The sequence below is a fragment of the Diorhabda carinulata genome, chromosome X (genome assembly GCF_026250575.1).
Source record: "Diorhabda carinulata isolate Delta chromosome X, icDioCari1.1, whole genome shotgun sequence".
NCBI classification, from domain to species: Eukaryota; Metazoa; Arthropoda; class Insecta; order Coleoptera; family Chrysomelidae; genus Diorhabda; species Diorhabda carinulata.
In genome coordinates this window covers 33786806-33858894 of record NC_079472.1, presented here as the reverse complement: position 1 = coordinate 33858894, position 72089 = coordinate 33786806, and the positions used below count along the sequence as shown (strand labels likewise).

General features: G+C 32.5%; 2 protein-coding genes across 3 annotated transcripts; one reads left to right on the top strand and one right to left on the bottom strand.

Annotated features, from left to right (window-relative positions):
• The first annotated feature begins 15670 nt into the window (after positions 1-15670).
• Positions 15671-47605, top strand: LOC130900612 (cytochrome P450 306a1). 2 transcript variants are annotated; one of them, XM_057811327.1, is made up of 7 exons: positions 15671-15775; positions 20465-20771; positions 39629-39774; positions 41267-41469; positions 43780-44088; positions 44771-45138; positions 47386-47605. In XM_057811327.1, the coding sequence occupies exons 2-7, from the start codon at positions 20465-20467 to the stop codon at positions 47556-47558; spliced, it is 1506 nt and encodes a 501-aa protein (XP_057667310.1). In that variant the 5' UTR covers positions 15671-15775; the 3' UTR covers positions 47559-47605. The 2 variants fall into 2 exon arrangements, with proteins under 2 accessions (XP_057667310.1, XP_057667309.1); XM_057811326.1 differs by lacking the exon at positions 15671-15775 and adding an exon at positions 17602-17861.
• A 102-nt stretch (positions 47606-47707) lies between these two features.
• LOC130900611 (cytochrome P450 18a1) lies at positions 47708-66962 on the bottom strand. The gene is made up of 5 exons (XM_057811325.1): positions 66501-66962; positions 58923-59311; positions 55949-56111; positions 54081-54345; positions 47708-49441 (listed from the first exon to the last, which is right to left on the bottom strand). Exons 1-5 carry the CDS (start codon positions 66862-66864, stop codon positions 49036-49038), a joined length of 1587 nt encoding a protein of 528 aa, XP_057667308.1. The 5' UTR covers positions 66865-66962; the 3' UTR covers positions 47708-49035.
• Positions 66963-72089: the final 5127 nt, after the last annotated feature.

The window sequence follows — 72089 nt, the reverse complement described above, 5'->3', positions numbered from 1 at the left end:
GTTTCGACATCGAAACACGAGTTTAACAGTGTAGTATTATGAATTATACATTACTAGTAAACGATTTCAAATATTTTTTTCAATGAGTTTGATTTAAAAACTTTCAACTTCATTATCCGGATTTTTGATAGTTATATGACCAGAACAACATCATGCAAGATCTTCAATAGAAGCAGTTAATTATAATATATACGGTCTAAGAATTGATTAATATCAGATATCTAAATATATTTCATAAAAACAACTTCCCTAATAATTAAACTTGATATAAATATAAGGATTTTCTCTAAATTCGACAACAATGTTAGGAAGATGTTGATGGACTTTCTTGTGATGGTGTCGCCGCCGCCTAAGTACAGTGACCCCCTGATTTCACTGTCGTACCATCTCCTTGTTGCCGACCTTTCGCCACAGGGACGTTGCCCCTCTGACTATGTACTAATCAAAGATCGAAAATAAATGATGGGTATGTAAGTATGCGTGTGCTGATTGTTTGTTATTATATACAGGATGTCCTGTCCTTCCTATATTCGTTTCCGTTCAACATATATGAGACCCTGACGTCTGGAGATATTTAATTCCAAAGTTAAATTCTGAACGAATGATGAATTGCATTGAATTTAAGTTTAAGAACTCAAATTTCAAATTTATATTTATTATTATACGAGGGTTCCTGCTTATGATATGTCTACAGTGATGTGAATATGTCAAATCTGACATTGTCATCATAAAGTTTGACATTTTTAATGGTGAACGTACTTGGAAGATGTTGACATACGAGTACTACTTGAGTTGTTTATTTTAATTGATACTTGGAACATTTATCTATGTCAAAAAAAGACTTTCGATTTGGATCAATCCAACAGATTTATGCCGATCATCTAGCTTCGACTTTTGGTGTTGAAGCATCATCTCGAGCCATCGTATTTCGCTGGTTTTCCGAATTCAATTATGGTCGTCCAAAATCGGCTGTTGTGCCAGAAAACATCGATGCTGTGCGTAAACGGATTTCGAGAGATCGTCATGTATAAAATCGTGAGCTTGAGGTATATTTGGACGTTAGTTCCAATCACATACATTCAATCATTCAATATTGTATTTGGCTATAAAAGAGATTTGATAACGTTGGATGCCGCATAATTTGACAATCGCTCAAAAGAAAGCTCGTGTTGATTTGTGTAAATAAATGCTGGAAAAAATCAATCGCGATGCTTCAAAATACGTCTATAACATCGTGACAGACGACGAATCATGGATTTTTGCATATGTACCCAAAACTAACAATTAACTGTATGATTCAAGATGAGCCAAATGCGACAAAACTTGTTCACTACTGTTCGATTAGAGCAACGAAGAACGGTCAATTCTGTTAGACAAAATTGTACGAAAAATTAGGTGAACCAATCACAGAAATCGAATTATTCTCCACGACGACAATACGAGCTCCAATACGGCATTTCAGTTCAAACAAAAACAGTCAAAACATCGAATTTATGGGTCTTCCGCTATACAGTCCTTGTTTGTAAACAATAATTTCTCCTTAGTCCCGCAGATTATGATCGCGAGGTCAACTTTTTCCTACACCTTAAGAAGCGGTTATCAGCATAAAACAATTTCATTCATTGGAATAATAATTGATAGTAAAGTTTGAACAATTACTTTCAACATAAATTCCCAAAGATATTCCATGTTGCTATTTATCAAAAACGTTGAATATTCCTTGAATTGGTTTGGAAGAAGATGGTCAATATTTTTTTAGAAATCTCAATTTATTTATTCAAACTTTATTTTATATATGCTTCTGCTACGGAGGCAGATTTTCAGCCACCGTGATGTTTTATGGATGTAATATTGCATTGGCCAGAAGAGTTACAGAATAGTAAACTGTATTGCTCTTATACATGTCATTTTCAAGCCGATTTGTAATCAATGTGAGTTATCCGTATCTCGAATAAATTTATTGATATTATCCGTTGATCAAACTCTACGTTTCTTTTCACGGTATCCAACGATTTTGTTCTTTATGATCGGGACCAATTTTGAAAACTTTATAATATAAATATTTTTCTCACCATTCAATTCAATTTTCAAGATTAAATAGACACTCCAAGGGTAGGAGGCTTAGTGATTTTTTATTTTTTCTCCAAATAGCACATTTTCAGAAAGCTTTACATGTTATTTGTCGCATATTTTACGAAAATGGTCGTAGGTATGCTTTTCCACATAGAAACTTGGATTTCACCGGTAACATTAATATTAATATACTTAATGGGGCATGAGTACCACAATAACAATCAACATCTATTTTCTTGAAATAACTTAAAATTTTGAGTAACTACGGGCAAACACAGTCAGACACACACGCGGTCCCACAACAATGAGAAAATCCACGTCAAAATGTATTGAAAGTATTTATTTTTAAAATATTTCAGACGATGTAAATTCACAGTTGTATAAAAAATATTATGTATAGTTCTTGTATATAGTTTGTATTGTCATGGTACATTAGAGAGAATTTTTGGCCTCGACCTGCGGTCTCGGTGAACAAATAACACTCTCATGTGCCATTAAAAAAAACTCAGTTTACTTACCTTAAAATCAGTTCATGATGATGGATACATAGTTATTTAAGAGCTCAGATTATATATTAAAGAGACTACACTTTGTTCTTTCATTTCCACAGCCCTATAACAATAATCACGTCCATAGATTTGGATATAGTTCAACTGAAAGAGGTGGATTTATTCAGTCATTAATACGATAATGTTTTATTCAATATTGTTTTTCATTTATTTTATTTTTTTTTCATTTCATTTAGTATTCAAGAATGCAAAAACATTTTAAAAAGTGTCCCCTTCTCCCTTCTTTCTGATGTGTATATTTTCCTGCCAATTCTAACTAGGCAATTACAAAGATACGTAAAAATAAATGGAAATAAAAAAGAAGAATTTATTAAGGGGTTGTTGGCCTACGATCCAGATACGATTCTTATGCAAATCACATGGCAAAGCAGCGGAGGTTCAGTGTGGTCAGTGACGCTCCTAGGCCGTCTACAAGTACATCTGCAGTAAACAGGCCAGTTAATTTTCGTATGAGATGTGAACAAATTACTAAATACTAAAAAACATCGCATATATTAATGATTTTCTACAATATAATTCGAAATTATTTTACCTAATAGAGTAATGTAATGCAATATCTCCGTGTTCGATAAAATTATAATTATTTTATTTTTTTATATACCAAGATAAACTTTAACATTTTAGACCACAAATGGAATCTTCAGTTATTCAATTTTAATTTTTGTTAAGCATTCCTTTAAAGTTATAACAAATTTTAATAATAATCCATTCTAAACAAAAGGAAGCACCAATAGTTTGAACCTTTGAACTACTACGAGGAAGTTGGCAGAAGTAAGTACCTGGTCCAAAAAAAAAAACACAAAAATTTTGGAAAAAATATATTTATTTTTCAACATAATTTCCTTTTAGCTACACTACACTTTTCCCAACGATGTTCAATAATCTCTATTCCCTTTTTATAATCGTCAAGCTCCTCAAAATAGCCATTAACTGCCGACATCACCTCTTCATTGTTCGAAAATCTTTGACCACTCAGCAATTTTCTCAAGTTTGGGAACAGAAAATAATCCGAGTGGGCTAAATATGACGAATAGGGTGCATGAAGTAGCAATTCAAACTTTAATTCATTAATTTTGGCCATTGCAATAATGGATGTGTGAGCTGGTAGACTGTTTTCTTGAAACAACACTCTCTTCTTACCCAAATTCGGTCATTTTTGCTTGACTTCTTTGCTCAAACGATGCAATAAGTTTGCAACATGACCTTGCCTACAGTCTTCGCTTTCTTTTGTTTATTTTATTTCGGATGTGAAGTGATGAACCCACATCTTATCGAGCTGTTTGTCATGTCTAAATTTTCAGTTCATATGCAATCTACCGCATTTTCAATCAACATCCAATACCGCTTTGTGAATTTTTTTCAACATATCTGGAATCGTCACCTCATTTGGTCGACTACTGCGACCCTGGTTCTCCATATCATAATCCTGCTAGTTAGGCGTGTTTTATAAACATTATTTCTTGATTTTGCTAAAATAATTCGTATACTAACTTTACTATAAGATTCGTACCCCTTGTATATTAAATCATAGTCTTCTCGTATTGAGAAAGACAAAAAAACTAACGACATTCTCTGCTCTATGGATACCAGCTCTTCTAAATTAAGAGTAGAGTAAATAGAAATCTGCTACAGACCAAAAAGATGGTTATATTTACATCAAATGACGAAAAAGTTATTTCACAAAAATGTTCTACAATAGTGACAGCTTTATTTAAAGCTTTTGTACATATTTTAAAAAATTTATGGATATTTGTGATACTTCTTGGTTTACATTTATTTTTAACGTGAGGCTTATTGCATCAAATTATAGGCATCACCTATGAACCAATAGTTTGAAACTTCAAGCTTTCCTAAAACTCTTAGTCTCATCATCTGGTAGTCCTTGATCCTTTCTTAAACAGGTTGCAACCTATTATGTTTATCTACGACATTTTTCAGTTGTGGAATGAGGTCGAAAAAGCTTTTTGTTTTTGAAACAGTCATTTATAATAGTATTTTACAATGTTGGAGATCGAAATTTGTTCAAAAATATTGAACTCGATTGGACCCTATCCAGATTCGATGGTTAATCTGTTTTTTCTAAGTTGCGTGGTAAGTTGATACGCATTTTCCAGCGAATTGAACATATATTTTCCCTTTATATTTATATATCTAATTTTTCTCACAATGAAGAAGCACCTCCAAATTCGATTTGTTCGGCCATGTTCACCGCTATATATCAAATTTATTAACAAGTATTCTGTGTGAAATTTTTTGAACGAAACCATATTTAGATGCCTTAGAAGAGTTACATAAAACAAATGTAACTGTTTAGTTGATTTATTCAGAGAAGTTTGATCAAAATATTTTTCCTCAATTCCATTCTGTTTGATATAGTTTGCGTGGTTGAAGTAGGGATAAATTTGAAAATATTTTATCCTAATTCGCTGTACTTGTCTCATGGAGTCAGTAGAATCGCTGGGAAAACAAGATTTCAGTTTCCAAGGGTTCAATTAACAACAAAAAAAAAAATATTTATTAAAGCTCCTTCAAGAGTGCAAACAGACACGGAAGCACTTCTAGATTTTATCATGCGTCGAAAGTTAGTCGCATTGCAGTTTGGTACGTGAAGTCTTTATTTTCTTTCAATTACATAAAAAAAGAAAATCAACTGTATCAAAGAAGCAAATCGAATTTTTTCCGATCCAAAATTGAGCAATAATTTAAGTTATATGAAAAATAATTATAAAATAATTATTGAAACGATTTCACACAAGAGAAAATTGAAATATCTTTATTCACCTCAATCAACTAGAAAATTAAAAACTATTATCCAATCCATTTCAAATAAATTAAAGAAAGTGCCAGTTAAACATAAAGGCTTTATACTGAATACACTGCTTACACTACCACTACACTAACACTCACGATTACATTGTCTGGCGCCCGTTTCGATAAGTTATCGTCCTCAGAGATTGGTTATTCAAACGCGCGTCAGAGAGTGTAATTATGAGTGTTGGTGTAAACAGTGTGAATATCGTCAACGGTTTCAATAATTCCGACTTATGAAGGCTTTATTACTTTGATTAAGTATTAAGTGGAGAAGTAGCAGCAGAAATAAAAATTGAACCTTCGTAAAAGCATTATAATATGTGTCGATTACGTAGAACGTCGGACGACAGGGTTTCCAATATTGAGAAATCAAAAAAACATGTAGCTGTGAAATTCTAATCAATAGTACTTAATAATAACATGTGAATCTTTGTAAATAGATATAAATATTAAATAGATAAATAAAAACGATTTTATATTTTGCGTATATACGCGCATATTTCACGTAATTGTTTTGCAAATAATTTCCAACCTTTATTATACAGTTATCATAATATGTATAACCATATTTAATTGCAATATCTTTCGTTCTTTGTATCGACAGGCCTAAAATATAAAAGAACGTTCAACAGCTCTCCTTAACCTGTTAATTTTATTTGTTTATTTGTTTACTCTGACTCTTGGTATTTCTGATGATGGTAAAACAACTGATCGCAGGGTAAGTTTATATGAGTATACAGGACTATAAACTTGATTTATGATATGGGATAATGAACCTCTGTAAAGACCATGTGATTGTCAAAACAATTTAAATTCAATTTCTGGAATATTTCATTGCTAAAAAGTATAGTAAAAAATAACATCTTAGTGAAATGAAAAACCTTAAATTGTCCGCTATAAATAACTACACGTCAAACATTCTACCAAGATCGATGTTATCATTATCATAAGAATTGAATAACAACTACTGGTAGCAGGTTGGTTGAGTATGTATAGAGCTAGGGAAATGACCTTGCGAGCCAGACAATGGTCTACCTATAGAGTTCACTACCTACAGAGAACATTGGCCACTACCTTCGAAATAACTTTTTAGAAACATTTGTTATTATTAATAAGGATCGACCACATCAAAATTAGTTACCACTTTAGATTGATTGACAGTTCCAATAAGAAATTTATTTAATAACAAACTTGAATACAGACAGCTCTACTCGTATAATACCGTGAATATCAGTATATGTAAATACATTTTAATTTGAATGACAGATATTTTTTCACGTTCGTTTAAATTCTTTCTAGGTTTTATATTTGTGTCAAATAATATGTTTATTATATTAAAACAAATATTGAAGTAAAAAATGACATATATTTCCATATTATGTACCATGGGCCCAGTATAGGTCCAGACTTGCGGCAAGTATGTACAACTCTGACCCAAGCTTGGAAACCATTATTGGCCCAGGCTTGGTGAGACTCTGGAATGATAACAATGTTCCTCGCTTGGTTTGCAAGCCTTTTTTTGCCCTAGTAGTAGATGAAAGATAATGCCTTCCTCTCAGCGGGCGGTGCAATGCTGAGAGTTCGTGTGGGACTCTCACCTCACTAAACCACCCTCCACTTTTAAAAACGTCCTTGGGAGAGACTGTGTACTGGTAGAACAGAGACTGCCATTTCATTAGCACACTTTCCTAAATTACTATGTTTGTACTTACCCTTTCATCTCTCTAACTTCTTTTTCCCTCTTCTCCATTATTGACGTCTTGTATTCTGTTACGTTTTGTCAATTTATTTTGGAGTCATGAATCCTCTCTCGGCAATTTTCTGTTAATATTCTTTTCTATTTCTCTTCTTTCTTGATTCCATCTCGCACATTCGTACAAGACATGAGCCGGGTTGACCCTTTGTTCACAGATATCGTGAGCTGTTTGTTTGTTTTAATTCTTTTAGTAAAGGTAGCAAACAACCCATATCCTATAAGAATCTGCGTGACAAAACAGTTTGTTGTTCAATGCTTACAATTCATCCATTTTTTAATATCTATGATAAGGCCTGGTTGCCTAGACAAACCCAAGATTGGTCTACAATCGTGGGCTAAGCTGATTGCTTGTAAAAATAGATTTTGAATACATTCTTAATAAAATTATAGTTTTATGACCAATGTTATTCATAAAAGATTATTTCTTTTATGAATTATAGATATTAGAAAAAAACTATAGTTATTTAGAGTTCTGCCAAGCCTGGCTGATTATAGGATGACTGAGGTGGGGTTATCCAGAGTTCAACCAGGCAGAATTGATTGAGATCAATGAAAATTTGAACACAATTTGACTATAATATAATTGGTATATGTATATCTTTGGCTACTAAAAATAGAATACAATCGTTTTGAAAATGCTTAACCCTTAACCGGATAGGTTTGTAAATTATCTGTAGCCAACATGCCTAAAGTCCGCTCCCATGTAATAATCAAGTGATTGATCACCTTCTTTATACCTAGCTTTTGAATTTCTAACGGAATTGAGTTGGACAATGGCAATAAAATCAATGTATCCTGGTCTGTCAGATGCCACGTTTCTGTTAGTGTGAGTTTTTCACATTATAAATAATGGCTGGATCGTCATGAAGGGGTGTTATGGTGATTGAAACTTTGATCAAACTGTGATGCAGTGGTTTGATGAAGCCGAAGATGACGCAAGTGATATAGACGAAATCCTAAAAGATAAGTTTTCGCAATCCGAATATTACAGTGTCTCTGAAGTTTCATAAAAGAAGGAAGAGGATACTGCCAGCGGGAACAGTGCCTTGAAAATTTGAAAAAGGGAAAAGCGTAATTTCAAGAAGAGAAGAAATCTGCTTATTACGTGTACTGCGAAAGCCCGCTTAGATGGTGCCCAACGGAAGTCTTTTGGTAATTTGAAAAATAGGTACATAATAATTTTTGATCGCAATTTTAATTTCTATTGGGAAAAAAAGAATTATTACTGATATTAACATACTTTTTTGCTTTTCTTTCTAGCCATTTAGGGCACAATAATGAAGAATCCTTAATATCTCAAAATAGAATAAATCACAGTTGATAAGACAGTAACCTACAAAGGACACCTGAAGCTCTTTTAGGAACTCTAAGATGAAGTATCGTAATTAACTATGAGCAACAGGAATAAACTTCAGGCTCTAGATATAAATTCCTTTTATTTTGCTCCATCGTTTTTATGTCGTTTCTATGGCACTGCGTTGGCATCGTTTTAAAATCGTTTGGGCTGGTCCATAACCTTTAATAAGTCGATGAAATACATGCTTTTCTAGTGCTATTGATTTTTAAGTCCATTTCCAAATCAAACTATGACTATTTTTGCGATAGGTGTGATATATTTCGAGCAATGATGAGACGTTCTTTTTTCAGCTTTGAGGTTTAACAATCCCGATATTAGATAAATTTATAAACAATTCTCAACATGTATATGGATTGGAATTGTCAGCGAGAATAGACGAAATGCTATTTGGTTTTAGAGGTGATTTTAGATTCAAATTCTACATGCCCTTCGAATTTGTAGGTATTTTCTTAACACTCAGTCTCTCAAATACTACTTTTCAGATGGAGTATTAAATGTCCCACCTTTAAGAAGTTAATAAAAGTTCAGACTTATCGTATTCTGTACTAGTATAGTCCTTAAGAAAATCTCCGTATTAAATATACTTAGTTTATATTTTATATACAAAGACGTTTGTGAGATTGATGTCAATTATTTGACGATTATTCTTTTTATAACTCCCAACGAAATTCTCTAGTAAAAAACAAGAGCCTACATTTTTATTTGTTAAAGAATGTCTAGTAAACAGTCACCATCATTGAAATGTAGATCAAGGCTAGATAACAACATATTATTAAAGTACAATCGAACCATTTCAAATGTTTTTTTATTTCTTGTTGATATGAAATCATTATAGTCTCTTGTTTTACTGTGAAACATATCAATTGGAAAAATCATTCCAAAAAACATTGCAAAGAAATGGAATGGAAACTAATGAGAAAATGAAAACTAATAAGTTAATAGTAGTGATATACTTATTAATTGATTAATAAATTAAGGAATGTTTTACTTTTAATATTAACTGACAAGAAACATTTTGCTTGGTTGAATTGGAAGTAGAAATTGGTATAAAATAGGCTAAAGTATAAAATAACCTTTTCTAGATAAAATCTTTTAAAAATCTGGTTAACCAGCCTCATTTACCGAATGCCATGATTGCCGTGCCATTCGTGGCATCAGCCTCAGAGGTCGATTACCTAGGGGGCAATGCAACCATTTTTATGAAAATCTAAGGCCAACCACTGCACTGACGGGGGTTCCATAAGCCATGGTCGTCTCAGAAAAAACCCATAACAAGTACTGCTACTATCATTTATTACAAAATGTATTCATTACATAAATCAGTTATTATTACATTCTTTTTCGAATTTACTCGATGTCGTTGTGAGTGAATCCGAAATCTTTAATACAATTTTTAATTGAATTTTGAGGTGCTCAGATTCCTCACAGTATTTTCAAATTTTAAATATTTACTCAAAATATATGTATGTTTTGTTTCTGATATTTTATTTAGATTGAAAAAATGGATAGATAAAAATATATCTAAGCATCTACAATACATATGACTGCTATTACATCACTCAATAAGTCGTGTGACTGACACACAGATGGCGCGGCCATTGTCAAATTTATATGACGTTTATGCATTATCAACTTACTTTTAAAAGACTATGTGTTAAATTTTATAACATTTCGATTAGTCAGAAAAAAGCGACAACCATTTAAGTGAAGCTACTTTTGTTATTTTTAAACAATTTTGTGAGGGAGATTGCTGTGGCCGTAAAGATATCAAAAGGCAGTGTGTTCACAATTATGCAGGAACATTTGACTATGAGAAAGCTTTTTTCAAAGCTTTTTATCTATAACGGCTAAGGTTTTAGTCAAATACCCGCCACTGTCTTTGAAGCCTTTTCGAATTACTTTTACGTCGCTGGAGGCATAGCCAGTTATTGTCTTTGGCTCACGTGCTCCTATATATTTACATAATTACGAGTTTTTATGGTGTTTTAATGAGGGCTTTTATAAATGAAGTATCCAAGCATTTTATAAGAGAACTCTCAATTTTTGGTTTTTCAATAAGAAATATACAAATATGACAATATATTACTATTTTGCAATTTGATTGTAAATAAAATATAAACAGTTAAATGATTTGTTTATTTTATATCTTAATATATGGATAACAATACGGTGAATCATTAAAAATAAAATGCAGTTGTCAATTGCTCATACCACTTGTAAACATAGACAGATTTCAACATTTGGTGACGATCTTGGGCATTTATTTCAACTTGATATTGATGAAAATTAAAGGTGTTTGTTTGCGTAATTACCTCTTAATTAAATGAAAAGATCTTAATCTTATCAAAAGGTCCTCTTAGAGAACAATAACCAACAGGGTTACCAACGTTCGAAAGAATTGTACGATTTGGTTGAAACGATTAAATTATATTTGATTTTGTTTTATGTGACGAAATCTAACGACGCTGGCTGCAATACCGTGAGTGATCAACTTAACCTCAACCTCTGACTTGTCATTTTGTTGCAATACTACTGACGTACCTATAGTACTTTGAGGACCCGCAATAATTCTCATCTTTAGTCAAAATTTTGAGATTTGATGCCGTCGGTATTCAGCAAACCAAATACTCTTAGGAAGGTGAACTATTATGTGGAAAATTAATAGTGGCTGTAGGATTTACAATGTGCGCCTGTGTGAAGGTACACTTGTGGCCCTTGATGACCACTTCAAGCAGCATGTGTTCCCGTAATTGTCTGTGTCTTTGTGATACATCACTATTATCAATCGGGAGTGTACAAACGCTGACCTGGTAGTAGAAAAAGATTAGAAGATTTAGAATAAAAATCAAAAGCAGAATCCACCACAATATTCCTCCTAGGAACTAAATAGTATTGTAGATGGCACATAAAAATAAGTTAACACGGTTTATTTCATTTGCCGACAAACGTAAATGATTATTTTTAAGTCACTCAAACATATCGATGCTACGTATCAAATATGTCCGGTAGTCTAAGATAAGAAAAATTGATTGGTTCGAATTGGACATTACAAGGTTTGAGAATCAGATGGTGGTAAAATTATTAGCGAAACCGCTTTTCAAGTTTACTGAATAAACATAAAGGTTTGTGTAGTCTCAAAAGAATCTTAGTTCCATTTAGAACTTACTTCACTATTGAGGAATAAATTGATATGGCCATAATACTAATTGATATAGTTTTCGAGGGAAAAACTTATATAAATTTATTATAAATATCTTAAACAGTGCGGTAGATTTATAAAAAACTAGTAAAATCTAGTAAATTTAGTCAAAAGACGACGACTTTCTTGGTTTTTGACAAAACTGAACTTGTCAAATGTCAAGCAGAAATAAGAATGATAAAGTGAAGAAGAAAACTTTTTTTTCAAAACTGTTATCTAAATATTTAGGAAGGAACTTAACATTCACGTCTGAATTCAAGATATGTATATAATTATAACAAAACCAATGTCAATTTACAGATCTGATGGTATTGGGGGAACAAAGAAGTGGATACGCCTCTTCCAAAATAATTCATTCTGAAATTTTTGCTTTTAACTAACATTCCTTGCGAGTTTTTCACTTTGATTTGAAGTCTATTGTGAAGGCTCAGAAACTGTAACTCCTGATGCCCTACGCTAATTCCAGTATGGGCGCTAATCGAGGGTAGTGCAGAGGTAGGACAATAAATAAAGTTCGACAGCTTAAACTAACTATAATATATCAACAGTACTATAAACACAAAATTATATACATCGAAATATTAAACTACGTCCCAGAAAGGCCGTAGCTTCGCTTAGATCCCGGCTTTCAAAATCTGATCGCTTCGTGGTATCGAGACAGAAGGAATTTCTCCACAATTCCAAACGCCTCACCTGGTTTTGTATTAGTATGGAACAAAGAGCAGGTAAAAGGTTTTGGTTTTTTCCAAAGGCAGGTATATTGGGGAGGAATCATATAATTGTATGCTACGAGTATTTGGACATTAAGAAGATGGAATTTCTTGGGTCAGATATTGGTCAGTCAGATATGGACGTATCATCGTTATTAAGGTAATTTGTATTTGTTAAGTATTTTTAAATGCAAGGTCACATGGTGTGGCCGCCACATAATCCCCTTCTGAGTCTGTGTGTTCACGGAAACCAGGCTTGATAACATTGTACAAAGTCGTCGCCCTTAACGCCAAATTCTTACTGCTGCTGTGGTTAGGCTGGTGCGTCTTTCTCTGTTGGTAGTCCATCGGCTGCGACTGGTTATCGTCAGGGTGCTGTTCCATATTTTGGTCTACTGCTGGTACCTGACGACTTCGTAGGTAGATAGTCATGCCATTGTCGTCTGATATATCTCGTTCAGTGTGTACGCCGGTTTCAGTCAGCCGAACGTTACAGTTTTTTCTGTTCCTTGTGATTAGATAATGAAAGTTTTCTCCCCTCGTTCAATCACTTTGTAAGGTCCGTCGTAAGGCATGCGCAACAAGATTTTCACCCCGTTGTGGCGTCGAAAAACGTATTTTGTTGTAGCCAGATCTTGAAAGACAGAGGGTATCCGTGTGCCATATCGCTTCATAGGTGTTGGACATAGGAGGCCGATATTCCGGCTTAATTCCTTAAACAAACTAATACTACCAATAAACGTAATACTGACAAAAGCTTTCGCAATTTTTTAAGTGTTGTAAAGCTTCATCTATAATGCATTGTTATGGAGACATTTGTATTTTATGTATTCATAGAAAGAATTTGTATATTTTACGTTTAATATTTAACATAATTTTTATTGTTCAATAGAGTTGTTAAACCGATTAATATTTCCAAAAAAAGTTTCGGAAAAAGAGCTCCATAATGATGAGACACAATAAAATTGTATAAAAGTGTATCGTTTTTTTTGCAAAACGTCACGCAGTTGGCAACAAACAGATTCATTGAACTTCAACAGTGGTTGGCCTTAGATTTTCATAAAAATGGTTGCAATGCACCCGCGGTAAACGACCTCACTCATACTCACTCCAAGAAGTTTAAAAAAGAATGCTGATGCAATTTTTGAAACAGAAATAATTCATTTTATTTTGTAAACGGATTAATAATTCAATTAACAGCGTAGATCCTTCCTCCAGACAACTAAAACTAAGATTTTTTATATTTATCAAATTATTTAAATATCGTTTGCTTCAAATCATTCGCTTTTTTTTTTCTTTTTGACTATAAAAATTCAGAGGGGAAAGTAAAGGTTCAAGTTCTACTTTCAGTACATCGGTTCAGTTAGCGGGTATTCAAATAGGAAAGTACTGATCATTCTATGGTACGATAAACTTAAAAGAATAACCGATAGATAACCATTGTCCTTTATTCTTTTTACGATCGGTTTCTTGAGGTTTTCATTTTTATTTTTTACTTTCTGTGCACTAAATATTTTTTTCCATTTTAAATACTCACGAATCTTTTTACATTTTTTATGCACACTACAAACAAATATTTTGATTTTGATCGTGTTTCAACTGCAATAGAGCAATCTTAGCTGACTACATCAGAATAGCGGTCGTGGGGTCAATAATCGATTTTCTTGTATGTACCCTTGTTAGTTTTTTGATTTTTTCGGCGGTGAGAGTTATTTTGTATCGTTTTTTTTATGATATCTCGCGGACTCTTTTTTTAATACTTTTAGATCTATTTCAGAGGAGCTAATTCAGATGAAACTGATTATTTTTTAATCAATCAGCAAGTAAGCTTTTTATTGATTACGAAAAGGTTTTTGATAGAGCTCAACGTGAAGAATTGATAAAGATACTGAAAGAGATACAAATAGATTACAGAAACCTTTATCATAACCAGACAGCCAAAATGAACATAAAGGGTGAACTGACAGAAGAAATACATATAAAACGTGGAGTAAAATGGTTGCATATTACCACCAATACTTTTTGATACATATTCGGAAGTAATTATACAGGAAGCACTAGCAGAAGAGAAAGCGGAGTTAATAACGTAAGATATGTTGACGACACTATCTTAATAGCGGAGAATATAGAAGACCTTCAAAGAAAAAGTTAAGAAGAGTCAGCGAGCAGTATGGGCTACACATGAATTTAAATAAAACTAAATACATGCACTTCTCGAAAATGCAAGATCAAAATGCAAATATCTAGGGACTTGGATTAATTCGAGAAATGACAGCACTGCACTGAAGATATAAAAGTGAGAATTGAAATTGCTCGAGGTGCATTTTATAAAATGAAAAACTTCTTTCGATGTAAAAACTTGAATAAAGAATGATAAAATGTTACATATACTGGATCCTTCTGTACGGAATGGAGGCAGCTACATTAAACAAAGCAATAATGAAAAAACTGGAAGCCTTTGAAATGTGGATATTGAGAAGAATACTACGAACATCAAAGACAGATAAAATCGCAAAAGTTTTACGCAAAATGGCATAAAAGAGAATGATTGATTACCATAAAAGTCCGTAAATTAGAGTACTTCGGTCATGTAATGAGAGGACAACGATACGAATTCCAGAGATTGATAATGCAGGGAGAGATAGAGGATATAGTACTACGTATAGGAGGTATAGGACGACGAAGATTGCTGCGAAACTTTAGGGAGTGGCTCAACTGCACAGCAAACCAATTGTTTAGAGCAGCCATGAATAAAATATAACCTTTGTCCGAAGATGGAACTAAGAGAAAGAAGTAATTTATAATCATAATTGTGTAGTTATTTCGTATTTACAGAATCCATTTACCCCCGTATAACTGGATAAATAAAAGTTATGATTTAAATGCTGTAGCCTAGTTATTTAAATAAATAAATGTCGTTGTTTCCTGATGCAATCAGGCCCATTTAAACAATCGACCCAGTAATCTGTAGCTGAAATTTTTCTTCTTCATAAACTTTTGTTAAGTTTAGACTATTTTTGACAGAAAAACCAATTTTTATAGTAATTGTCCCTTTTTTAGTGACCACAAGTTCCTAGCAATAACTTTTTCTACGTATATTACAAAATGATAATATTTAGTAGTGATAAAAATGATTTTGAAAATTTGGTGCGTCCCCTGTATTCTCTTCCGGCTTATCGATATCAAACATCAACTGTTGCTTTGTCAGTTCTGTGGCAAAGGAGTCGCTTTTGGTGAACCATTTAGGTAGTAGTGTAATATTTGTTCCTTTCGTGATATGACCTAAATTATATCTAAAAGGTAAGTTATATATTTAGTAGATTTAATTAAGTATTTTTTGAAATATCAGCGAAATAACGTCGAACGAATTCTTTATAAAAATATATCGACGCTATTTTTAGAGACCGGTCGGTGTATCGAATCATTTTGTGAGGTTATGTGCGACGTTGTCAATTACAACGGAACGTCTATAGTTTCTATTATATCAAATAAATCAACAATGTGATAATGAATGTATTCTTTAATTATATTTTACAACGTCAGTACTTCTATTTGCATTATTTGTATTAATTCATGCACGTGTTAAAACTATTTGTTTATTAATAACTACGCTGGCGATAATTACGAAAATGTTAAATAAATTTCTACAATATACAATGCGGGCAGAAAGTTTTCTCTTTTTATTGTATGTTTAAATATCAATTAGCAATCAAAATAGTTTATTAAATTGGAAGAATTGTATCTTCAATTCGTATGTTTCAATAGACATTGAAATTGTTTCAAAAAAACATTTTTATTAATTAACCGCCAGTCAAAACTGAGTACCTAGTTGAGGTTTAACTTTTTTTTTATTTTGCAAGCAGAATGAAACTATTCAAATATTTAAAAAGATTTTGGATATTACAATTTTTGCCAAGTATTTGTTCTATAGTGTTATGTCTTATCTTGTCAGTTATTAAGTGTTTCACAGTGAGTTTTGTCCTGCATAGTTCACATTGTGGGGACTCAATTTTGGTATTGAAATAACTGTGGGCAAATTTAGTGTGGACTATTCGTAACCTAGTTAATTTAACTTGGAGTAATCATTCCATTTTCGATTTCACATCACATAGTTTCGATTTTGATATTTGCCACCGGGGTTTTGGATGCTTCTGTATATGCGAAGTGAAATTTAGGAAATTTATCAAGTCTAGGAGCAAATTCTTTTCCAATCAAGACATTGGGAATTTCTAATTTGTTAAATTTGCACTGTGTAGTGTCTGCGGAGGGATATTGATCGACCATGATGTTTTGATGTTAATCGGATGTGGAATTTTGTAGCGATTGTCATGTATGATGGAATAAACTGGATTGAGTTGGTTTGTGCTGATGGATAGCGCATATAAAGCGGCAAGGTATATTTTTCCTGAAATGTAAAGGAAATTCTTCGGTTTCGAATTGCAAGGTTTTTATTGAGCTGGAACTGAGTGCTCCTGCTGCTATTCTTAGTGCTCTATTTTGAATGATTTTTGGTTGGTTTAAGGCAGTAGCAGTTATAGTGAGATATGCTCGTGATTGTTTACGTGCTTTCAGTTTTCTGTCAAAAATCATTCCAAGAAATCTGATGTTATGGACAAATTTTAAGCGATTGTTATTGAGCTCTGGGGTGTAAGATTGTGTTTTTTGGAGAAAATAAAATGCATTTAGTCTTTTCAGTCTTATTTTTTCTCCCTATAAAATTGAAATCTATATTTGGTTCATATTCTTGTATTGTATTAAGGTTTGATATCCTCGTAATTATCAGTGAAGTTTTCATATATTACAAATTTCGTGAAATGTGATAAACATAAAAATGTGGCATCAGGGCAATCAGTTTATTTATATCGTTGCGAATATAAAAGCTGTTATGTAAACTATTTGACCTTGGTAGTGAATGGCTAATCAATTTAGAAGGTTGATTAACCTTATTTAACGTTTTTATATGAAATAAAATGAACCTATTTTTATTTATTATGTTTTGGAAGGAATTATGTCAAATATTAACTAATGACGGGAATGTTTGTATATTTATGCTAGGTATAAAGGTATTTCTAAATGTAATGAGATAAATATAGATCTTCAACTTGATGATATATTTGATTTACGTATTTTTAACCTATAAACAAAATCTGTATTCAAGTTGTTTTCCAATTATATCATTTATCATAATAATCGTGTACGGAATTGTCTTTATTTTCAAAATTTTTCAATGATAGTAGATATGTGGCAATTAATCGAGTTCAGTTTATCATTTAAAGCTGTTGCAAACTGTTTTTCTGAATAATGCGAGTGCAAGTGTACTAATCTTAATTCGGTCTTCGTTCACTTCAAAATGATTTTGCGGTTGTTATTATTTATTACTTTTGAGGTAAGTTTGTATGAAAACTTAGCAATGGGTTGAAACACAAATATTCTAGCCACAAATTGGAATAATCAGTACCTTACCCAAATACGGTATATTCAATTTTGAAAATGTTATGTTGGAGTTTTTGTTCGCTTTTATTAAGAGTTTGTCTTCTTACAGATACACAATTTTAAATCATAATAAAACATAGAAATATATCTTTAATATCAATGTATCGGGATTTACTGATTAGAAAATTGTATGACAATGAAGATTTTGGCTATGTGGCAGTAAAGGTTTGTTGATGTAATGGTGTTACCACAAAGGTAGATCATCCTCCCACGAAATGTGATTCTGCTTATTTCTGTACTCATTCCACCACGGTGGCTTCATCGGAGAACAAAGTTTTTAATGGGAATTCAATATCAATATATGTTCTAGCCCATTCGCTGAGTTGACAATGCATACAATGGTCATTTGGAGGTAATACTTGAACAATGTGAATCTTTGAAGCTGTTAATCCAACATAATTTTATAAAGTAGACGGACACAATCTCATTTGATGAGAAGAGCGACGAATTCATTGATTTGGATCTTTTTAAATGCATCTCTGCACAGAGGCTAAAGCTTTTTCCATGCTCAGCGTCTCGCGATAAAGAAACACATTGAGTTACTACTAAGCATGAAATATTTTTGTGTGGGATATGATATATTTTGGGAATGGCTTTAATATAGGGAAAATTTTCGTCTGTAGGGCTGTGAGTGTCATGATTTTTAGGTTCTCTTGTATTATTTATTGTCGTTGGCCATTTCACTGATGAGAAGTTCACCTAGCTACAGCAAAATCGCAGAAAACCTCTAACACCAAAGCGTCTTAGGAAATACAAATTACGAAGATGATCCCAGAAGTGAACAAGATGGGTGTCGCGTTTGCTTACAATGGAACAAAAATACCTTCATGAAGATGTTTTCGTCGGGTGTTTGTCAATGTTTCACATAATTTTTGCGCCGTTTCATAACCATGAATGGAACGTGGGTCCATCACTTCATTCCCGAAACGGACTGAATAGGGATAATCGGCTAAAAAGAAGACAAAGACCGTTCCATCTGTAAGCATGGTCATGGCGTCGTTTTTTGGTATGTGCGTGGGATAATTTCCATTAATTATCTTGAAAATGAAAAATTATAAATAGCGACTATTATGCGAATTTATTGTAACATTCAAGCAAAGACATCAAGCAGAAACGACCGTATTTGGCTAAGAAGAAAGTGTGGTTTCATGAATACAATGCAGCAGCTCACCCATCCTTTATTGAAATGGCCAAAATTAATGAATTAAAGTTGGAATTGTTACCTCATGAACCCTATTCGCTAGATTCAATTCCCTTGGATTATTTTCTGTTGCCAGACTAAAAAAATGGCTAGTTGGTCAAAGATTTGCCTACAATGAAGAGGTGATGTCGGCAGTTAATGGCTATTTTGAGCAACTTGTCGATTCTTATTAGAAAAAAGGAAGGAAAGGAAGGAAATATATTTTTGTGTTTTCTTTGTTGGTCCAGGTATTGCTGGGACCATCCTCGGATCAGTAAGAGTTAATGTGTTCTAAAAATGATCTATTGTTATTTTCTGAAGTACGATCAAGTACGACAAATGAACGATAAGTTTACGAATTGAACCATAATTAGATAAAAAATAATAAAAATAATCCATAATGAAATGCCGAACAAATCTAAACGAAAAGGAACTAAGAGCTGTTAAATGTGTTGTCAAAGGAAGCAGTGTGATCCAATCTGATTTTCTCATTTTTGTTAAAAAAATTTCCCATTTGTAGATATGAACAGCTTTTTAAATAAATAAAATGAAATGTCTCCATAAAGGCATATTTAACTGAGAGTTTTACTTCAAAAGACTTTGCAATAGACCATAAAATTGCTAACTCTATCGGTCCCATTTAACTCAATCCTCTCATATAATTTCGTTTGGTCTCTCTGAACGTTTTCTGAGTGTTGCTAGTGGCAACACACGATATGTAATTTGTACTCTATCGTTATTTTTCGTATTTGATTGTCAATTTTAGAATATAGCAGACTTGTATAAATTGTAAATACGGGATTCTACAAAAAAGTTATCTTATCTGACTTCTATTTTTATATGAGTTCCCTGCTAGATATTCAAATAGTGAAAATATTTATGCACAAAATAACAGTAATATTACGATATAATTTGGTCGTGATAACCTCTCCAACTAATTTTTTTTTCATAGTATTTAGCGATCGGAAAAAGTGACATTTGAACTGTGTCTGTTCGAACGAAAATAAGATTTCAATTTAGATTATGACGTCAGTGGATCAGTATTGCAATAATAAGAAAACATAACAAGCTAAATATTGTTATGAATAGGTTTTGTATTCAATTTCGGCCAATTACAGATCACATAATGTCGGTGCTATTTGTTTAGGTGTTAACTAGCCTAAATGTTTTATCAACCTCTGATTCTCATTGCCACTTACTCAACATATGTTGTTAATGATAAAAATAAGCAAACTCCTTACAAAATAGTAACTTTAATATCCAAAACTTTGCTTCTGAGACATATTTTTCAACGTTATTTGGTATTTTATTTTCAGATGTATTTATATTTAATAGCGCTGTTTGTTTTGTGGATTACCTACATAATTTGGAAAAATTATAGTCTACCACCTGGACCTTGGGGTATACCTATTTTCGGTTACTTACCATGGATGGACCCAAAAAACCCATATATTACTTTGACAAACTTATCCAAAAAGTATGGTTCTATTTATGGACTGAATCTGGGTAGTGTTTATACTGTAGTTTTGACGAATCCAAAAACTATTAAATCGGTGTTTTCAATTAACGCCACAACAGGCAGAGCGCCCCTATATTTGACTCATGGAATAATGGAAGGAAATGGTAAGTATGCCCCCAGTAAACATTTCTTTGTCATATTTGATTTGATCTTGATCTAAAACTCACTTCTACAGGGTAAATAATAAAATGTATAAACTTCCTACCGTTTATGTTTAGAATGATTCTTCACATTCGTGTGTATATTGTGTCGTATTTAGGTGAAAAATGCTGTTCAGTATTAGTTTTGAGGTATTTTACTGAAAAAATTTACTTTAAAAATTTTTCATTATAAAAAGAATCAGACTAGTTATCCATCAAATCCAGAAATAGACCATGAACTAAAAAAATCGACCCAGAAACATAGAAACCTCTGGATTGTTTTTGCTGACAATTTAATATTGTTCGCTAAAAATGAAGAAGAATTGAAGCATAATTTATGAATATGGAAATATGCAAAAAAATTTAAAAACATGAATATCAATAAAGAGAAGACAAAAATCATGGTAGTGAGTGGAGAAATAAGAAACTTAAAATGGATGGAATACAGCAGGAAGAAGTAAAGAGGATCAGACATATTTGCGACCGATGGAAATCAAGAAGCGGAGATGAATGAAAAAATCAGCGCCGCAATCAAACTTTACTATGTGGTGAACATAAATTTTCTGCAAAGAAACAAAAAACATCAAAATGAATGTGTCCTTATATGTGGTAACGAAAGCTGGATACTTACAAACTCTGTCAAAAACAAAATCCAAGTAGCTGATATGAAATACTTACCCAGAATTTAAGGTATCACCAGAAACGATAAGAAAGGACTTGTGTAGAACCTGTGATTAAAACAATTGAAAAACAACAGCTTCGAGGGTTTTAAGACCTTTGTAGAATGGAAAACAATATACCAGCAAAAAGGATTTGGCAAGCTAGAGAAATGGAAAAGAGAAAAAGAGGACGCCCAAGGAAATGTTCGGAAAGCAAAACTGCAACAATAAAAAAACATACACTAGTATGTAGCTCCTATTAAAAACAATCAGTGCAAGTTTACTGCACACTTAAACATATTGAAATAATGATTGTTCATTGTAAACTGTATTATGTCTAGGTTACCTAAATTCTTTAAAGAATAACAAAACTCGTCATTATTATAACCTTAATTTAAAGAAAAAGTATGGCAGTATCATTAGACATTTAACCTCGACAATAATTTACCGAAATTGCGTGCGCATCCTGTTACGCACAATATTAAAGTGTTACATTTGAAAATAATATGCGAATTTATTATAAGACGCGGTGTTGCCAATACAAAACATTCTTTATTGATATACCTTTATTATAAAAGGATTGTAGAATTTTTTATTTAATTCTTATAGCGGCACTCGGTGCATTGCATGAAAATTTGAGGGTCTTTGAATGATGATTGTAAGTATGCGAAATGCATTTTTGGAAACATTACACCAAAAAAATAGTATAAGACCGATGGCATATCAATTTGAAATATATCGTTCGCGATAGGACGCGTCATACAATGATTATAAAAAAGTTTCGTAATGTTTTGAATTTGTAAATTGTCTAGGATTTAACTATGTTGCACAACAAGTACTCATAATGCCCATTATTGAAGCAGCATTACGTTTAGACATTTGAACATATTCAAAATAACTTTGTAGGTGCAAGTTTTAAATTCATATGAAATATTAATGTGCAATTTAATTTTCCCATGGTAGAAAATGGAAGAAAATTAGCAATAAAATAAAACAGAATTACACAAAATATAACATAAGGAACAAACTTAACCGTCCATTGACTCAAGATTTATTTATATCATCATCATCATCATCATCATCATCGTGTAGAAGGCGTAGCGTCTGTTCAGTTCCGGTTTCTCTGCAGTAGTTCTTGTAAGGTTGATTGCCAACTGTCCAACAAGTCTTCTTCCGTGTGGAATGTTGTTACGTACGATTTTATTATTTTATTTTATTCTATCTCCGCTTCCGGTACAAGCTGGGTGGATTGAGTAGCCCAGCAAGTGCCGATGCCGGTCCCAAGCCCGGATCAAGGAGGAGGGTTCCTAGGTAAGGTTAGCAACATGCCTAGGGTAAAACAATTCATTGCTCAAAGCACCGGAGATGCAGCCTCGGAACAAGGACAGATAACACGGAATTCGATTTATATATATATATAAGATGGTTAATATCCTTTACGTACTGACCCAATTTTTTTTCGTATAGACTTTTATCACCAATTGATACAAAACTTCTGTGCTGACCAATGAAAAGTTTTTTGATCACAGAATATATACATTCACACAGAAAAACATACATTAATGAATGGGAATGAGGACAGAGGTGTTCAGTATGTCGCAATATCTTGATATCTTGCTTCAAATACGTTTGCTAGTTGAAGACACCGTTTAACCCCATAAATTCACACAAACAATTTCTCAACAGTTGGAAATTGTTACCGAAATTAGGCCAAAATGGTCCAAAATCCCAAAAATCTGGTCATGAGTGAAAAAACCAATATCAATTTTTTCAAAATTAATACTCGCACATTTGGTTTCTGCTACTTAGCATACCCTCAGGATACTCGATTCAATACAGAAATGAGCATAGAAGGAAAGTCGCAGTATCTGCAAGGCCAGACGCCCAGAGCATAAATATATCCTATCCGAAGTCCTTTCTTTGGAGAAGTAAAAGCCTTTGATATCATTTACCAAGATCTTTCCATAACGCTACAACTTACAGAAGCTCAAGATCAATATCCTCAGGTTTCTCCACACGGCAAGCATCACTCGAACTATTAGAGTGTAATAGGATTTACATCCTTGTACTTACCTTTTACTTAAAAAAAGTTTTTATTTCGCTAAATCTACATTTAATCTATAATTGCATTTCCAGCTCAGTTCAAAGTTGGCTTTGTACTGCTACTGTTGTATCAACTTTGCATTTATTAACCTATTTTTTCGGTCAGATTGGATAGGATTAACTCAATAACCTAAGATTAACCGTTTTTATCGGTAAGGTTTTAGGGTAATAAACATTATTTTTCTTTTACTGCCTATAAAAACAGCTCCTCGAAGTGATAATGAAACTAACATATCAAATTCCAAACATTTTGCGCTAATATTTAGTTATTTATTTAATGATAGAAACAAGGTACTCATAAAAAATATTGTTGATTTCTCTTCTTTACAATAAGGTAGATCTGCAAGTAAATTGATATAGTTGAAAGTTTGGCAAGCGTTTTTGGTACCGATGTTAATTCGAAATTGTTTCGGTGAAACTTCCTACTTGGTGCGTTTGTGTTTTACGTCAACATTTTTACGAATGTAGAATTTGCATTTAAAAGTTCGTTCACCCAAATCCGTTGTTGCCAGAGAAATTTCTGAGATTAGACCACAAATACGAATTAACAGATAATGAGTGCGAAATAAATTCTAGTACCTTGCTGGACTTCATAATTTGATATTGTCGAAACTACCAAACGCAATAGTGCTAATTAATAATTTTTTTGAGATATTTTAACTTTTTTGAATATGGTTTGAAGAAGCAAGGAAGCTTCTAATATTATAAAAAATTTCTTAAAAATGTTTGTTGTAATAAAATATAGATAAATATATATAAATATATATATATATAAATATATATATATATATATATATATATATATATATAAATATACATATATATATATATATATATATATATATATATATATATATATTTTTGTATACTATTTTTTCAATAAATTGGATTCAATGATTTTAACTAAGATCTGTTAACAGCGCTTGGTCTAACCCCAGATTAATTTTGGAAGATTGCTTAGAGTAGGTCAGTATGCCAACATTCAACGGTACGTCATTTTCGGCACTCTTCGCACTTTTACAAATATAAAATTGTATTCACGCACTCTCCTTTTCTGTCTAACGCACCTCCGATTCTTTTGTCCTCTTGTCAGTGCAGGATAATATTAGACTTCACATTATATATATAATATATATAATGTAAATATAATATATATATATATATATATATATATATATATATATATATACAGCGCAAAAATAAAAGTTTCCATTAGTTCGAATTTGATTCGGGATAGTTTAGTATTCAGCTTACCAATTCTTATAGTCAGAATTTCAGGTGTAGGCTCGATATAGGAATGAAGCCAGAGAAGTGACACTGAGACAGATGTAAAAACTGATATAAAAGGCTAATAACTAATAACAAGTTTGTATAGATAGAAACCCGAGTGTAGACCATAGTTCACCTGAATCGGCCAGGGATGAAGAAACTATGAGATACGATACGATCTCAACGATCAGTTCATAATGTTCATGTTGCTATAAGGATGAAATACTGATCAGCGTATCCAAAACAAGTATAAAATATTGCTACTTAAATTTTGAGATAGTTAAATAAAAACAAATATTGGATATGACTTAGATATGATTGTTTTTCAAAATATTCTCCAATAAGATCAATACACTTTTGCTTGCATTTAAACCAATTGTCGAAGCATTTTTTGAATTCCGATTGTATACCTCCAATCATGTGATTTGAACCGCGTCTTCATGTGTAGAAACACGTTGACCTCGCATTTTATTTTTGATCTCCGAGAATAAGAAGAAATCATTGGTTCTTCCAAAACAATATTCCCAAATCTTGAAGTCTTCCTTGTCAGATAGATATTTCGGGGTAAAGCGAGGTGAGTCGTATGTATTCTGATATAAAAGAAATCAAGGCAGGAGTACCGCAGGGTATCATACTTGATTGTACTCTATATGTTGTACATTAGTGACATCCCTGATCTTGAACACCACATAATATTTAATTTCGCTGTTAACACGGCAGTTGTGGCCATGGGTGGTGAGTACAAACAATATCCTTCGACCAAATTAGCAACTGGACCAAGAGATGGCGTATTGAGATGAATAAAACTAAATCCAGTCAAATCAACTTTACGAATTCTATAAGAATGATCAGTATGACTCTCGACGTGAGACTTCGCTGGAAAATCCATATCAAACAGATACGTGGAAAGCTTGACATTATATATATACGAGGCATATTTTTTAAGTAAGTACCGTTTTGCGATTCCGCCGCCGCAACCCCAAGGTCGGCGTTCCGCACATGCGCGCTGGTTACTTACATCTCTTGTCTACGCACTGACGCCATTACAGTCTGATTATTCATTGTGTACATTGTTTACTGAGTGTTTAAGATGTCTCCGACAATCGTGAGTCCTGCAGATTGTGAAGAACGGGCTGTTATACGATTTCTTAGTGGTAAAGGCGTAAAACCGATCAATATTCATCGTGAGATCTATGAAATTTACGAACAAAATTGTTTTGCTGCATGACAATGCCCATCCACATGTGGCTAATCGGACCAAAGATCTCATCAAATATTTTTAATGGGAAACTCTAGATCATCCTCCCTACAGCCCTGATCTGGCGCCCAGCGACTACCATTTGTTCCTGCACTAAAAGAAACATCTGGGCGGTCAGCGTATTCAAGACGATAACGAAGTCAAAACAGTTGTGATACAGTTGTTAACAAGTAAGGCGGTAGAATTTTATGAGGAGGGTATTCAAAAACTAGTGCCACGTTATGACAAGTGCCTCAATATTCACGGCAATTATGTAGAAAAGTAGATTAAGGTACAGGCTTTCATATATCTTTTTACTTCTTTTTTTAATTCCAAAACGGTACTTACTTAAAAAATATGCCTTAAAAAATATCCACGTATAACAAAATGCTTCTATTCAAGCAAATATTGAGACCTATTTAGAATTATGGCATATAACTCTATGGTTGTCTAATTAAGAGAAACATCGAAATTATTCAAAGATTCCAGAATAAAATACTAACGAACCAAATGGATGAACCCTGGTACTGCAGAAACAGTGACATCCATCCAGATTTTCAGATGGAGACTGTTACCCAAATCACAACCAAGTTTGCCAGTAGCCATGAACATTGGCTACTGGCTACTGGAGGAAATCCAGATTTTAGACAATACAAACATGATCCCAAGACTTAAGAGGATTGAATCCTTTGAGTACGTGCAATAATTATTTAATGAGACAGCAGAGTTTCAAGTTTTCCAGTTTTAGTAGTTTGAGGTAGAATAAAATAGATTGTAATATCACAAAACATTCCTCTATATTTATATATACAAAAAATTGTGTATATGAATGTCTTTAATCTTGCTACAATATTAAAATAAAAAAAATTGTTTCATCAGTTGTAAGAATTGTAAGAATATATTAAATAATGAGAACTTGCAAATACTGATAGCGAAGAGGCCTGATAGACATCTTCAACATTCCAGAGGATAAAATATTGCTATGAAAATGAAAGAAACTAGCTTTCCATCTGTTCTGTCGTATCCTTCTGTTAGGATTGGTATCAGAACTTTTTACACATTTTTTGTTTTCGGAAAGAGCAAAAGTCGCATTGTGTTAAATCATGTAAAGCTATTAGCATCTTTTCAGGTCTCATTTTTCGTACACTCTTATGAAAACGTTCTATTAGCTTTAAATTGGAATTCATTGCACCGCTGGTGAATTTCACAACTAAACTATACTAAGACTTCCAATTACATCGTCTGACCGTTCCTAGAACCAAGTTATCATTTTACAGATGAGACCAAAGGTAAGTTTGGTCCATTTTCGTAAAAACACAAGTTGGAATAGACGCAGTGTGAGCATTTTTTACTATGCCACGTATATATACAAGATTTAAACATTTTGCGTTCGTTCGAGTTATTTGGTTATTCCAATACGGGTCTGATGAAAGAATCCTAATCGCTTTCAAAACCCATTTCTTTAGTTTTAAAAGTTTTGCCAAAGGCGAATATCTCGCGAAATTGGTAACACGTGAATTTTTTCACATAAGCATTTTACAGTTACAGTTGTGAGTTACGAAATAGATGTCCAGTAAGAAATGATTATTAGATAGTTTTTGATTTATCATAATGGCCGTTTTATCGATTATTTGAATATTATTCGTGACTAAGGTCGTAAACCTCCCATTTCTTTGCTTTATTAAAAAAAATAGATTGATCTACAGTAAATTATTTTAAAAAAGCAGATTCATTTTGTGCAAAAACTAATGTAACTTCTCTTATGTTCATTCTCGTTTGAATCACAAAAAAAATGTTGCTTCCAAATAACAAATCAATATGAATTTTTAACCAGAAAACCCTGTATATATTTTCAGTTTATCATAATCTATTAAATTAGATACAATTTATTCTCAATTCATTCATTCCACAGTTATTGAAAAAAATTATTTATGTGATTGTTTGTTATTACAAATATAACTAACAAACTAATAACAGATGGCGTCTTTCTTTTATTTAACTGCTTAAAATGTTAATATAGACTTATCAAGCTGCAATATTTAGTACTACGAGGATGATCCCAGATGTACCTGTCCCAACAAAAAAACACAAAAATTTTGCAAAAAAATATATTTATTCTTCTTCCTTTTAGCTCCATACACATTTTCCAGTTCGATACCCTTCTTATAGTCATAAACTACCAACATCACATCTGCATTATTGGAAAATCTTTGACCACTGAGGTATTTTTTCCAATTTGGGAACAGAAAATAATCCGAAGGGGTAAATCTGGAGAATAGCTTGTATATGGTAACAATTCAAACTTTAATTCATTAATTTTGGCCATTGCAATAACTGATGTGTGAGCTCAAACGTTGCAATAAGTTCGCGTAATACTCGCAGTTTATAGTTTTTCCTTTTTTAAGATACTCAATGAAAATTATTCCACGCGCAACCCACAAAACTGACACCATGACCTTGCCTGCAGTTGGAACGATCTTTGCCTTGTTTGGAGCCGGTTCTCCCTTTTCAGTCTATTGTTTTGATTGTTCTGTTGCTTCGGATGTGGAGTGATGGACCACGTTTCATCCATTGTTATGAAACGGCGCAAGAATTAGGCCTTATTACTGTGAAACACTCGATGGAAACAACTTTACGACGCTGTTTTCGTTCCTTGGTGAGAAAACGCGGCACCCATCTTGCGCACAGCTTTCTCTTGTCCAAATTTTCAATTAATACGGTACACCGTACTTTTTTAAATGCCTACTATGTCTGCTAGCTCGTGCAATTTCAGTCGACGATTACCCAGTACCGCTTTGTAGATTTTCTTCAACATTTCTGGAGTCGTCATCTTATTTGGTCGACCATTGCCATGCTGGTCTTCGCTCAAAGTTGATAACTAAGGAGCAGTCTCACCCAGAGTAGCATCTAGTTCAGCTTTTATATTGGTTCGAGCAAGGTTGAATAAAAGTTTGCTTATAAACTAACTGAAAACGTTTATTATTGATGGCTGCCAAACAAATACTAAACCGTCTTTTGCCGGCAATGTTTGGGAAGGTTTTTAGTTGAATAACACTTCTTCAAAAAGTGTGACCATCCTCCAAACTGAAATTTTAGTAATTTGTTTGCGATTGGAAGGAATGAGTGAGCTACCCCATTATAAATTCTTTCATAATAACCATAACTTCTCGTATTAAGAATCGTATAAAGTTCATATTTGTAGTGAACCGTTGCTTCCTGATAGACCCATCGTAAATCTGGGCTTTTTATTGGCTAACTACAAGGCTTGTCCATGTGTTTGAGTTACTCGTGTGTAAGTGTTGAGCATTCATCAATGACGTGATCTACAGTTTCTTTTTCTTCCAAGTACCAGTGATGTCTGTAGCATGGAGATGGTATCTTAGTTGATCGTGTGCAATAAAATTCGTTCTTATTTTCTGTTTTATTTCGTATATTTTACTCTTCACTCCATTATATGGGCATACGGAAGATACCTTGATCATAGCTTCTAACCTTCAAAGAGGAATTATCATTGTCGGGTTCACAAAATAAAAAATTATTATCATTGATTCACTTAATTCATCTTCTTTTCACATTGTAATTTGGCAACAGTGTTATTTATTTAGGGTAACGAGTGGCACACGTGTCTATCCTAGATTAATACATGTTTGGACTCGTACAAATAACAAAGGTGCGTAAGAGGTATTTGAACTGACAAAAATGGTCTACTTGTAGTGCGTAATTGACTTACAGCATTTATAATAACAATCATGTCCGAGGTCGAACATAATATTATAATAAAAGTTTAAAGTACTTGAGATACATATAAAAATATTTTGGAATACTTTCTATTTACAAATGAACATTTTATTAACCATTACTGATACGAGAAGATGCCGAAAGTATATTTATAATATGAATTCTTGATAGCTTAATGTTTAGTTGAGAAGTCTCACCGAAGACTTGTGCCCCCCTGTCTCGATCTTCAATAATCTTAATGTTGTGATAGAATCTTCATCCTATTGTACTGTCATGCTACAAATGAAAATACTGAAATTTGAAAGCATGGTTTTCACTTTTTCTACGTAATTCTCTTCGTTTCAATTTCCGAAAAAAATTATTTTGTTATGGAATTGTTCATTTTGATTGAAACAATGTTGAATTATTTGACCTGATTAGAATTCAATGTTGTCTTCTTTTGAGGAACTACACTAGTATTTCTACAGAATGCATTATAGATATTCTTGTAATATATAGATCGTATCTTTCAATTCTATTTATAAACAAGACAAAAACAGCACTCGACATAACATAAGCTCTTTCCAAAAAGTCTGAAGCGATTTCTTTGATTTTATTTAAAATTTATTTGTCTCATAGAACATACTTTAACTCGCATTTCTTCATTTCTCGTCAACTCCGACCCTGATTCCTGCAGGGTTTGGTATTCCGCAGGGCTGCTCAAATTATCAAGTATCAGAACTGATTTATGGCGTCGTAGATGTAAAATCCACCAAAAAGTTACTAGTAACGAGTACTAGAAACATTACAAAAAATTATAATGTAATGTAATGTAATGCAAATAGAAGCTACCAATTGGTGGCTGGAATCGATGAACAGATATAGCGAAACCGATTCGGGAAATTCAAGGCTTACAACAGGCTACCGAATTTATTATGATAATAATTTACTCAGCAACGTCTGCTCGAGGATGCCACTACTTTAGTTCATTGATACTAGACTCTTAGATTATATAGATAGAAAGAATCCTATTCTTATTTTTCTCCTCAGCAAGAGAGAACGCTGAACAACAATTATATTCCTGTCAGTTTTTTTAGGAATCACAATCGACATCAATTCCTTGGAAGCAAAGAGAAATCATTTCTGGCTCTTCTCAGAATGTTAAGTCTAAGTACAATTTTTTTTCGCCTTTAAAGATAGATCTATTATATTTTATGTTTTTTTCGTTTTGTTCGCCTTTGTAACTAAATATAATAATTTTCCATTCAAGAATTTATTCTTGGTTTATGACGTAGCAATATTTCAAATATTCACCGACATCAGCCGCTCATTAATGAAGACGATAATATTCTCAAGTATATGTTGTACAACACGAGGAAATCATTATCTATTTTATTGAAATGTTCATTGACCGCCCTTGTACTAAACTTCAACCGTGAACCCAAGATGTAGTCATTATTATGTAAGGCAATCGACCAAAAGGGAAGGTTAAAACTTGAGGTGGAATGACCAAATTAAAAACTACTTTGGCTAGAATAAGAAGTCGTAGAAATGAACATAATTCATTTTACTCATAATTAGCTTTATAATCTACTATTAATGATAATGGTTCTCACACACGAAAGGACCATACCTCCCTATAATGACAGGGCGGTGATTATAAAGGACCCACATAGAAACCTAGTTCAATATTATGAAAACCATATTTGCGGTAATCCATTCATTTTATTTCGTGAATATTAAGGAAAAGAGGACGACGTTACAACAAACAAACAAAAAAAATTTAATAAAAGTTGTCCAAAGAATATACGAAAATAAGATAAGGAAAATTGAAGCAAACCGGGATATATCTATTGGGTTGACTGCCACGAAAGGGTGTTACCTCTCGCCAACGCTATTTGATATCTAAGTTTTTATTAAATAAGGAGAATGAATGAGTTCAGAAATTTCTTGAATATTTAACACCGACAGAAGCAACTAACTACTCACTGTAGCGGGCAACAAAAAAACTAAATTTACCACTGCTACCCCATCGAAGACCAAGACGGAAAATGGGCAAGAAATAACATATAGAAAGCTGATGCAGTTGCCGAACATTTATCAAATACATTCGAGCCGATTGATAGTGAAACCAACAAAGAAGACATGGAGTAAATAAATAATTACTTAAAAGTCCCCTTTCAAAGGGATAAACCAAAGAACAAAAGAATTTTAGTCACCAAGAAATCAAAGAAAGAGATTAATCTTAAAAAAGCACCAGGACATGATCTCCTAACTGGCAGTATTCTCCAGAAGCTGACAAGAAAATGAATACAAGTAATTTAACAAATAATCGATGCAGTTAATCGACTGTTTCAAACCAACAGACCTTTCAACTAGGTTTAATTAAGTATTTATCCGTTCAGATAAAACAGAAAAATATAACTTAACAGAGGAGATATTTCAATGAAAATATTTACTTATTGTTTACAAACAGATTGTGAATTCTATGGAGTTAATAAAAACCTTGTTTTTTCATTCTTAATTTGTAGAATTTTATATAACTATTGACGCTAAAAGGAAGGTATATAATGCATATCAAAAATGAATTTATTATATCTTATTCCGATGTCTATATGGATAAACTACTAATAGAATGAACATATTAATTATTTTCTTCACCTTTTCCAGGAATATTATGTCAATAACCAATCAAGGTAAATAAAACAAACAACTTGAATATAATATGAGTGACTCACTGTTATGACCAAACTATTTATATAAAAATATATGATATTCACCTTCTTCGATGTCTCGACCCTGTCAATTGTATTATATGTCAGTGGGTCATGTTTTACACTGTTATCCTCATTTATTTGAAATTAATATTGGTCACGTCAAGGGGGCATAAACTTGAAAAAATATAGCTTATAAACTTTTGTTAACGATTTATGACCACAACGTTAAATTTCATAATTAATTTTTTTCAACGTCCGTTTTCATTGATGGTCCTCCGCCACTGGCGGATCTGGATTATTTTCAAAAGGGAATCTGATATTCCATACCTGAAGAGTATAAGTCAGAGAAAAAAAATTTTAAATGTTTTCCAAATTTGCTATACCATTTTTTCTAATCTATAGCTCTGAATTAGTGAAGTCTTCCTAAAGGAAATCGCATGTAGATAATAAGTCTAGAACAACAATATCGAACTATCAACTAAAATATTTATTTTTTCTATAACTTACAATTTAATAAAAAAATTATCTAATATTGTTATCATGTGAAGGAATTTGACCCCGCGTACTTATAGAAAATTATTTAACAGTAGTGTCGAGTAGTCTCCCACAACTCCTACCGTATATCCGCTGGTGACCTTCAATTCGTTTTATTTTTCTGGTTTAATGTTTTTGAAGCTTTCTCTTCTTTTGTTGATGGAATACTGTGAATAATTTTGGTAATAAAACTGAATGGATATTAAAATGATACATTTTTTTATTCCGACTAGCGCCGCAGATGTTTTCCTCCACATCGCAGGAACGGACTCAATCACTGATACATGTTTAAGTAAATAACAATATCTGCTCTCCTCTATAGGGAATCATATGATATACGTAGATCAGAAATTGTCAATTAAACTTCTGCCTGCCATATAATATACAGTGTCCGCCTGGAAGGTATACTACTTTGTTTTGCCGCCATTTTGGTAAACGTTAGTGTTGACAGTTCATGTTTGGCAGTCGTGAAGTAGGGATGTGACAAATTTATTGTGGAAAAATACTCGGTAAACCAACGTGTTTGAATCGTTAAAATATTTTATCAAAATCAATCATCGATTACTGTGACGATGAGACAGTTACGTGAAATTTTTGGGAAAAACAACATGCCAACAAGACGCTGATGGACTGTAGCTGAGAGGACCAAACGTGGACCACAACGTACTGCAAGATCGGCTAAAAACATTGCTGTTGCTTGAGAAAGTGTTCAAAACAATCAATCCACCTCAATTCGACATCATGCTCAGGAGCTTGGTCTTCAAAGAACAACTTCGGCCACAATTTTGCACAAGGATTTGCATTTGTTTCCATTTAAGATTCAGTTCACACAAGAGCTTCTTCCAGAAGACCATTTACCCCGCATACTTATGCCAATAGAATGTTACAGCTCGCCCATGACAACCCCGATTTCCATGAAAAAATTATAATGAGTGACAAGGCACATTTGAATGGATATGTGAATAAACAGTCAGTTCTGGGCAATGGAATACCCTCAAATTATTCATCAGTCATCTTTGCATCCATTAAAAGTGACAGTCTGGTGTGGAATTTGGTCAAGAGGAAACATTAGACGTTACTTCTTTGAAACTGAAAACAGCATAACGGTAACTGTCAATGGGAAGCGATATCGTGATATGATTGAAAACTTTTTAACGCCACAACTGCATACTTTGGGCTTGATTAACATGTACTATCAACAAGACGTTGCCACATTGCATACAGCCTGACTTGACTGCTTTGGACTTCTTTTTGTGGGGATATCTGAGAAGCAAGATTTATGCAAACTAACCAGAAACGTTGCAGCAACTCAAAGAAAATATTCACGATGAAATAAATTAAATACCGCGTGAAATGTGTGAGAATCTAATGAAAAATGTGCTCAAAAGTGCTCGCATTTGTGAGGCTAACAGAGGCGGACATTTATCTGATTTTGTATTCCATACATAATTGCAGACATTAAATAAAACATTAATCAATATAAGATCCATTCTCTTTCATTTAATCAAAAACATGATGAGATCTTAAACCTGTTCATCCTATATAGCAACACTGACCACTCTCTGTTTAATGTCACGTAGAATCTATATTGGAAGTACAAAACTAAGTGGTAAATCGTAACAATATTATAAAATTAAATAGTTTAAATGAGCCAGAGCGTAAAAGCCGTAAATCTATCTCGCTAATGCTTTGAGCTATTTTGTACCCCGAACTGTTTTTCAGATGGCAACAGCTTTGCAAATTGAGCTACCTATTTGGGGAACGAAATTACGTTTTCTGCATTTGAAAAGCTCAAATGTAAGTACCGAGTTGCTGGAAGTTTTTCCGATTGTAGTACATCTTTGCTCAATTAAAGTGCCTTTTAAAGCCAGTTAGTAGATAAGAAACAAACTTCCTCCGTTGTTTCAGACTTGAATTCTTACTCCATGTCTCTGATTTCTTCTCGTCTTCCCATTTTTTTATGACCATTACTTAATGGTTTGTTGGGAAACCTATAAAAGGTTGTGGTCCTATGAAAGATTAGGTGCATTCTCAGACTAGCTTTGTCAAAAACTTGCAGGGCTGCTATGTTATCTGATATAATAAATATCTTTGCATTGCGGTAGTTGCGTTGTGCGCAATGATCTGCTCATGAACAATAGGAAGTTCTAGTCCATTGGAATACTGGTCTTGGATATTCCTGCCCCTACTTGTCCATTTTCCATTTTTCATCAGTGTAGAATCCTAATGAGACTCTTTGAAACGCAATCTCTACATTTACCTATTGCTGTTGACTTGTTTTTATAGTTTTTGATAAATAATAATTTTGATTACATGGCATCCATGAAAATATCTATAGCCGCTTGCTTTCTTTTAGAATGCTTAGTAAGGTCACCGGGTTTCATGCTCTGTTCCTTGATAGCCTTCATTGCCCATTTTACTTGTTCACTTTCTATTAGAGTCTTCAGAGGATATAAGTAACAATGGAAACGAAACCAAATAACAATCACAAAAGAACTCCCGTTAGTTTATTTGAGTGTCACGTCTTTCGCTTGGACAAACATTTCAGAAAGGCAACAACACCGAGGCTTTTTTTTCCAGGGACTCCACTTTCAACTTGCAGAAAATGAATTGAAAAAATTTATCCGTAGCCGTTTATCAGTAAAAGATATTAAAAACAGAATTTTTATTTTTGATGGTAAAATAAGCAAAAAAACATGTGACCATTTTTAAGGAAATAGAGGTTTGACTTGCTACATACAGACTTGCATTTGTGGTCATTCTTCTGCTATCTGTATATTTTTAAATAGATAAACGTATCTTTCATTTCATTTCATAGAGATCAAAGAAGCCTCTGGTAATCATTTTTAGAAATATATTTTGATAAGAACTTTGGAAGTTGTGGAATTATTTTTTCATCATCATAGTTTCATATTAATGTTTCAAATTTAGCACAATTAGATCATATAAAAGTAGCCTTTCTATTCTCTATTTGTAATGAAGCATCAGATTTTTGTCTTAATAATATTAATAACATAGTAAAAACAACCATTCTTTTTAAAGTAGTACAAAGATGAAATATCAAATCTTTGTTACTCGGTTACTAAGAAAATAAGCTTTGAGACACCTTGTATAATTAAATATATGACGTATATAGGATACTATTCGCGAAATACCAAAATGGTCATTAGCCATTGCAACGGAATCTTCCGTTGCGGCGGATAAAAATAGCGAGAGTGATGAAAAAGTAGAAAACGAAAAAGAAGACGCATTCAACTCGCTCACATCGAATTGGCGGCAAACCCGACGAATTAGTCATCATCAGTATCTTCTGGCATTCACGCAGGACGGTGCCGGACGTGAGAAGAATTCCTGGGTCTACTTGCGTCGTCCTTGGCGACCGATGAACTTACGCGGAGGTGTTACTTCGAAGAATGCGCGGAGACACTTCCAGAAAATGAGATGGAATAGTACGGGAAAACTAATTAAATACGTTTTTCTGTTAAAATCTTATTGTATCTATCAAATTCACAAGCTATAAATGATTCCTATACTAAATTCTGATATTTTAGATTCAAAAGAAACCACTCGGTCTTCTAAGGAATTATGAAGGATGTGTACTTCATCCTTCATAATTCCTGGAGCTTTTCAGCTGTAATTTTATCACTTTAACTACTTTGTTTGTTCCTTTATCGTTTTATGCGACTGATTATTCATGTTTTGCAGTGCAGGGGTTTTTACAATGTCATTGACTGTTTTCAAACAAAATATCATATTATGAAACAAAAAAATAGGTCCTTCTAATTTTAATTCAATTCAAAAAAATATTATCATAGTATTATTCACCTAAACACATATTTTCCTTTCATTACAGTATTTATTTTACTCCTATAGGAGGCTTCATTCGAAAGATTGTTGAAGAAATTGTAATTTCGGAAACAGCCAACATAAATAATTAAAGCAATGACACCAATCATCCCATAAATTAATCAATTAATGTCATAGTATTTCTGTAATGCCAGTAAATTTCACTTCACTTCATCCCCTCTTTCTTTGCTTCGATTTCTAAATAGGTCTCAGGCTGTAGCCTGAAATTTCAGCAACTGAAAGTATCTTATCGTGTGCAATTTTTTACACTGTTAATAGATATCCTTCAAGTGATTTTTCTTCTCTACCCTATCGCCACCAGAAGTCTTGCCACCACACGGATATGTTTGTTCTACCAAATTGAAGTTTGAGGCATGCTTCTATTGTGGTGGCATGGACGTATCCTGACACTTCTACACCCAGACATTGAAACAGACATTGTCTTCCATTTAGATTTAAATACTGGTATTACCAAATTGAGTGAGTCAGCTGCCTAATTAAATATTTGTAAGCCTCCGAAGGTAATCATCGTTTTCGTATGTTTGACATAAAGCGTATTCTCCTTTCTAATTTCTTCCATGAAGAATGGAATTAAGGAATCTTCCGGTCAAATGACCTTTCTCATCAGTATTAATTCGACCAAATTGATATTCATACTAAACACCAGTACACCAACACTCACAATTACACTGTCTTCAAAGACTAAAAGGTAAATTCTTCAGTTTATTTTAAACAGTGTGTTCAGTAGTATTAGTTCGGTGCGTTTATTATTAATTTTAATTTGAATGTGGGTTGCAACAATTATATTTACAGTTGCTTTCATTCAAAAATATGTATAATGTCTATGAGTTCAAAATGATCAAATACTTTTACTAGGTCTACAAAACAAAGATCTGCAAGTGTAATCAAGCCTTTATTTTGTTAATTCTGATCTATGTAGTTTGTATTAACAAGTTTAAGGCCTCTTTAGTTATTGGAAAGCTTCCAATCGCCACTGTTGAAACATAGGGATAGCAATAACCGTACAACACTTGTCTAGACTTTTGTAAATGGAGATGAAACCACTATTTTTCGTTTTTGGACTGTATTGGTGGATCCAGGATTCATGTACAGTTGTAAATTGATGTAAACAATCCGATTCATTTTGTTCAAACCGCGTCAAGGCCTGGAAAATGTTCAATCGAATACGATGTTGATCCAAAGCAAGCAAACACGGCCCGAAGGCGCGAGTTTTGTCTCATTTATTATATGATTTTTAAACAGAAACCAAACGTCCAAAATGACTAAAATGTTTTGTTAAAATTTTTCTGTGTAAGATTTCAAGAAACTTCCATATTTTTCATTAGAAAATTACCTAAACGAACAAGAATATTCATCTTCTTATATAAATATACCTGTACTAAAAGTATTGCAGATACTAGGAACTTTTAGATTTATTTATAACAAATTCCTCTGTATTTACACACAGGTGGATCGTCTATAAATACCTTGATACATTGATAGATTATAACGTCTGTGAGAGTGAAAACGAAATGTCTAGAAGGCATCAACCAAAATAGCCTTCTTGGAAATCTTTAATGCCACTAATGTGCACAATATTTATTTTTAAAAAATCGGGACGCTGACTGATTTTTAATGATACAAAATTGTGTTAGATGGTTTCTAATTATACAAACGAAATTTGAAGAAAAGTAATCGCATTCATATGTATATATAACAACAATGAATAATTAGTCTTTTTTTTTTTTGGTAAAATTACTAATAAAATTCATTTTGTGTTAGAGCTAGCTAAGATATTATAGACCAGGATCAATAATTTTTTAAACCAAAAAAATAATTGTAGGAAAAAACCCATTAGAAAAGAAGGATATTATGAAAGAGAAAAGCAAGAATAATTTACGAGCGGGAACGGGAAGGGTAGTTTGTAGGGGCGAGAAACGGTTTCCTGCAAATTCTATGGAAAAAAGGTGAACAACAAAATTGTAGGTAATAAAAGATCTACAACTTTTGCGTTCAAGCTTTTTTCAAATAACCTCAAAATTTATGTAAAAGATTCTTTTTATGTCCCAAAAATATTGTAATTTTTTTGATTTGCAATATACATTTTTTCCCTTATTTTGATTTGATATCTACTACAGACCTATAATGGAAGAAAGATGACAAAGAAGAATCTTCTTCTTTCCATGCCTTCTCCTAACGGAGGTTGGCGACCACTACTTTAAATGCTTCTCTATCTTTTACTATGTGAAACAATTCTGGCACACTCATATTCGTCCAGTCTCTCACATTCCTTAGCCACGACTTGTTCTTTCTCCCGACACCCCGTTTACCATCTACCTTGCCTTGCATAATTGTTTGCAGAATAGTATACTTGTCTCCTCTAGAAGAATCTAGACATGAAAAACTTGGATGCTTTTGATTGGTTTGAGGAGAAATACGTATTGTTGCCTTTATCGATGTATCCCGATGACAATATCAAAAGAGGCTATCCAAATCTTTCTATGCAATCTGTTTATTCTAAGAATATCATTTTAACTAGATGGTCTTTCAGTTATTTTTTTACACTATATATTTATTGACGCTGACATATGAATTAATTCAATTTCGTTTGATCAGTATACAATGAATGACGCTAATTTGAGTTAAGATGTCTGGGAATTAGATGGGTTTGGTAATGAAAATTACCTCGGTGAATATCTGATGTAGTTGGCGAATATCAAGATTCTCTTTTTTTTTCAGGTCTAATATGTGCCGAAGGAGAAGTATGGAAAGAACATAGACGATTTACTTTTAACTGTATTCGACAACTGGGAGGAGCAAAAGTTGGTCCACAAAGAAAAAAAATGGAGACTCTCATATTGAATCACGCTATAGATTTTATAAAAGTGGGTTAATTTTATAGAATACAAAGGCTGATACTTAAATTTTTAAATAGATATTTGAAAACAAATATTTATAATTGGATATGGTTTTATTATTTTTCAAAATAGTCTTTAATTTGAACCAATTGTCGAAGAATTTTCCCATTTCGATTGAGGTACCTCCAAAATATTTGAATTGATTTAAACGCATTAACCGTTTCTTCAGTAGCAAAATTTTGACCTGCGGGAATTGGGTGCCAAACAAGGACTGTATGACTGATGACCCATCAATTCGAGGTTTTGATTGTTCAAAAACGTTTTTGTTTGAACTGATTTGTTAGAGCTCGCATTGTCGTGATGGAGAATGATTGGTTTTCCTGATTTTTCCTCTTCATCACCAATATTCTGAGCGAGTTGATCGGCATCCTGCTGTTAGTTTTATTCACGTCGAAAGTCGTATAAAATCATCGTAGGAAAATGTTTGCGATCTAATTCCATTTTTTGAGCAAGATGAAAGTTTCAAGTATCTGTAAACAACACAAATAGCACACGTGCTGAGAACTTCCAAACTTCACATCAATGTTGCCATATCTCAAAACTTAAGAAGCAGCCCTCTTAGTTTGGTTCAATCGGTTCAACTTTATTGATGATATCGCTCATGATGCTTATTTATTTAACTCATAGCCTAAGATGATCAGTAGATTACAATTTATAGAACATTCTATACTAAAACTAACGCTATTCATCTCTTGATTCGACATTACTCCACTTCAACAAAGTAGAAAAAAACAGCAGCGGTCTCACCGAAAATTGTGTAGTATTTGATGTGCTGAGTACTCAGGAAAACGCCATTGAAAGATTTGGTTTGCTAGATTTTTTTTTAAACTTATAAAACCTCATAGATAGCAAACTTTTGATTTATAAAAAACAATCAAATATTTTCTGATATTGTTATGAGAGTAAACGTCGACATTAAAACAATTTCAAACCATTTACTGGATCCCAAACAAAAATTTATGTACACATTAATTAATGTTAAACTTCAAACGAACTCAAATCAAGTTATTGTTGCAACAAGTTTTTGAAGACGATGGCAGATAGATAACGAAGTATAATAATATGCAAAGGAGATTCAGCTTGGAACTTGGAGAAGTTTCACAAACAGTTACGAAGGCCGTATTGATGCAAAGGAAATATGTATAGTATTCAGTGTTTTGTGGAATTGGAAGATATTGCATCTCATGAGCTGTCCGAACATAACCAAACTAATAATTCGACTACTTACTCATTGTCAACAACTGACCTTTCGCCGTTGGACTATCGTTTGTTCTAATCTCTGGGCCTCTAACCATGGTTTTACATAGAACAGTAACAATAAGTCGTCGACCAGAATGGCAATTCATTGATAAGTGCTTAAGATTTATATTGATAAAGTTACTCTAAAAGATATTAAAAAATCGAAACTGGTTTTCCGTAACCTAATAATGTTCTAATATCTTTTATGTTTTGATTCTAGTATCTAGATCTCGAAGAAGACGGTAGAGAGGTTGATATTTTTCCTGGTTTGCGTCACAGTTTAGGATCAGCCGTATATTTGATTGTATTTGGAAAATCCTGGAGCAGAGATGATGATTTATGGAAATATTTGTTATATTTACAAGAAGAAGGTCCTAAATATATGGGAATAGCTGGGCCACTAAATTTCCTACCGTTTCTTAGGTATACCAAATCAACTTTATTTTCGAAATTGAAGAACTACAAAAATATCCATGATAAAATATTTGCAATATTCGGTATTGTTAAGACCTCTTGAACCAGAGCAAAATAGTGCATATGATGAATCTTGCAGGCTGTTTATCATTATGTGGGATAAAATGAAAAAAAAAATAAAACAAAAAAAAGGTTAGATTTACCAAAGGAGTCGAAAATGTTAGTTCTATATATGGACTCCAATCAATTAACTGATCCGGCAGACATTTAATTTATTATTAAATCAAAAGTAACCGAATTTTTCTCTAGAATAGTATCACAGGTAAAGGAAATCGCACCAAACGGATAAAGTAGTAATTGTGAGATCTTATAGTAATCAGCTGAGCTTTTCATCAAGATATAGTCGACTTACTTTACGTCAAGCGGTCTATAAAATTCATTTGAATGTTAATCATCAAATTATTTGGTTATTGGTTATAGTGACATTATATTTCTCGAATTCTTCACAAAATCGTTTTCATATTATTATTAACAGATCGACAGATCTCCAAGAAGGAGAAGAATAAGAAAAAGTTTTTATATTACGAGGGCGATTCAGATATGATCAAAACAAACGCTTTGACATTTATTTATTATCAAAAATTTTAACAAAAATACAGTTTTTCTAGGTAGTTAATTTGCCAGATCTCCGGAAGCTTTTTGAAGCAGGTATCTAAGAATTTCTTGGGCAACTTGCACAGCCATTTGGGCTTAAACTCCTCTACATCGTAATCGGTGTTGAATTTTTTACCTCCGAAGGCTTCTTTCAGCGGTCTAAATCTTTGGTCGTCCCAGGGTCATAAGTCCAAATTGTAGGAGGAATGTTTCAGTATATCTCACCCCTCTTCTGATATTGTATCGATCATGAGAACCATGATGTGACGACGCGCGTCATCATAGAGAAGAATCGTTCTTCGCGCTGGAATGCTCTTCCGTTTCGAACGATAAGCGGGTTTCACGTGTGTTTTCAGAAGGTTAGAGTAGCATGCAGCATTTTTTGGACGTTTTTTATACATGTAGTCAACACTAAGCACTCCCCGTCGGTCCCAGAATACTCACGGACCTGGTTGTCTTCGATTTGATTACTTTCTCCACTATTTAGACGACACCTTGCCTTCAGGAGTATAATAGTGTAACTATGTTTCAAGTTCAACAGATTCCGAAACCGTCGCTCCGATATTAAAGATGTTAGTGGATGATAGCCTCTACATTATCAATACTAATACCGAGTTCGGCAAAAAATTTTATTCTATGGTCCTCCAAAATGTAGTACGCGGCGAATGTTTTCTGGTGTGATGTTGGTTCGCGTTTGATAATCACGCGGCTCTATTCGATGTTTTCGCGCCCATATTTGAACGCTTTGGCCCATTTAAATATAGCAAACGTACTCAGGCACTCACTAACGAATGACACTATGCTGCGCAACGGTGGTCGTTCACTCATGGTCGTAACACGCGCGTGAAAAGTATGTTACACTGTTAGTAAGAGAACCAGCTAAAACACAACCAAGCCGCGACCATCTCGATCATATTTGAACCGTCCTCGTATTACATGTAGGGGTTGCAATACGGCATGATTCTCCAGCCGGTTCTGTTCGGATTCTTATCGAATTGACCAGATGACGAATTGATCAAATTAGAATTATTTCGCTTTTTAGTTTAAAAGTTAATCAATTGACATAGTACCGACTAAATTTAGCTAGTGTATAAAAGCATGTAGGAATATAAAATTAACTTTATTCTAAATTCACTTGTCTTTTTAGCTTCTACACTTGTAGGTTCCATTATCAGCAAATTAATAATCGTGAGTTCATTTATTAATCATCATTATCATCTTATTTAAGTCTTTCCAAGAATTTTCCTATTTCTAAGTCTATTATTTTTTTCTTTGGTATAGTGAATGTACCATTAGATCGGTTTATCAATATGCTTGTTAATATAGTGCGGCCCTGTTTAATCCTTGTATCTAGTGCTTCATATAATTACTTAACACCATCTCATGAGTGAGCAACTACCCCAAAAAATTTTATCGCAACGCATTTGAAGTACATACTAATGCAATAGATCTTTCACTCTATCAAATATTTCTAGCACCGAATACGATTTATTAGTACCAGATCCGGAAACGTTTAATAATGCCGATTTACCGGCTCCTTTTTTCTGTATTGCAATCTCTCTATAGTTTTTTGGAATTATTCTTCGCGTACGTATTTTTCCGTTGTCTGGATTGTTTCAACACAGAAAATAGGGAAGTTATACAGTTTCTGATGTTTTATTTCAGGTTTTTCCCCAAATATCAGAAAATTATGTCTTTCATAAAGTCTGGGCAAACAAAATCGCATAACTTGTATAAAGACCTCATTGACGAACAAGCACAACTGTTAAAAAAACAAGCAACTGCAACTATTACAACTAATGGTATACCCAGTAATGATTCCGCAATAGGGCACAATGTTATCCAATGCTTTTTACTGGAAAAAGAAAAGAAGAGTCCAGAATTTGCCGAGAAATTATATCACGAGAAACAATGTCTCCACCTATTAGCTGACATATTTGGCGCTGGTTTAGATACTTCATTAACGAGTTTAAGGTAAAATATTTTTCCTCTTTTCATCAACAGCATATTTTTATATAAAAAAAATTCGCGTACCACCAATCATGACATGTTTACCAGTAACTACATCTTCTGAGTAGCATTTGTGCCGTTTGGAGTTTAAAATTAGTGAATTTTGATGCTAGCTTCTTTTGGATAAAGCAAAGGATGCGTAGTATTGATCAGATCAGATCTTTAAGAGACATCATCTTGTAAGTTTATTACTGCAATTGGACCAATAGATCTTACGAACTATATTGCAGAGGTCCAGAATCAAAAGATCGTCTTGCGCGATCTTTGGTTCTTAGAAACGGTTTAGTAGCAACGGTACAATCTCAAAGTGAGATGTGCTGTATACCTTCTTGTCCTAAATCATCTTCAGTAACGGATTCTGTTTTTTTTGGGGGGGATGCCCAATTTTTCAATGGCGAAGTGGAATTCTTAACTTTATAGGAAGAGTCACATAATCATAATGAGGGAAATATAGTATTTTTAGGAAGTAGTCTTTTAGAGTGGAAAGGTGAAAAATCTATAGCCCACATGGATCAACATTTCATTAAGCGTTTACTCTGGCCACCAAGATCGTTTGATCTGTCTCCAATTGAATAATTTTTTCATGAAGTCAAGGGCACTCTACTTTTATTGTCAATAGTAAATATCTGGATTGTTTTTGTTGCAGATGGCACTTTCTGTACCTGGCTAAGAATCCTTCTGTGCAAGATGAAATTAGGAAGGAAATCAACGATGTGTTACATGATCGTTTACCAACAATGGACGATATCGAAATGCTACCTTTGCTGGAGGCTTCAATTCTGGAAGCTATGAGAATTAGACCAGTAGTTCCAGTTGGATTACCACACGGAACATTGGAAGATATCGATATCGATGGATATAAGATTCCAAAAGGAACAATGGTGATGTCGTTGTTGTGGGCGCTTCATATGGATGAGAATGCGTGGAAAAATCCTGAGGAATTTAATCCGAAGCGGTTTATTAACGAGGAAGGGAAAGTTGAAAAAAACGATTATTTTATGCCGTTCCAAACAGGTCAGTTTACTGTCATATCTATCGATAAAATTTTTAGAAATATTTTTGATTCGAGAATTGAAAGAAGACTGTTTCTTCAACCAATGCGGTCTTTTTTATTTAAATTCGGCATCTCAACTGTCAGTAAATCAGCATAATAAGGGATAATTTCAGGTTTCCTTTTTTCTAAATAAAGATTTATCCATTGGAATACACCCACCTTTCAGGTAGCTTATTCATAGAGACAAGAATTTTATAAACAATTTATGGAATAATTATAGTAAATGACGGCCCTGGACAGTATCACTTATAAATTATACCATGGGATAGATCATATTTAGGATAATATTTGCGTAACTTTTTCTCTGTTCTTTCAATTATTTTTCCACGATACAAATTATGTTCAATTATTATTTGGAATTCGTTTATTCTCCATATTTACACAAGGAAAACAGTTTTTCTATATGGGATGAGAAACGAATACAATTTTGAAGGATGACCACAGATACTTAACGTCTCCTCTCGCTCGCTTCGCTTCGTGTCGTTTATCTACCGAAAGTCAAAGGACGTGAGGATGTAAATAAAATAAATGATTTATTCGGATAATTACAATATATATGTACATACGTACAACTCCAACTAGAGATATAGTTTTTACAATCCCAATGCAATGAATAATATTTGTGCTGTATTGCATTGTAAATTTACAGTAGTTACAGTCTAAAAAATTCCATAATAGCGACGTTTAAACGCCACTGGAATCACATTATGTGGTAGACGTAGCGAGCAATTGAATAAATCGAGAGTGTGGATGGTTAGCACAGTCGCCAATACTCGTGTCGTTAGCCTCTCGGAGGTTATAGTCTGGAGCAAGCGTCTAATTACTAGGCAAATTACTTTTTTCTATCTTCTGCTTCTTTCATGAAATTAATGTGATAAATAGAAAAAGCGGCATGTAATTGAAATTGTACTATTTGAGGAGTAATAGTATAGCATCGTTTTATGAATATCTATTTCTTTCTAATCGCTATTAAAATTAATATTCACCTCCTTTGCAGTTTATATATTTGACGTCATGTTGATTCAATCAGAAGATATGTAAATATACGTAGTGCGATCTATGCTTCTCAGTCGAACATAAAAACATAAACTGTGATTATTTTCCAATTTGTTTTTCTTTTATTTCCACACACTTTTCAGAACGTCTGACTAAAGCTTCTATAACAGTATAGCATAACATTCGTACACCACCGCCTGTTTAATATCATTATCGAAGTTAAATCTTTTACCTCTTAACTCCGCCTTCAGTTTTGCGAACAACAAATAGTCGGAAGGGTCAGATCAGGGCTCTATGATGAGTGTTCAATCTCTGTGAAGTCACATTCGTATATATTATCTTTGGAATGCGGAGCAGTGAGGGTTGAAGCAAGCGCACACCTCGGCTAATTTTGCAGTGCCTTTTTTTGATAATTTTGTGACGCAACTGCATCAGTAAGTCAGAATAATATTCCGGGTTCACGGTTGTATTTGCTTCCTTAAAGTCAATCGAAAGGATACCCTCGAAGTCCCAGTTGTGTTGTTCGTGACCTATGTTATTTTTGATACAAATTTTCCTTTCCGATGCTTGCTCTTTTAGATGTCGGATCATAGTGAAAGACCATAGTTCCATCACCCCTATTACAATTGATTCAATTACACTTTCTGGGTCCTCGCAGCAAAGCTCTAAATTCGAGGTATCCACAATTTTTGTCGAATTTAAATGCTCATGTTTTGAAAATCTCGGTTTGTGTTGAGATTTCTTTTGTTTTTAGGCGCCGGTCATAATTTCTCCTACTTATGTTTTATGAAGTAGTTACCATCCCAGGAACCCACGTGGGTCATCTTCTAATTATTCTCGACCCTAGACCACTAGCAAAACAACTTTGACGAATTTTTAATTATTGAAAATTATTTATCCTTCAGTAGTCAACAGCACGAAAGTCAATTTGAGACATTGATTGAGTGGTTATTCTAGGTTTACTTGCTACTGCGAAGCAGCAAGTTTAAACTTTGTGTAAAACTCGTTCAAACTTGTAACTGACAATGCATAGAGATTTTAGCGAATGCATTATATTTACTATAAGGGGCCATGAAGTCACTAACCACAATACGTAGGAGACATATAGAGTGGTTAGGTTAGGTTAAATACCTCGCTGTCCCTCTATTTTTAAAATTAACTCTATAGTTTCGTGTCAATTTTATATTGACATATCTTTTATTTTCTTTTAGGTAAACGAATGTGTGTTGGAGATGAATTAGCTCGAATGTTTCAATTTCTCTTTTCAGCTACTATACTCCAAAAATTCTCGTTTTCTTTGCGAGATGAAAATTTCGATACTTGGGGTGAATGTGGGATAACATTAACACCCGTAGATCATAAATTTATAATAAAAAAGGTGTGAAATTATGTTGTATCAACAAAATTCTGCAATAAACTTTTTCTTTTTAATATCTCTTTCCTTAGAACAATCCTTATTCAAACTTACAATTGATATATCAATCAGTTTACTATAGTATTTATGCACCAAAAGGTTTAAAAAAACACAGGAAATTAACTGAAAAAACTGTGATTTATTAAATTAGGTCTGTTAATATTATTAAATAACAAAATAATCTTAATCTTAACATAAGTCTTAGAAAGATTTCATAAGCAAGAACGCTAACGCACACAAAATATTTACAAAAATGGTCTTACAACTAAAAAGTGAAATGCGAAATTTTAAAACTTAAATTAATGAACGAAAAATTTGAAAATTTGAATACGAACTTCCGGAGTTTCAAAAATACGATTAATCGATTAATTTCAAGTAATCTATAAAGAAAAAGGTACAAAGAAGCAGGTTAAATGAGTTCAAAATGACGTAAATTAACTTTCACAAATGGTTTGATTGGGTAATCAAAAAAAAACAGAATAAATTTACGAATTCGCTAACAAATAAACTTTAATTTAATGAAACAAACCTCCATAAATTTTTTAATTAATGAAAATATTTTTTATAATAGGCAGTGGGTTCCTTATCAAAGGCTTTCACGAATGATTAAAACTGATAGAATGAATAATACATAAATAATAAATTAAAATAATAAATATAAATAACACATTCTGATTTCGCATTGGAGTCCTCAAATTTTTAGCAGATCCGCTGTCGAATTATTTTAATACAAGAAGGGCGATTAAAAGTGTTCGAATATATGAGAACGAATGAAAAGAAACGAAAAATAAAGAAGTCGAAATAAGAAAACAGTGAAAATAATCGATCGTAATAACTTAAAAAACTTATTTTATTTCCCTTTTCTTCTCATCTTTTGATATCGAAAATACGTAAATTACTGGAGAAATCTACTTCTTCGTAAATTACAAACAACAAGGTAACATAAGCGTTGTCAACTCCAGTCAAAACCGTCTGGTAAACAACAAAAATAATATGATAAAATGGTCGCATAATGGTAAAAAAAATACAAAGTAACTATGCACCGATTGAAATATAATGAGATGGGAATGCCTGACTAGTTTATATACTTAATACTATGTGATAATGAACACATTGCACAGCCGATCCGTATCGGAGATCTGTCACACGTTTTTTTTTTCTCTTTAAACTAAGGAATGCTTTCCATCTCCATCAAAAACTATAAATAAGAACCTTTTGGTTGGTTGGATTTTTCATGAAGTCTATAGGTAAGTACCATGCCCCACTACTTAGCAAGTTTTTATCAAGTTTTATACCATGGAACACTCCTTCCCTCCCTCACCACCCACAGAAATAGGAAACAGTTTTAAACCGTGCTCTCTTAAACTCCGTACCATCTCCTACTTGCTTGGTAAAACCCAAACATAATTTTTTTGTACTATTGTAATGATATTGTTTGTATTCGGCATTAGTGACTACCAGCTGGTCTTATATTTGGTTCTTCATTGTCCCAAACCATAGGTCTAGGAGTTAGACTAACTTTGAATGCGTTCGGACTAATGGTAACGCCAGCGATGCCCTTGAGACTCGGTAATGTTGCACCGTCAGGTACTGAGATATCGAAACAATGGAGTAGAGAGGAGAAGAAAAGGAAGAGTTCCATCCTTGCGAGTATTTCACCTAAGCACATTCTTCTACCAACTCCAAATGGTAAAAAATATTCTGGTTTGTGTACTTTGCCCTCGGCATTTATGAACCTTGTGGGGTTGAACGTTTCTGGTTCTTCCCATAAAGATTGATCCATGTGGACCGCATGGAGTAGGGGGACTATTTGTGCGTGCTGGGGTAGGTGAAATCCATTTAACTTGGTGTCTCTGTAACAAATAGAAAACGTTTACTTTTCATTTAAGTGTAGGATAATACACAACTAAATGTTTATATAATAAAAGAAATAATAATTTTTTATGATTCAAATAAATCTTGTGCGTCATCCTATAAATTAGCTGTAACGCCATAATCCTAAATCAAAACATGAGATCCGAAACGGGTTCAAAAATCAGAATATTAGGTCAAATGGTACAGAACAACAAGAACGGACAATATCACACAGTTTGAAAAGCATAAAGAAAATCTGTGAGTCAGTTGCAACTACTACTCCATTCTCCAGAAATAACCATAGAGATAATATTAAGGATAGAGAGAGAGAGAGAGAGAGAGAGAGAGAGAGAGAGTGAGGTATGTAGCTTGTTCTAGTGGAACCGAACGGCTAGCAGAGAGAGAAATAACATCAGTATACCACTCTATATCTCTCTACTCTATTCTGATAGGATCGAAAAACGTCGAAGTTTCAAGCAGGAATAGAAAAGAGTAGAAAAAGAGGAGGGTGAAAAGTTTTCAATTCATTGGCCAGTAGAGGGAATGGTAAATCTATTCTCTTTTTCTCTAGTCTAATAGAACAATTTCAGTTATATACCACTTTCTTTATCTTCAATATTTTCTTTATGGCAATACCTCCGTCTGAATTCTGACGATTATCATGGAACAAAATGTAAACTGATCGTTGAAGCTTCCAAATTTACAATATCAGGGCCGGCATTCAGATAGAACATCACTGGAATATGAATGAAATTTAAGGAGAGCAAGTTTAATGTTGAAATATCTGATTGATTTACGAGTTTATAGAGAAAAAACTAGTTGGTCGATTGGTTGGAGGGGTTTCACTATTTGGCACGTGGAAATATTATATCGAACTTTATATAACTCATTGGACAGACGATAAAGCAGACTATAATTTAAAGCTGACTTACGTAAGTACTTCGGAGAGTGCGTATATTGAACTTATTACATAAACCCCTGAAGTTATTGTCTTAAACCATTTCAGTTTTGCGTACCATTACGAAATTCCTTAAGAAATCGTCTGTGAATAACCAAAGTTCATTGACCGAAAAAATATGAATTATTTTTAGGCTTTTGACTTTCACTTTTTTGTAGAGGCGAATTTTAAACAGACAGTTCCAAATTCGGTACGTATAGTACCAACGCTTCGGCATGCACATAACTGTTAAAATTTACTGTAAAACTACTAAAAGTGGGTGACTGGGTGTCGGTACTTTTTTCATCAACTTCAACGGTTACCAAAATATTATTCAAACGATATGCAAAGCGCTATTTTCTTGTTTTTTGATAATTTTTTAAAATTGGATTATATTATTTTTTGGTTTCAGATGATATTTTGAAAGCGTGAGAGAATAATATTCAGTTCAACAAGATAAAAAATGCCTATCTTTTCAAATATTTCGATTTATCATGAATAGCAAGTCCGCTGTATCTTTGTGTTTTTAATCGATATAAAACTTCCTGTCCGTTAGTTTTTCTTTGTTAAGTAAATATTCGTTATGTTTAGATCGGTTTATGTAATCTTATGTATGTTTTTGATCAACTGTTTTATCTTCAGTTTTCAATAATTATGTCCCATATATATATAAATCTCAATGTAATTTCTCGTACTTTTTCTACACATTTACCCGTCGCCTTTCCTTTCCTCTATCAACAAATGCTACCTTTTCTCTATTTTTTTAAAATATATCTATACTATCCCAATCTGCGTTTTGCTATATCTTCCTCATTGTTTTTTCTTACACATTTACCCGGTTTTTCTATCCTTATTTGACATTTTGCTGGCTATATCTACAACCGTATCCATTATGTTATCTTCCTCAGTATTCCTTTTCACTTTTCTATTAATGTATCCGTACCAACCCAATCTGCTTTTCAGCATATCTTCTACATTGTTTTTTTATACATCTATCTGGTCTTACTATCTTGATTTGGCCTTTCCCTTACTATGTCGACAGTTGTCTTTCCTTTTGTTTTTTCTTACACATTTACTAATTATTTGGTCTTGTCCTCACTCTATCTACACTTGGTATCCATTGTGTTGTTTTCCTCATTGTTGTTACTTTTTTATGGAGGTATCCATACACCATCTCCATCTACTTTCCACTATGTCGTCCCTATTTTTTTACATATTTAACCGGTTTTCATATATTGCTTTGGCCTTTTCTTATTCTAGTATGCAGTCTTTTATTTTCCTCAGTTAACTTTTTCCATGTCTGCACTATTCCAGCCCGCGAAATTTTTCTCTGGAAGATCAATTATTTGTTTTCTTCCATCTCATCGTTTGTCTTATCGATTCGTCATCTGTTGTCTATATCCTCAAAATCCTCTATCTCTTTAGTAGTACGCTAAACAATTTTTTAAAGAAAAATTGTAAATTGTTGAAGCTATTCCGTATTCGGTTAAATCCTATTTATGAATATAAACATTTTTTCGACATTGCCCTCTTTGTTCAATGTTATCAATTCTCTTAAATATTATAATATCATTATCTACATAAACTTGTGTTTGTCTCCGTTTTCTTTTAAGCAGCTCTGAAATCTTCACGTGATATTAAGAAGATGTGCAGTCGATAAGGAACTGAATTATCAAGAGCTATTCATTCTCTTCGTAAAGGTCGAGAATTATTGAGAGGTTTACCAAATGATTTGAATAATTATTTAAACTGTAGGTAGCGATAAGGATGAGACTTGAAGAAAATTACTTATCTTCCCCTCATTACTATGAACTGATCATAAATTTTTCTTAATCACTTATTAATGTTTCTTTCTCCACTTCAGATTAGATAATTTACAATAGTTTTAAAAAAACTCAAGCCAATGAAAGTTATGGAAAATCCCAAAAACAAAAACAAATTAATTAGTAAATACAGTAAATACCTAACATATCTTTATATGATTCTTTATTCCCAAATATTTACCACAAAAATTGATATAGAAACAAATGGAACAATTTGAAAATTTGCTAAAATACACTAAAAACACTAAAATGTAAGTTGAGCAATTCAAAGTGTAAACAACAATGAAGCAAGTTAACATCAGGTGTCTATGCTGGCCCTTTTATCGATCCTCATCTAAATATACACCAATTTGTAAATATATTTTACAATAAAGAAAAAAATGATGATATAAGAAGAATTGAAGGAGATACCATTACAAGAAAGTTATGAATATGATCGAAACCCAGTAGTAAATGATGTTAAGATCAACAAGTTGATAAAAAAATAAGAAAAAACATTCTTGTAATACTAATTAAAGATTTTATAAAGAACATGATATACTCAAGCTCTCTCTCAAGCTCTGTTTTAGTAAAATTAAATTTTCTTGGAAAAAATTATAAATCAGCATACTATTGCAAATACGAGGGTTGTAACTTAAGTTTTGAGATATGATAACACTGATGTGAATGTGTCAAATCTGACATCATAACAATATTTTTAATGGTGAACGTACTCAGAACGTGTTGTCATACGAGTGCTATTTTAGTTGTCCACAGACCTTGAAACATTTAACTCTGTAAAAAAATTAAATTAAATCGCTGGTTTTTCTAACTCAATCGTCGTCACAATTCGCTGTAGGATGAATTTCGTAAAGGTCATTCAAAATCGGCTGTTCTTCCAATGAGCATCGATGCTGTGCGTGAACAGATATTGCAAGATCGTCATGTGATGTAACGTACCGTGAGATTCAGGCCTGTTTTTTCGGAATAACTGGACATGTCGGCACCGTTCAATTAAAGCCACGTAAAACCTCAATTTTGGTCAGAAGTTTCGACAAAATCAGGGAAGCCAATCGCAGAGGACGAATCATTCTCCACCTCGACAATGCGAGTTTTCACCAGTTTAAACAAAAATATTTTTGAACAGTCAAAATTGATTACTTCTTATTCCCGCAGGTTGATGCTTGCAAATCACATGTTTTGGAGGTACCTCAATTGGTAAGGTAGGGTATTGATCTTAAGGGAGAAAATTTTGGAACACAATAAAGCCATATCCAATAATGAATATTGTGTATCTGTGTATCTCAAAACTTACGTAGCAACCCTCGTAGTAAATCCACATATTAATTTTAGTAATTTTAATAATGTTTTCCAGTTCCTTTACATATTTGACACGTGTATTTACAGTTTATGTAACAAAAACAATAACCTTACTAATAAATCAAATTTATATGATGTCATACTAAATATGTACCAACGAGTTTATTTCTAAACTGTAATCAACTATACTTAAGTATGTAAAGTGCTGCGTACGAATCTCAAGGTCTTTGGGTATTTAAATCAACCTTTTATTTACCTACTTCACGTTCATAAGCATGCAATCTGAATATCTAGCGCCATCTTATTAATATTCTGATAGAATGTATAAATTAACAGTTGGCCCACACCGGAATTGTTTGACGTATAAACGAGCTTCACGAAATCGGTTTCTTTAATCAAACGAGCTATCGAACAATAAAAAAATTAACATTGCGCAATTTAAATTTGTTTATTTATCCTTTCTTTGGATGTTTTTGTTACTATAAACACGCGTATACTAGGAGGAAGAATTAATTTATGTGATAGTCGAATGTAAAAAAACTTTCTAAAATATCTTAGGTTATTATAAAATCTATTTACCTGACTGGAGCGTGAGTGGTGCCCATAGGTACAATACTAGAAATCCTCAGTACTTCGTATATAGTAGATTCGGTAACTGGTAAATAAGTAAGATCTTCAAGTTTTGGTAACCTTTGACGACCAACTACTTGGTCTAATTCTTCTTGAACGGCCAACATCTTATCTGGATTGTGTAACATGAAAAGAACAGCCCATTGCAGTGAACTTTTGATGGTTTCCATTCCGGCGGAAAACAAGTCACCCATGATTTGCTGCATTTGACGATCTGCAATAAGAATGAATGTTGAAAGAAATTAAATTAAAAAAGAAAATTAAAATACAGAGTGTAAAAAAATCATATAATCTCGATTCAATACTATTATGCTCACAAAAAAAGTTATAACTATTGGAAAGTACAAAATGAAATTGATTTTGTCCTTTATTACCTCAATTGTTCAACATTTTGTATCGAACTTAGATATATGGGTTTCCTATCGTAAGAATGAAATTACATAAATCTGTACAACCCATCAAGTTTTTTATATATTCGCAAAATTGGGATAAATATTAGTCCTATTAAATTATCACTCACAATTTCTGACAAAATACTGGCTTAAAAAGTCGTTTGGTTATGGAATACCATATGTAATTACTAAAATTACAGATCATTATTTGAAATTTTGTTTTAGTTATTTCAAACTTATCCTGAAGCCTTCTAAATCTGAAACGGGTACACCATCGAATGAAATTTTGATTGATCATGTAAAAATGTGAACAATAAATTACATTTCGAACGAAATTGCAGTTGAATATTGTTCAAAGACTTAAGTGAATTTTCGTAACGAACTCAATTGGGTAACCGATTAACAAACAACAACAACAAGGATACATGTTGATGGCAAAACTGATAGTGTTATTTAGAAACATTATAAAAGCAAGATAATGACTCCCTTTGTCCAAGTGTCCAAACACACTGTGCTACAACTGTGCTACATTACTGCAGTATCATTTCCTGATGATCTAATTTGATCTATCCGCTACATTCCCGACTCTTTAACCACCGGATGCATGCTTAAGAGATTTATTAAAGCAAAAAGACTTAAGCGGTCCAGACCTATCCGGAACTGCTAGATGATTTCCGTTTCCAGGGAATATACAGCAACCATTGTTTTGGAATATATGCTTAATAAGTAATATACATCGAAATTGTATATTTTGGAACACAATATAAACTAATTTAATTGTAGGACATACAAAAAGTGGTTTAGGGGGTTAAAACTTCAATAAAATTTTTATGATCGGACTATATTGATCATGAGAACCGAAATTTCGAAATACCTCAACAATTCTAATTTTGAACTTGTTGGTAATTTTTATTGAAACAATTCAGATTTGAATGATAGCTGCTCGTAAACAATAAATTATGTAATTCTAATCGAGATAAGTATGTGGGTCAATTTTGATAATATCATCATGGGAAAATGACAAACAATTGAACGAAGAAAGATAAAAAATGATTCATTTAAAGAGGTATTCGAAGCTCACGTGAAACCCAATATTTTATATGTATATATATAAAGAGACAATGAAATATTATTGCATAAAAAGTTCAACGAACTCATTTTAAAAATTGTGTTAATGTTGTATTTAGCATTTTTAAACGGCGTTTTAATTGATAAAAATAATAGATCAGACATAAACAAAGACATATCAACAGTGATTACCTCCGCAGTCAGAGGCGTATCGTCTAAGAGACTAAATTTAAAAAAAAACTAATGCTATTTATACAATATTATTACATACTGTTTTATTGGAAACAGTTTAGTGGTCTAGACATGTCCTCTACAACTATAGTAGAAGACGTTGCGGACAAGTAAATATTCACCTACCGTGATCTTTTCCTTCGAATAGATGATGTCCGGTTCCTTCTTCGTCAGCTTTTTGGATTTCGTAAAGGTACGTATCGAGGAGATCCCTCATGTGGCTGGGATCGAAAGTTTTTTTGTGTTCATCGATAGTTTCTTGTAAAAATCTAGCCATTTCTTCGCGATTCTGAAAACGAGAAAATCAAACATTTAGCAAGAAATACTAAGAGGTACAGAAACGTCAAAAAGTTTTCAAGTTTAGTAAAACAACTGATGTAGTAGCTAAAACTAGCACGTCTATAAAATGTCGGACCGAAACAAATCAAGAAAACACACACGACTGCCAAAATTGTATATATAATCACATGTGAAAAATTCCTACGCCTAAAATTAAGCATTTCTAGCTTGTTAAGACTAGTCTCTAAGTCTTCGATTAGAATTATTATTATTATTGACTTTGGTGGGTCTCACGATATTGGAAAAACGTTTCACCGAACTTGTTAGAGAACATGGATTGAGATGAAATTCTAAAGAGTTGTTTTGGGATGTCAGTTACATCAGCCGTGGCAGCAACGGAAATATGTGGAATTGAAGCGTTGGTTCAATGTTTTAATAGTGGATATTGAACGCTCAGGACGTCCACTTGTGTGGAAAGTAGTGGAAAATCAACCCAGTCCTTGGTCCTTCTAAAGACATCATATATAGCCAAAAACGATAGGTAAGATCTATAAAAATTGTCGAATAGCAGGTAGACAAAGAAATATTACCAGAACCCGTATTAAAAATAGGTAGCTGCAAGCGGAAAATCTTGTTGCGTGTCTGGTGGAATTATTAAAGGTTCTCTAACATTGCTAAACCACATACCTACTGCCAAAGTTACAAGGAATCAGATTGGAAAATTTGGTGGTATTAAATTCCTACTACATAAAGCATGTAGTCCGGACCGGAAACTAACGTAGATATTGATTATTGCAACGCGACAATTTTTTGCATTTAAGCCCAAAGAATGATTTTAGCAACTTCTTAAAGAGCTTGCTAGACGTTGGGGTAAAACGTAAGATTATTTGATAAACCAACATTTATATGGGACACCCTCTATAATTTAATAATAACTACGTTCAAATATTATTGTTTAAATAAATTTGGGTCAAATACGTATCGTATATATCAGAATATTTTTCAAGTACAATTAATTATATGTACAAAAAACTAAAAAAGTATCATATGCGATATTTGATATATTATTTCCGAACGGTTATTTCCAAACCCCACAACATACAGTTTTTGTGTTTCATAAACAAATTTCTTCGTATTATCAATCTGTTAGTTTAATAAAATGCTATTCGAAAATTTGGTGGACGAAACTGTGCATTCGCCAACATTTGAATCATGTCTCCAAGATGAAATTATTATAATTAGTTTGAAAATGAAATCGTTTATTTCTCTAGGTAGTTTCCTTTATGGGGAGTTTTTTTCAAGAATCACAAGAGTTACTTCATTATTTAAGTCGGTTTTTTTTTTTATACAGAACATAAAACTATTAAAAGAATTGTTCCATTTTGAAGTAGACGAATTTAGCGCTGTATTAGCAGTAAACATTTTACATATTTTGTGCTAAAAGTTGAACATGGATTTTTAGATATCCTGGAGCTACATATTTTTTGACTGGAACTTCAAATCGCTCGGTTAACTTCAGTCTTGTTAAATTACTAAATTAATTAACTAAATTGTACAGTGATAATATTTATTCAGTTTACCGCAAGGACGTTGTATATAAAGTAATGATTATAAATTCTAAAAAATTTCAACATCCTTTCTTTCTAATTCAAACTTGAAAGATTAAGTTTGAATTTCTGGAACCGTTGATTAACACTACCACTACAACAACACTCACAATTACTTTGTTTGACAACGCATTTCGATAACCAAGTTATCGTCTTCAGAGACTGACAACAAACTTTAGAAGACTATCACTTTATTGAAACTAAAGTCATATAGTACACTAGAAGGAAAACAGTAGCAAGCCATATTATCTTGAACTAAAAGAGAAAAATAAAACCATCCCTGTTAAAGTAGTCGCAGATGTAAAGAGAAATGAATATCTTGAAAAAAAAAACGAAAAAAAAACATTGACCGCAGAGGCGATGGTCTGAATAAAACTCAAAAGACCGATAATGTTGAATGCATTATGTATGGCGGCTATTATTATGACTCAAAGCAAAGTTTGGATTTGCTGCTTCATATGTAAAGAATGGTCCTATAAGTGCAATTCTTATGAGAAAATGGGAAGCCCTATGTTTGCGATATAAGTATGTAGAATATGATTTTTTAACTAACTGACTGACTAATGTTATTCATAAATAAACCCAAATCGCAATCGCCCCACCCACCATTTGATTTATGAGTTTTGGAATTGGTATAATTTTTTTAGAAATGTTGAACGTTACTTTAATACTAGAACTATGTGAAAATATTTAATAAAGCAGAGGTTGTTGAGAGAAAATCAAATTCATTCCGATTTGCTAGACTCTCCCCTAATTGTGAGTATTGGTGTAAACAGTGTGATCAACAAATGATTGAGTTAACTTCGATTTAGACTACATATTTCACCAACAAAAAATATGTTGTTGATGAGAAAATAGATGATCAATGTTGACATTAATCATTTTTGTGATAAATCATTTCTATCTAGATAATATTTATGCAACAATGTAACAAATGCCATATCGTTGGAACGTAAAATAGACAGAATAAACCGAAAATAAAAGAAAGTTTATCTTTTGTTCATGGTCAAACGATTGCCAAAATATTTTTATTTTCCGTTAGCCAAATATTATACAACGGTTTATATTTATTTAATTGATCATAATAACAAATCATTATCGTGAAAATTAACATTTATGACTCAATAACATCAAATTTAAAATCTAAGAAAATATAATCACCTATATACATATGAAATTTCATTAGATATATATTGGTTATAAAAAATAATTACCTTGGCGATTTTCTGTCTGGTACGAGTATGTCCCGGCAAATATCTCAAAATTGGTATGAAGATAGCCGCTTCCAAAGATCCAAACAATCTAAATCCCTCATCAATTAAATTCATAAACCTTATGAACTTTCCGTCGTTGTGAGAAAATCTCACAGACATCAAAACGTCACAAATAACATTAGAAATCGATACCGCGAAAACCGGATTCAAATCAACAGCCTCTCCTTCCCGAGATTTGAGAACGGAAAGGAAATCTTCCACTTCGTACATAATACGGTTTTCCATTTGTGTTTTTCTGGAAGATAAGTATGACATACCGAATTGACGAAGACCGTCGTGCAGGAATCTGCGTTGGTCTTTCCATAGTTTTCCGGCGATGTTTATCACACCTGAAACAAAAAGTTCAGGGTAAAATAGGAGTCATGGATAAAAATTTTGTATATAACTTTGATAAGTATTCATATATATTGAAAATTTTGAACTGGTGATCTGAAAAGTTCGAAGCCTAGTATAAAAAAAACATTTTTTAATAGAATTTTATTTTATTAACCATTTTGCTTTCGGGAGCCTTGAAGTATGAGAACAGGAAAAAGTTCTGGTGAATAGGGTGGATGTGGAAGTATTTCGTAATCCAATTTATGCAATTTCACGTTTCCATTGATTGTGACGTGGTATATTTTCTTGATGAAAGAGCACTTTCTTCTTATTCGGATGGCACTTAAATACTACTACGATTCTAATCGCTGTTTATGGTTTTTCCCTTTATTATGTTGGTCGATAAATATTTTACCATGTGCATTCCAAAATACTGATGCTATAACTTAGCCGACTTTCGAGTTTTCACTCTTAGAGTCCACTTACATTCCGGCACCTTGTCGATTATCCATGCACAAAATCTATCTTTTGAAGACTAAGGCTGACTGAAAATCATATGGATTTAATAGTAACGTAATCTATGTGTCAGCCTACAAACTTTTCAGTCTAATAGAGAACTTGTTGTGTACTCATATCTATTCTTTCACGAATTTGAGCTCTGGGGAGCCAATGAAACACTATCAAATTCGAAAAGTACATACTAAAGAAGACTATTGTCATTTTTTAATTGAGATAACTTTTCCTTGTATTTTAATGATTATATGTATATTTTGAAAGGATCAAAAAGTAAGTTGTTACGCAATTGAGTGACGTGAGGAGAATGAAATGAATGTTGTGATAAGAAAAACAGATCTGACCATAGCACAATCTTTCAAATTATACAAACAAATGTGTATAAATGACGCATTGATTTAGTTCAATAGTACAAACAATGCATGAAATTGAATTATGCAAATTTTTCCGTTATAAAACAAGTAGTATAACAAAATTAACACCAGAAATAACTACTTATTTTTATGTGGTGTTGAAAGGGTTAATTTGGGTCAAACTCGGAGTAAAAACAATTATTGTCGTTAATAATAACGGATTCTACTAGTTTATAACAAATATATTCAATCATCCATATACATGGTTCTTGTTTGTTGATATACACAATGTATTTTTCCAATTGTCACTTTTCACTTTATATAGAGTACGTTTAAATAGTAATTTCGTTCAAATGATGTATTATTTATCACAATTTCCAATTTGCCCAATTAATTCAACTAGATTTAATTTATAATAATACGGGGATATATAATAATCCAAAACATTTCAAATCAGTCTTTGAGCATTTTAAGATTATTCTTCATGGAATTCAAACAAGTGATTCGTTTATTACTCCATTGCTTTTATAAGTAAATTGAGATAGGAAATATTATTGAAAAAGGAACAAAACATGTGTTCGCATTTACTTACTGGTCGTTTTTAAAATCATATCTATTCTAATGACTTTGATCTTTCATAATATTAAAAGTTATCATATGATCATAAAAAATAACAAGAACTACAGAGAGCTGAAAGCTTCAGAATACATTAACATTATTAGTTATTGAATTTGATTTATGTATAATCGATACCAATAAATATCAACCGTACATCATGTCAATAAGATTGTAGAGGCTGAAACTGAAAGCACTAACATTGGCCTTCAAAAAAATTTTGCGTTGAAAGTACAAGTTTACACAGTCAGAAAAGTCAATTAGAGAGTTTATTTAAAGGATACAACCCCAATGATGTTTCTAACCCTTACTGAGTAAAAACCTCTATAACTTAAGTTATTTAACGTTTATCTTGGTATTTATCTTATCGAGGTTCTACTGTATATTCATAAAAAAATTCTTCAAGCAATACTTAATAGATTGCCACCATTATGCATCTCTTGAATGAGATAATTATATATTATCTAAAACATTCTAAAACCTATACATAAATTATGACTCATTTATTATTGTTCCTATTATCAATTGTTTCTGCTTATTATTTTTAATATGCAGAGTTGTGTGTCGGTTTCTAATTTTTTTTGTTTGTTGCAATAGCGTTATTTCGCAATGACCTTGGCCACTACTTGAACTTTTTTCATTGCTGTAATCCTTTAATTTATATTTGTTGTAATGCTGTGTTGCTTAGAATAAGAGAAACTACTTGTTATGGATATGATCTACTCTAAACATATACAAGAATAATTAAAAAAATAAAACTAGTCTTTTATTTTTACGGAAAATGATAATTAACTTATATATTCCAGCTTTACAAATCAACACAATTAATATTTTCTGCAGTTTCGTCTTTTCTATTTACCCATTTATTTTCAATATATCGATTATCGAATCGAATCGAATATATCGATTCAATCCTTCTGATTGAAATCTAGAAATTTGTCCTTCTAAGTGGTTTTTTATTGGTGTACGCAGTTACTGACTAAACGTATTTTCGTCGCATTTTGCTTGAACTTGACCCAGAAACAAACCAACGCTGTTTTCAGTGGAAGGATTCTGAATTAAGCGCATCAAAGCAGAATTACAGACTTTTTCACAACTTCTGAAAGATTCCAAGATTGAAAACACTGCATGATGTAGTCAGGAAAAAATGGAGACAACTTTGGACTCGTAAAGATTCGCTGAAAATCCATAAAGTGCCAGATAGTTCAATGAACTTTATGAAGCAATAGTCAATCAATTAGCTGCATGGGCCTTTCAAAAGAAGACGAATGCAACAATAATTGTCACACCGCATTTCAAATTGTATTTTGTACCTACCAAGAAATAGAATTTATGAACCATCCACCATACACCAACGATTCTCTGTAATGATTTTCAAAATTATAAGAAATCATTTCTGTTTTTTTTTTATTGTTGAGTCAAGAATATAGATATCAAACATTGAATTATATATTTAATTTAGTTCTTTCTTGTATTTTTAGAGTTGGTGTATATTTAGTACACGAACATAACATGTAACTTGAACTTTCTGTAACTCGCGAAGGAATATTAAAAATAAATTTTAAACTATACACCCTTCAACATCCCTTAAGTAACTTTCTATTACTTAATAGCAAACAAATAATCGAATAGAATGTCTGCAATAAATATTAATGATAATAATAAAGATTTATATTATCTGCGACATTTTTTTCTCTTCTTTGTAATGTTCTTAAAGTGGGTTAACATTGATACCATATCAAACTTGAGATAAAGAAGCAATCACTTTTACTAAAGATGTGACCTGTGAAGGCCACTATGAAAGTGTGTCAATTGTATACAAGTTTTATTTTTAAATATCAGAGCACCGGATAAAAAATTTTTAAATTAAGACAAACCTTCAGAAAAATTAATTGCGTTGGTTCGAAATCTGTTTCCCAATTTCGACCTTCGCTCAATATTTTTCGCGTGTAATCAAGGAGATGATTTTGATACCAAGGTTTTCTGAAAAGTTTCCGATCTCAACTATCGTTCTAAATCACAGTAACGCAAAGAATTTCTGGAACCAATTTTCAAGTGTTATTTCAAACTATTTGCTGATAACAGCAACGCATTGAACTATTATGATGCAACCTTTTCTATTTGATAGTATTTTTGTTCGATGAAATGAATCTATCTATTTTGAGTATTTTCATTTACATACTTTTTTGTGTCCAACAAATAATAATATCGATATATCCTTAAATAATTTGACTATACTATCGAATATCTTATATCGACCAAATAACATATGCTGCTATAGTTTTGGCACAAAATTTTGATGACATTAGTTCGATAACTTCTTTTTTATGTCAAGTATATCGAAATGTCTCATAAGTTGAAAATAAAAAATGCATTTTTAACTTGCTTAGATACATCCCTAAGGCTGACATAGTTCGCAACATTTCACGCAGTCTGACCCTCTGAAAAAGTGGAAATCTAATAATTTTTACCCAAAAAGAGCAAAATTATTTGATCAGAAAAGCAAAAAACAGACTCGAAGTTTCCGTTATAAAATTAGCGCGTGTGAATACCATACATCGAAGATAACCGTATTCCGGAAATTAACAATAAATTTTCAAAACTACCGAATAGATAAAAGTGTCCTAAATATAACCCCAAATCGATTAGCACAGATAACAAGATGGTGTCGTCATAAAAGCGGATACATTTTGCGAATGAGAGAGAAGCAACTATAGTTTTTATAGAGTGTTCTAAAAATTTTAGATATAAAGAAAAATCGAAGTTTGCTGAAAAAATTTTGAAATATTATCAAATTCCTCAATAAATTATTTGACTTTGTACGTCAACATCATGTTGGAGATGATATAATGTTTTGCCAAGGGCAACTCAAAATAACATCTCATTTTGAAATTCGTCTATACATTTATGGCACAACTTCTTCTTTATGACTTACTCTTACTAATCTGTTTAATTGAAATGTCAAATACTTTCTTATTCTTGATGACAATATATGATTGAGGGAGAAAACATAGAAGCAAGATTAACTTAACTAATCTGCAAGAAAATTTTCCAAAACACTAAGCTACATCTATATTAGACCGAAAGTACTTTATGCAATTGAAACTAGGATACTAAATAAAGTGAAGTAGAACTAGTTAAATATATGGGAGAGGAAATTACCTAAGAGGAAGGAGACATATGGAGAAGAAGGGCAAACCAGAAAATGAAGAGCCTGTAGGATGAACAAGAAATTAGTCAAATAATAAGATCCAGAAGAATAGGATGGAAAGAATGTCGGAATCAAGAGTGGCACAAAAATGACCGATATAAATATGGCAGAAACATGAAAAAAAAAGAAGACCCAAAAAGAAATTACTTAAGGAGATCTAATGGAGGGGTTCGGCACTTGAAAAAGAAGGCAAAAAACAGAAAAGTTTTTATATAATTCACCACGTTGGGTAAATGTATTAAAAAATAACTATGTCTGATTGATTTCGTGTATTTAAAAAGAAAATTTTGCATTTTGTGATCGAAGTATTGAAATAATATAATAATAAAATAAAATTTAATAGGATTAGCTACAATCTTGTAATCTACATAATAATAAATTTCCTTTTTCCTCTTGTTACAAATTTTCTTGAGCATATTATTTATCAAACTCATTTATATAATAAAATACTTTAGGATTTGTGTGTATTTTTTAGAATTGGGACATAAAATGTGTGTCATATCCTGTATAATATCGGATATTACAAAACTGACGGATCAGATAAAGGACTGATTTTATACATTTATAATTAATTACATAATTCAATTATAGTTATATATAAGTAATAAATTTGATCATTAAAAATGAGAATGCTGACGAGACATCTATTATTATTGCTGGCTTATTGTTAACTAAAAGTTAAAACATTCATTGAATTTTCATCTAAATTATCACAGAAAATAATGCGTTTGCAGGCAATTTTTAAACATTTTTGCAATAAAAATATAAATTTCAAGGACACAAACGATTCCAGATAGATGAAATATCACAAGAAGTACAGTTACATCCATGAGGTAACAAGAAAATTTTTTTCATTCATCACAGACTTCTTGTTAGCTTAGACTTGTCTAACTTCCTAGCTAATTTATGATAGACAACATTCTTCGTGGGTAAAACCAGTCTTAGTCCTCTTTTATTATTATTATATATCCAATACTACGCTTGAAAAAATATATATAGTTCTAAACAAGGAGTATAATATTCTTCATCATATTGTTATGATTCCTTACTTGTCACAGAAAATCTTTACATTGCATATAAATCAACCATTACTACATTTGGTTTATCACACATACATATTTATAAGAAAACCAAATGGGACTGAGTACAGTATAGTTGAACCCCCGTATACCCAACGAGCCATTTAGTTGAAAAAATTGATTGGTCACAGTTTAACCAAGCAATTGAGGTTACTACCCACATAAATAGAGGTTTAACTTTCCACAACTAACGGCCCTAATGCTCAAGAAAGATCAAAATATCATTAAATATAGAAATACTTAGTTTTTTTAATGAATAGTCGTCAGATGCAGCTGATTTTTTTCTGAATTTTTTTTTTAAATTTTGATGTATTATGGAAATCAGAAATTTTTTTTTCTCTTTAAGCAATATTTATATTACCATAGAAAAATATCACTATTGCAATTGAAAACGATTTATTGGAAATCATGTTGAATTCGAAAGGTTGGCAATTGTAGATTGAAGTTTTTTCATTAACCATTCTTTAAAAGTTTGACTAATTAAAATTAAAAAATTTTAAACAGCTTTCCCCCAGTTTTGGACCTTGAATTTTTATTATACATTCCATAAATCTGGTATGATTCCAAAACTAGTAGTCATTTTTTTAAAATAATAAATACAATATAACGTTGTCCTTGTCATTTCATTAAACCCAGGGACGGACTTAGGCTTGATGCCGCCTTAGGCCCCGTTCGACGCGCCGCCCTTTTTGATAAAATGGATCCCACTAATTTTAATCCTAAATTTTTATTTCAAAATTATTTTATTTCAAGTTATTTTATTATAACTAATAAACGTGAAAGAAGTAGCCGGAATACTCGAAAAATTGGATTGTCTTGATTGACTATTTTTCGTCTTTAAAACTTTGGCATTTCAAAAATTTTGTCGCCTTTAATATTATGCCGCGCTTGGCTTGGGCCTCACATGCGTAGTCTTAAATACATCACTGATCAAACCTGATATTAAAACTATTTCTATCCAACTAATTACGACAAATTATTTCACAATTAAAAATTGAGATTTTACTAATCACATCTTAAATATTATAGTAAATTTCAAAATTTTTATGGTATAACATAATGATGAATCAAGATCAAGACAGATTTATAGATTATTTGTAAATTTATTTATTTAGTCATCATATACAATCCAAATATTTTTTAAAGAATTCATAATTTGTAGAAACATAGATACAGAAATGTACTGAAGAAATATGTTAAAATAATAATAATAAACGTTCTAAAATATACTGTAGGATATTTGTATCAATAAATATATTATTTCATTTTTATTCCTATTACCAAAACTTTTTCATCTTTATTTCGTTTTAATCTGACATTTTTAATTTTTTGTTATCTATTATCTTCCTATAGTATCTACCTTGACCTTAACTGTCACCAGTTATTCAATGATTGGACAACAATAATAAATATAAGTTTAAAAAAAACTTACCGTAACCTCCTAGGATGTTAGTGAACTCAGTTTGAGGTCTTCCTGTGAAATCGTCCTTCCTGAATGTATCCCTAATCATCTTGTAATCACTCAGAACTACTATTAATTGAGATCCAAGTCTAGTGGAAATTAAGGAACCGTATTTTTGCGTTAAATCCCTGTAGTGCAGATGTAGATCACCTTTCAAATAAGGAAGAGATCCTAGTATTGGAAGTCCCCAAGGTCCAGGAGGCAAGGACAGAGCCTCGTTGAGCATCTGAATGGCGCGAACAACTAGAAGAACCGTTAAAAATACCAAAAGAACATTTGTCGAAAATTCTCTAACCACATAGTTCCAAATCACCATCGTACTATACACAAACATTTTTTTTAAATCAAATTTACAAGAATTTTTTTTATTAAATACGCGAAATCTCAACGCAAAGAATGTACAGTCTCTACACTCCTGTCATTGTGAGCAATGCTTTTATAGATCACACTACAACTTACTTAAGTTGGGTATAGGGGAGGGGTTTTTAAGGAGGAGCAACGTTTCTTGACGAATCACAATGTCGATATGTGCCTCTTCCACTTGTGAGCGCCAAGATGCACTTCATTCATTAATTTCCTCAGTCAGCTAAGGAAGGTCGGAGAAGGTTGTGCTCGTGTTGCAGATATTCTCAAAGATATATACTACGATCATTCGAACGAAGAATCGAGTTTCAAGATCAAGTTCATAGGATGACCGATTTTTAACAACAAATTGGTACAATATTTATAAAATTTGTATATTTTGTTCCCTCACGTGTTTCTATGTGATATGCTTTGTATTTAATATATTAAAAAATATATTGTGAAATTAATGATCCACGAATACCCGAAAAATGATAAATATTAAAAAAAAATGATTGATGTTATATTTTATTCTTAATTTTGGCAGGTAATAAATCTTCACGAACCTTGCAAAACCATTCAAAGTGTTTTTTTTTTATTTCTGTGTCGTATCAAAACAAGTTTAGGGTTTCTTGTTGTCGGATTATTAAAACTCATGTGTTTATTTGAATAAATCCAAATTTTATAATATGTAATTGATTAATTCTCTTTTGAATTATTTTATAACTAACGTTATATGTAGTTCATAAATTCATTTAATATTATTTATGATAAATATATATATTTCTCGGATATTGTACCTGCTACAAGCATTATCACAACTTGAATAGAAATCTTGCCGATCATTTCAAGGTCAGACATCTCCAGTATTATTATATTGAAATAAAAATGTCTTCTTATCCACCTCTATTAATTTATATAATAATTATTTAACTGCTTTTGAGCAATTATCAGTATCTATAAATTAACAACATGAGTTAGACTATAATAAGATTCTTGGAATTATTTATGAAGCTATTATCAAGGTGCCTCAAGTACGGGCGGTAGAAAATTCGGCCGGATAGCAGGTGGATGACTTTTTGGTGTGGTAAATTCGACCAGAGAAATTTGGATTGCAATATTTATACATGTAAACTAGGCCAGATTTTAAGGTGTTATTTTAAAACAAAAAAAAAACACTTTTTGGTCGAATTTACCAGTGAATTTGAAACGACTTTTGTGAACTCGTTATAAATCATGTCATTGATTTGATCAAATTTACACCCTCCTTCTTTAAAATCCGATTGGCCAATGTCACTTATGGTAGAATAATAATTATCAATAAATTTTTTTCAACCACCCTCTTTATTTTTGTAAACTAAACATTTAGAATGAGCAAATGGTTAATAGCAATATATAAATTAACTTATTTGCCATATGACAATTTTCTTTCACTTAAAAAAAATATAATTTGGGTAAATACACAACACATGCACTATTACACGAAGGAACTAAAATCGAAATAGATCACATGGCCTTCGCTGGTTGGAAGCTCTCATTAGATGTTGAGCCAATGCGTTGGGATGATTTTCAATGGGGTGAGATATCTCTTATTTGACTTACTTTGAAGGTCACGAACCATAACATTGTTGGGTATATACCACGAAGCATTCTGATTACTTTTGACTGATATCAATCTAAAATTGTTATATTTGTATTGGATACTGTTTCATATAATTGAATACCACAACTCGAACTATTAACCAAAACATTTTGATATTAAACGTTTATAGTTTGAACATTGTTCCCTACTACTTCATTTTTTTATTTGAGCCCACATAAGTTTTAGTGAATTCATTGAATTTCATATTTAATATTCAACGCAACCTGGACTATTCTCCTTTGGGTGGTTGGTAAAAGTTCTACCCGCTGGGGTCACGATATGGAGCGTTATCCATAACATTGGAAAAGATCCTTGAATTTTGAAGAAAATATATAGAAATAATTTTTCATAATACTCTGCATCCATATCCCCATGATAATCTCCAAATGCTGCAGTGACAAATACGTTTAAACCATCTTCAACGAATCGATTTGAATCGATCACAGTATATTCACTTTAGACCGGTAGTGTATTTCAGAGGGAAGATAACTGTATTGTAGCTGAGAGATACGTTGATAATTTCAAAATGAAAAAATCAGATACTGAAAATAAAAGGCTGGAGTTTCGGGGGGAACCCACCGATTGGCTTCAAACTTCCATCAGATGCTGTATCATACATTAGATGATTGTATCTAAAAAGATTTTTGGCGTCTCTCAAAGCAAGGAGGTACAACATTTTTTGTATAGTTGGGAACCCTCCAAAAACATGTTAATGAAATCTATCTGATCACACATTTCTCTTATTTCTCTCTTTGTCCAACATCTACTAGTTTCCTTTTCGTAATTAAAAATTAGTTATTCGTAATATCTACAATTGAATCATAATAAAAAAATCTTTGATTTTTGAAAAAGTCAGACATAAATGTAGCAAAAAAAAGCCATTCATTAATTATTTCAAACATCTTGATTTTTTTAGTTCCATATTTATTTTATTATGTGTAATAGAAAATATTAGTGTTAACATAACGTAATAGATATTTCTGGTTTCTTATCATCGGCAAAGAAATATCACGATTTCTTACAAATTTGTTTGGAAACAAAAATGCTCGAGTAAATCATTTCTATCTTGGAGAATGCATTGAGATCGAGAACTTTCTAAGCAAATTGTGTTATTGTATAGTGAAAATTAAAATTTATTTTGTTAATAATGGATGTGCCTCAACGTTTAACAAGACATGTGACGAATGAAGAAACCGCTAGAATCATGGCGCTCTTACAAGATGGCCGCAGTCAAAGATAAGTCGCGCGGGATAATTGGAGTTCAACAATGAACCATATCCAGAGTTGTTATTCGCTACCAAGAAACATGGGAGCTAACCAGGACAAGGCCGGTCGAGGCCGCGGAAGGGTAACTTCGGTAGTAAATGATCGTTATTTGAGGTTAACGGCGTTAAGAATTAGGCATACCACCGCTCGAAGGCTGCAAACAGATCTGTTGGATGGTCGTAATGTCCGAATAAGCCTACAAACAGTTCGAAATATGCTGAGAGAAGCAGGTATAAGAGCCAGAGTGCCAGCTAGAGGTCCACGTCTTATCAGAGAACTTCGAGTAGCAAGATTGGAGAACACGCAAATTGGAATATTCATGATTGTTAGAATACTTTATTCACGAATGAATCAAGATTTTGTCTGTGTGAACGATCAGGTTCATTTTTGTCAAACTGAAAGCTTTGGTTGTGGCTCTATCATGGTTTGGGGAGGAATTTCTTTCGAAGGTCGCACGGAGTTAGTACCAGTGAATGATGGAAGATTAAATGCTGACAGATACATAACCAATATCGTAGAACCAATAGATCCAATAAAGCATGTCTGGAACATCTAGGATGGCAAATTCAGCAACATTCGGCACCAAATGATCTTCAAAATGTTCTTTTTGCAAAATCTTCTGGGAAAATAAGCCGCAAGGATACGTCCAGAACCTGTTTAGAAGCCTTCCATGACGAATGGAATAGAAGCTGTAATAAGAGCCTGGGGCGGCAACACACGCTATTAGAAATTCATTGGCTGGTTTTAGTTTAAGAACCGTTCATTCTTTTGTATAGATGTTTGTACATTTTTTTTGATATTTTCTATGTTTTGGCAAATCAAACTTTTTGTCCTCTGATATAAAATAAATGCGTATCTATTGGTGTTTCAATTCGTAATAATAATAAAATTCGAAAAACAGGCAACAAGTTTAAAATATTTGGCTAAAGAAATTTGCGGAGACATCTCAATATTTAGAAAATAGAATAAATGGTAATCAATGCGATAAACAAATTAAGCTGCAACAACAAACCATGATATATTCCTAAAAAACATTCATTCAATTATGAATATTTAAAAATTCTTGAAATGAAATTATTACAAGTAAAATAGAAATTAACGACAGATATGTTAAATAATATATAATACAAGTGAAATAATTAAGATTCTTAATGGAACCTCTGGCTACTAAAATAATGTAATAACATAGTTAAAAAAAATTCTCTTGATAAATATAGTTTTTTTGAAAGGATGTATGTATAGTCCATTGATTAATCATATAAACTTTTTTCAGTTTCATTATTGAAACACGTGGTGTTTACCATTCTCGAATTTGTTTTGATAACATCTAGAAGATGAAGACTCTTTAAAAGAGTTTAACAACAACAATTAGCAAAAAAATCGTTGAATCACCATAAAAGATTCTCATGATTCATAGTCACTTTCGCGTCTAAGTATTGGTAAACGTCCGGACGTAATACATGGAGCGAAATTTATTTCGGCAGTACAGTCAAGGTCAATATTTTTAACACAATATGTGTTACATAATAAAAATCTATTAATTTTATGTATACCCAAAGAAAAATAAATGTCTGCGTTTGGTTTTGATGAAAAAATTGGAATTCATTATTTGGAAACTTTTCATAACTAAATATCAGCAATTTCGAGACATTTTCACATTCAAAAGAAGGTAGTGAATGAACTTCTCTATCAAAAGTAGTTAAGGAGAAGTTGATGTGTCCAGGCTATGGAAAAAATTTACAAAAAAGATATCGTACAAAACTGATTGGTAGTTTAATATCAATATAATGGGTCTGAAAACGATGTTTTATATTTTCAAATGAATGAGCAATCGTAACATAAATTTTGAAATTCAATATTCTGATAATAGCGTTGATATAAATTATTAAAATTGGAACATTTTTACTCCGCAATCATTTCATTTTGCAAAGCTCCAATCGCTTGCTTACGTCACCAACGCCGATTGAGTTTCGCCTGATAAGCTACAGCTTTTTTGTTAGGATGGAAGCCTAGATCGACAAAGGTTCGTTGAATGTATTTTTAAGTATCCCTAAGGGAGACAAATGACGTAAAAAATGATGTGATGTAATGAAAAGGGACAGTAAAAGGAATACTGTTTTATCAAGTCCAAGTAATTGGTTTTGTTGTTGAGATAGGTACCTACTCTCAATTTTTAAATAGCATATTCAAAACTTAAAACTTAGGATAAAAGATAGGTTGACGTATTATTGTAACAACAATATAGTAGTTTAAAGGTGTTACTTGTGTTTTTTTGTGCATTGGCGTGGTGCCCAGACAGGTTCTATCCT

Excerpts from the sequence above, each read along its gene's own strand:
- LOC130900611 (XM_057811325.1), bottom strand. The coding sequence starts at position 66,864 with ATGTTTGTGTATAGTACGATGGTGATTTGGAACTATGTGGTTAGAGAA. Across the intron at positions 59,312-66,500 it reads TAACATCCTAGGAGGTTACG|GTGTGATAAACATCGCCGGA; the intron begins GTAAGTTTTTTT and ends TTTTTGTTTCAG. Across the intron at positions 54,346-55,948 it reads ATTCGAAGGAAAAGATCACG|ATCGTCAAATGCAGCAAATC; the intron begins GTAGGTGAATAT and ends TTCTTATTGCAG.
- LOC130900612 (XM_057811326.1), top strand. The coding sequence starts at position 17,826 with ATGATTTTGCGGTTGTTATTATTTATTACTTTTGAG. Across the intron at positions 39,775-41,266 it reads ACGCTATAGATTTTATAAAA|TATCTAGATCTCGAAGAAGA; the intron begins GTGGGTTAATTT and ends TTTTGATTCTAG. Across the intron at positions 45,139-47,385 it reads TTTTATGCCGTTCCAAACAG|GTAAACGAATGTGTGTTGGA; the intron begins GTCAGTTTACTG and ends ATTTTCTTTTAG.